Source organism: Phyllostomus discolor, chromosome 5 (genome assembly GCF_004126475.2).
Source record: "Phyllostomus discolor isolate MPI-MPIP mPhyDis1 chromosome 5, mPhyDis1.pri.v3, whole genome shotgun sequence".
Taxonomy (NCBI): Eukaryota; Metazoa; Chordata; class Mammalia; order Chiroptera; family Phyllostomidae; genus Phyllostomus; species Phyllostomus discolor.
In genome coordinates, this window is record NC_040907.2 from 105,522,584 (window position 1) to 105,594,672 (window position 72,089).

Genomic DNA, 72,089 nt, shown 5'->3' on the forward strand with positions numbered 1-72,089 from the left:
ACATATACAAACCCACCTACCCAGGAATCAGCCCTGGAAGGGCCCACTTGGCTTGTGGGTAATGGAGGAAGTGACTGAAATCCAGCAGAGAGCAGAGCAAGTGCCACTGCTCCCTCTTGTACTTCTCCCCCACATACAGCATCACAACCCAGTGACTGGGTTGCCCCACCCTAAGGCTCTGCCACTCACAACATAACAGACGTGCTGAGACAAAAAAAGAATGACCCAAATGAAAGAACAGATCAAAGCTCCAGGACAAATACAACTAAGTGATGAAGAGATAGCCAACCTATCAGGTGCACAGTTCAAAGCACTGGTAATCAGGATGGTCACAGATTTGGTTGAATTTGGTCACAAATTAGATGAAAAAATGAAGGGTATGCTAAGTGAAATAAAGGAAAATGTACAGGGAACCAATAGTGATGGGAAGGAAACTGGGACTCAAATCAATGGAGCGGGCCAGAAGGAAGAAAGAAACATCCAGCCAGAAAAGAATGAAGAACCAAGAATTCAAAAAAAAGTGAGGAGAGGCCTAGGATCCTCCAGGGCATTTTTAAACTTTCCAACATCCGAATTATAGGGATTATAGGGATACCACAAGGGGAAGAGGAAGAGCAACAAGTGGAAAAGTTATTTGAACGAATACTAAAGGAGAACTTCCCCATTCTGGCAAAGGAAATAGACTTCCAGGAAGTCCAAGAATCTCAGAGAGTCCCAAAGAAGTTGGACTCAAGGAGGAACACACCAAGGCACATCCTAATTACATTAGTCAAGGATAAAATGGAGAGAATCCTAGAAGTAGCAAGAGAAAAGGAGACAGTTACCTACAAAGGAGTGCCCATAAGACTGTCAGCTGATTTCTCAAAAGAAACCGTACAGACAAGAACAGGCTGGAAAGAAGTATTCTAAGTCATGAAAGGCAAGGACCTACATCTAAGATTACTCTATCCAGTAAAGCTATCATTTAGAATAGAAGGGCAGACAAAGTGCTCCCCAGATAAGGTTGAGTTAAAGGAGTTCCTCATCACCAAGCCCTTATTATATGAAATGTTAAAGGGACTTATTTAAGAAAAAGATCAAAAACATGTACAGTAAAATGACAGCAGACTCACAATTGTTAACAACCACACATAAAACAAAGAAACCAAAAAAAAAAAAAAAACAAAACAAACTAAGCAAACAACTAGAACAGGAACAGAACCACGGAAATGGAGATCACATGGAAAGTTAGCAACAGGGGAGTGGGAGTAGCAGAGAGGGGGAAAAGGTACAGGGAATAAGCAGCATATAGATGGTACGTAGAAAATAGACAGGGGGAGGGTAAGAATAATATGGGAAATGTAGAAGCTGAAGAACTTATAAGTATGACACATAGACATGAACTAAAGGGGGGAATGTGGGGAAGCAGGGTGGAGGGGAGTGAAGGGGGAAAATGGGACAGCTGTAATAACATAATCAATAAAATATATTTTAAAAAATGAAAAAAAAAGAACAAACTGACAGTGACCAGAGGGCTGAGGGGAGGGGGATAATGAGGAAAAGAAGAGGAAGGGTCAAATCAATGTATAAAAGACCCATGGACAAAAACAACCTGGGGAAGCAGGACTGAATGTGGGAGATGGGGGTGGGTAGGGCAGGGGATAGTAATGGGGGAAAATGGGGACCACTGTAATTGAACAATGACAAAAAATAAAACTTTATTCCTCAAAAAAAAAAACAATGCATTTCCCATGTTTTCAGTCATTTGCTTAATTGCAAGATTATGGGTTTATCATAAAATCTTCATTGCTCTCATATTTCTTCTTGGCAGCGTATAGAAAAATTAATTTCAGTTAAGCTCCGGAAGCATTTTGATGGAGCTTTCCTGCTATTTATCATTCCAAAGGCATTGGCAGTACTAATGAATATCTAGAGTTTTAGATCATTTTATAAACACTTGGTGCCCCCAAGGTGGTGTCAATTAAATCTCCAATGAAGAATTAATAAAGACCCATCCCCAAGAGAGGTAGTGATTCCCTCTGAGAACTTCCCGAGGCCCCAGGCTCAAGACTCAGCCTGAATGCAACAGCTGTGGCTATGGGGAAGAAACCTACTCCTTTATGGCCCCTGCTGACTTCTTCAAGGGCTTCTGCTCCCCAAGACAACATTCATTCCAGCTATCATTAAAGATGCAGAAAACTGTGGCAATGTGCCCTTGCAGCTATAAGCAGCCACAGGAACAGAGCCATGCTAGCACCGTCCCAGATGCCAGTTGGGAGCACAGGGTTGGAGCTGTCTGCTGAGACAGTCAGGAGGAAGAGGTTACAAAAACATAAGTTAGATTACAAAGTAAACAATGATATCAGGTGAGCAGGTTCACTCTGGAGGGAGATGTGTTCTCTCTCCATTAGAACCATCAGTGAGGCTAAAAGTAGGTGTTCTGGCTATAGGCAGCTGGATGATCTGGCATTCAGCTAACTCACAGAGAAGTGGTCTTGAAGAGCAGTTTATGAAAACTCTTTATTTTAAAACTTGGATTTTTTTTCCTTGCTATTTGCTTATATTTTGTCCCTGTTAAAGTAACAGTCTTAGACTTTGTCTCCCCATTCTGGCACCAAAAAACAAAGAGCAACTGTGTCTTGAAACACTATCAGGGACATTAAGGTCAGTGGGGCTATCCTGACCCAGACATTGTGCAAGGACCAGCAGCTTCCCATGCTATTCAGAGTTAAGAGTCAACACCTCTGAAAGCCATGCCCCTCAAGACCATAGCTTTCTCTGTCTTTAGAGCAGAATGAAAGTTGACTGAAAGTTAAAGTTGAATTGAACAGCATGATTCACCCACATACATTTGAACAGAGTCTCACATGGGAGAGGGGGAACTGCAGGGGCAGAAAATAGTGAAAACATGAATGAAGCCACATTCCACACAGCAGAGCTGGTTCGTTACTTTTCACTTCCTTCTTTATACACAAGGATACCAAATCAATGTGTCTCTCTCTTGCCAGTCACTGGCTACTACAAGATGGTGCTCAAAATGAAGCCATTACATCACTGCCATCCAACTACAGTAGGATCCCTCAAGCAAAGGGAGGATTCTGTTTCCCCAGCTCACCATACTGTGCAATTCTGTATTATCAGTGTAGGCTCATATTTACAAAAGGGATCATGCAATATGTAATGTTTTGTTACTCACCTTATTCAAGAGAGTATGTATAGATTTCCCACATTCTTGTTAAACTGTTGAGTAAATTATAACTGTATGTATGTGTCTTCATTTGTTCATTCTATTGATGAGCATCCAGAGTGCTTCCATTATTTTTTAAGTCAATATTTTATTGAAGTACAACATTCATATGGAAATGTTCACAAATTATGAGAATATTCCCACATTTTAATCCAAATCAAATCAAGAAAGAGATTTCACAAATCTAAACAATGAACTCTGCTTCTGGGAACATCTCATTCCTCTCTTAGTGACCACTTTGCTGACTTCTAACCACTGATATGTTAACTTCTACTGTAATTTTCAATAAGTGGTGGCAGCCAGAACTCTTGTCCTATGTCAAAACTTCAGAAAGAAAGTTTTTAATGATTTATCAGAAGTACAATGTTTTCTGTAAAATGTTATAGATACTCTATCAGAGTAAGAAACTTCTTTTATATCTGAGTTTACTGACTGTTTGTCATGAATGTTGAACTTTATTAAATGCCTCTACTGTAGTTATGCCCTCCTGAAACTCAGAGAGTGTGAACAGAGAACTTACATATCTGAGTGCCACAGTGTCTGTTAACACTAAAATGACACCAAGAATACACTCTGTGTTCCATAAATGTCAGTTTCATGTATGAATACTAGTAAAGTTTTATAGCTAGAAATTGAAGCAAAGTGGGAGTGGGGACCACTGAAGTCTATCTATCAATCAGAAAATATAATAAATGATAAGTCTAGGAAGAGAATTATAATTACACTAGGTGATGTGATGATTATTTTAAAGACAACAGTCAAGGAAGTACTAAGGAGGTGAACTTTAAGCAAAGAGTTGAAGAAAGAGAAGAAGCTAACCTTACACAGATCTGGTGGAATTTGCAGGAAAGAACAAAAAATTTAAAAACCTGGGTAATATGAGATTCAGAAGCAATAGTAAGGATATTAAATATTAATTAAAACAGAAGATACTGGAGAGCTTTAAGAAAGAAGGTGAGATCATCTTTTTTACATAGGAAGTAGGTTATGGGATAGAATAAGGAGTTAGGATATGAAAGGAAGAAAGAGGGTCATTCATTGGAGCCACTGGTGGAGAACAGGAATTGATGAAGGTCGTATTTCTAGGGAAGTATTGTGACTTGTTCTTATTCCCCATCTCTCAGCCCTTAGAAGTTTTCCAGGGGCCCTAAAAGTAAAGATGAGGTGTGTGATAATGGATGGGAAACAGCCCTCTGACCACCTCAAAATTTAATAGTAGGTTTGCTCTCTGTGTTTTCCTTTTCTATCTTATGTTTCATTGTTGTTCATGCACAGTTGTCTCCATTTTCCCATCACCACTTTCTCACCCACCCACCCTCACTTCCCACCCTCAATTCATCCCCACTTTCGCTTTGTCCATGGGTCCTTTATGCACATTCCTTGATGACCTTTCCCATTCTTTCCTCCATTATGCCCCCAACTCCCCTCTATTGTCACTTTGTTCTTTATTTCCATGTCTCTGGTTATATTTTGTTTGCTTGTTTGTTTTCTTGATTAAGTTCCACTATTAGGTGAGGTCAAATGGTATTTGTCTTTCACCACCTGACTTACTTCACTTATCATAATTCTCTCCAGTTCCATCCATGCTGTGGCAAAGGGTAGATAGAGCTCCTTCTTTCATTCTGCTCCATCTTATTCCAATGTGTAAATGTACCACATTTTTGGATCCACTCATTACTGATGGGCACTCAGATTACTTCCAGCACTTGGCTATTGTAAATTCTGCTGCTATGAACATTGGAATGTATAGATTCTTTTGAATTAGTGTTTCATAATTAGGGTATAATCTCAGCAATGGGGTTTCTGGGTCAAAAACCAGTTTCATGCTTAGCTTTTAGATGATTTTCCATACTTTTCCCGCAGTGGCTGCACCGGTCTACATTCCCACCAACACTTTATTAAACTTCCCTTTTCTCCACAACCTTGCCAGCACTTGTTGTTTGTAGATTTGTTTATGGTGGCCATTCTGACTGGTGTGAAATAGTATCCCATTGTGGTTTTAATTTGCATCTTTCTGATGGCTAGGGAAACTGAGCATCTTTACATATACCTCTGGGCCCATTTATATCCTCCTTAGAGAAGTGTCTGTTTAGGTCATTTGCCAATTTTTGATTTGTTTGTCTCCCTAGAGTGAAATCATGTGTATTCTTTATATGTTTTGGAAATCAAACTCTTCTCCAAGGTATCATTGGAAAATATATTTTCCTATATAGTTGGTTTCTTTTTCATTTTGCTGATGTTTTCTTTAGCCATGCAGAAGCTTTTTATTTTGATGAAGTCCCATTTGTTTAGTCCTTCCTCTATATCTCTTGCTCTAGGGAACATATTGGTGAAACTATTGCTCCATGGAATATTTGAGATTTTCTTGACTATGTTCTCATCTAAGACATTTATGGTAACACAATTTATAGTTAAGTCTTTTATGCATCTTGAGCTTATTTTTATGTTTGGTGTAAGTTTGTGCTCAAGTTTTATTTATTTATTTATTTTTTGCATGTAGCTGCTCCTATCTTCCAACACCATTTGTTGAAGAGGCTATTTTTACTTTATTTTATGCTCCTGCACTCTCTGGTGAATATATATTGCCCATAGACACTTGAGTGTATTTGTGGACTCTGAAGGCATTTTTGTAAACCAACAATGAAATACCAGAAACAGGAGTGAGGAAGATGGTGGTGAAGTAGGTGGAAATGGAGCCCACTTCTCCTTGTGCCCAGCTGGAACACCTAGTGGATCTTCTGAGGAACAGAGTGAACAACCAACAGAATCCCAGCTTACGTGAAGTTTGGAGGCAAAAAATTGCAGAGGACATTGAAAAACACAGTGAGGAGATTGCACTGGAATGGTAAGGTCCCTGGGATCTGCACCAGGACCAAGGATGCTCTGGCCCCCAGCCTGGCTCCTGCTGCAGGATACAGGAGAAGAGTTAGAGCACCAGCTGCCTCCCCTACCAGAGCAGGGAAGGCAGCCTGGAACTAGAGGGGACCTGGGTGCTGAAAGTTGCTAGGGGAAGTAGAGATGAAGTGAGACACACAGAGGTGGTACACAGCCACTGGGACTGTGGACACTAGCACCAGAGAAACTGGGATGCTGGTGACACCAGGAGAAGGGAGGAGTTGAGCCATGTGAGACCCTGATTCGGATAGTCTCCAGACTGGTAGAAAAAGTGGAGCTGTGTGTTTGACTTGTCACAAACGAAGGGCAGGAAGCTGCTTTGTAAGGAACTCTCCAGTAGCGGCTGGCACACCCCAAGGGAGATTTCAGCTGCCCTCGCCCAGAGTGTGGGGTGAGCTAGTCTCACATAGTGCACCCAAAGACAGTAGCTGAGCTGAACCTTGTACCCCACCTGTCTGGCACTGTGTGCACCCAAGATGAGTGGAGGAGGGGAACCTTGTGCCCCGTAGCTCTGGCACTGTGCACACAAAGATAGTAGTAAGTGGGAACCATGCCCCCCACTTGTCTCGGGTTCCACCCTGGAGATTGACTTACCTTGTGAGCAGATGAGTGCTGATTTGAGCCTGGCAGCTTACAGAAGACCTGAGCCAGAGGCCAAGAAACTGTATAGTGCAACCCAAATCTGGTCCTCATCTTCTCAGAACATAAGGAAGGCAGAAAAGTGAAGCCCAGCCCCTTCTTCCTGTAGCATCTAGGAAGGACACCAGAACTTGCTGAACAAGTTTAAAGTCAGCAGGAAGCTTATTATTATCATTTTTTGTTCTTTTTGGATCCTCTCTCCTCCTGCACCCTGCTTTTTTTGTTTTCTTTTTTGTCCTTCTTCCAAGTGGGATGATAAGACACAGAGTTACAAAGGGTCCAGAGACACATCAAAAGGTGGAGCACAAGGCTAACCTCAAAGACCGAGAAACTGAGACAAATGTCACTTTGTATCCTACAGAGCTGGCATTTTATTGTGTATGTGTATTATTGTTAGCTTGCAATTATTTTTCCCACTTTTATTTTATTAGTGTTTTTTTTATTTCTCTTCCTTATGTTTAGTTTTCCTTGGTTTATTTCCCTGTTTAATTGCATTGCTTCACTGTTTTTCCTTATTCTCTCTTTGTATTGTATTTTAGTTTTCCTTCTTTTACTTTATGTGTATTCCAATAACACCCAACTCTTGATCAGGTACTTTCTATTCTATTTTTCCAAGTAATTTATTTCTTGGCATGTTACTGTTGTTCCAGTACTATTGTAAATAATTGTTGTTCCATACAATTGTACATACTACACAATAGTCTTCCACGATCTTAGCCCACTTCACTTTACCCCTGAGCAGTAGTATTGTTGTGGTAAATTCTATTTTCTCTCATACTACATCTACTTTCTATATTTAATCTCACTATATCTCATCATCTAACCTTGCACAAGCACTCTGTTATCTGGATTCAGCTAACAATCATCCTCCCCCTAACAAAAGTCTTATCCCCATTTCACCTTTTATAAAAAGTGGCTAATTGGGTGAAATATCACAGTTAATGCTATACTTATACAAAGTATCTCCTATCTCTTTTCTACTTGTTGGTACTTTAAACCCCATAAAATATTCTCTTGCTGTTTAAATCCATTTTGCCTATCCCCTGGCACTGAGCAAATACAAAAGTAAGTGAGAGCTATGAACATCAATATACCTGCTGAAGGAGTAAAATCACCAGTAAAGGAACCACCAAAAAGTACAAACCCAAGTAGAACAAGAGAGCCCACACAAACAGAAGGGCAAACTTAGAGCATCCAGTCAAGAAGATCAGAGACCATACCACTGAACCTCATAGAATTCCTACAATAGCAGTTCACCTTACAAAGACAAGTAACAAAGAAAAACATCAGGAATCACATAAGCAAACAAAAAAAGCAAACTAAAATTAGGAGACAACAAAAAAGAAAATGCAATAAAAAAGTGGAAGACTCCTTATGAACAGAGCTAAACAACAACCAAACCATCACATATAGAATTCAAATTAATGGTTAAATAAAGATGCTCAAGGAGCTCACAGACAACTACAAGGAAGTGAGAGAGAACTACATAAGCATGAAAAAGGAAATAGAAACTATAAACAAAAACCAGGAAGAAACGAACAATAAAATCTCAGAAATAAAAAACACATTAGAAGGAATTACAAGCAGGGTGGATGAAGGAGAGGGTCAAATCAGTGAGCTGGAGGACAAGGTAGAAAACATTCCCAGATAGAGCAAGAGAAAGAAAAGAGATTCAGAAAGAATGAATAGGTGGTAAGGGACCTGCAAGACAAAATGAAACAATATCCGTGTGATAGGGATACCAGAAGGAGAAGAAGAGCAAGGGGTAGAAAACCTATTTGAAAAAGTAATGATGGAAAAGTTCCCTAATTTGATGAGAGAAAAAGTCACACCAACCCAGGAAACACAGAAAGTCCCAATCAAGAGGAACCCAAAGAGTCCCACCTCAAGACACATCATAATTAAAACGGCAAAATTTCAAGACAAAAAGAGAATCTTAAATGCAGCAAGGGAGAAAAGGAAGTAACATACAAGTGGACTCCAATAAGGTTAGCAGCTGACTTCTCAGTGGAAACGTTCCGAGCCAGAAGAGAATGGCAAGAAATACTCCAAGTAATGAAGCCAGAGATCTACAATGAAGATTACTGTACCATCAAGGCTCTCAATTAAAATGGAAGGCCAAATGAGTTTCTCAGACAAAAGAACTCTAAAACAATACACCTCCACCAAACCAGCTCTGAAAGAGATGAAAAAGGGACTGCTTTAAGGAAAGAAAGGAAAAGAGAGAGAGAGGAATGCAGGTACAAAAAATGGCAATGAATAAGTACCTATCAATAATAACTTTAAATGTAAGTGGATTAAATGCTCTAATCAAAAGACATAGAGAAGCCAAATGAATAAGAAAGCATGACTCACACATATGCTCCCTACAAGAGACTCACCTCAGGATAAAATACCTGCATAGGCTGAAAGTGAAGGGCTGGAAACAAATTTTCCAAGGAAATGGACAGGGGAAAAAATCCAGGGTAGCAAAACTCATATAAGACAAAATACACTTCAAAAAGGGTGCCATAAAGAGACCCAGAAGGTCACTTCATAACACTCAAGGGAAGAATCCATCAAAAAGACATAAACATTGTAAATATATATGCACCCAACATAGGAGCACCCAAACACATAAAAAAATCCAGAAATTAAAAGCATATTTGTACACCAACAATATCAGAAACAGAAATTTTATTTTTTTTCCTCTCTAAGATCCTGATTTTATTTTTCTTTATTTTTTATTTTTTATTATCTTTTAATCATTGTTCAAATACAGTTTTCTCCTTTTTAATCCCAATCCTTTCCCCCCTCCCACCCTCCCCACTTCCCTCCCATTACCACCCTCCCCTTAGTTTATGTCCATGTGCCCTTTAAGTTTGTTCCTGTGAGCCCTTCCCACTGACCCCTTAAATTCCCTCTTCTCTCCCCTCCCGTCACCGTGAGCCTGTCCCCTATTTCAGTGTCTTTGGTTATATTTTGCTTGCTTCTTTGTTTTGTTATTTAGGTTCCTGTTAAAGGTGAGATCATATGGTATTTGTCTTTCACTGCCTGGCTTGTTTTGCTAAGCATAATGTTTTCCAGCTCCATCCATGCTGTTGCAAAGGGTAGGAGCTCCTTCTTTCTTTCTGCTGCATAGAATTCCATTGTGTAAATGTACCATAGTTTTTTGATCCATTCATTTACTGATGGGCATCTTGGTTGCTTCCAGCATCTAGCTATTGTAAATTGTGCTGCTATGAACATTGAGATGCATAGGTTCTTTTGAATTGGTGTTTTAGTATTCTTAGGATAGAGTCCCAGCAGTGGAATTGCTGGGTCAAAAGGCAGATCCATTTTTAGTTTCCTAAGGAAGTTCCATACTGCTTTCCATAGTGGTTGTACCAGCCTGCAGTCCCACCAGCAGTGCACTAGGGACCCCTTTTCTCCACAACCTCTCCAACACTTGTTGTTTGTTGCTTTGTTTATGATGGCCATTCTGACTGGTGTGAAGTGGTATCTCATTGTGGTTTTAATCTGCATCTCTCTGATAGCTAGCGATATTGAACATCGTTTCATGTGTTTTTGGATTTTCTGTATGTCCTCCTTGGAGAAGTGTCTGTTCAAGTCCTTTGCCCACTTCTTAATTGGATTTCTTGTATTCTTAGAGTGCAGTCATGTAAGTTCTTTATATATTTTGGAGATTAAACCCTTATCTGAGGTATCATTGGCAAATATGTTTTCTCATACTGTTGGTTCTCTTTTAATTTTGATACTGAGAAACAGAAATTTTAGAAATCCATTTGATATAGCAAAAAAATTAAAATAAAATGCATAGGAATAAACCTAACCAAGGATATAAAAGACCTGTGCACAGAAAACTATAAAACACTGAAGAAAGAAGTTAAGGAAGATACAAACAAATGGAACCATATACCATGCTTATGGATCAGAAGAATTAAGATCATCAAAATGTCCATAATACCCAAGGCAATTTATAGATTCAATGCAATACCTATTAAAATATCAATGGCATACTTCACAGATATAGAACAAACACTTCAAAAATTTCTATGGAACCATAAACAACCCCGAATAGATGCAGCAATTTTGAGAAAGAAGATCAAAGTAGGAGGAATCACAATACCTGACATAAAACTCTATGACGGGACCACTGTAATCAAAACAACATGGTACAATGGAACAAAACAAAGAGCCCAGAAATCAACCCAAGTCTCTATAGTCAATTAATATTTGACAAAGTGGGAAGCAGCATAAAATGGAGCAAAGATAGCTTCTTCAACAAATGATGATAGGAGGGTTGGATAGCTACATGCAAAAAAATGAGACTCCAGCACCAACTTACATCATACACAAAAATAAATCCAAGGTGGATTAAAAATTTAAGTATAAGTCATAACACCATTAAAGTCCTAGAGGAGAACATAGGCAGGAAAATATCAGATATTCCATGCAGCAATATTTTCTCTCTTTTTTAAAAAATTTTTAAATCTTTATTTTGTTTTTTAATTGATATGCACCCTAGAAGAAGGGACATAAAGGAAAGAAAAAACAAACAAACAAACGAGACTTCATCAAAATAAAAAGATCTAAAATGCTAAAGAAAATTTTCAGCAAATTGAGAAATAGAATCAACCATATCAGGAAATATATTTGCCAATGATATCTTGAACAAGGTTCAATCTCCCAAATATATAAAGAACTCAGATGACTCCACTCCAGGAAGACAAACAATACATTTAAAAAATGGGCAAAGGACTTGAACAGACACTTCTCTAAGGAGGACACACAGAGGACCCAGAAACATGAAAAGATGCTCAGCATCACTAGCCATCAGAGAGATGATAATCAAAACCACAATGAGATACCACTCCACACTGGCCAGAATGGCCATCATAAACAAATCTATAAACAACAAGTGCTGGCAAGGCTGTAGAGAAAAGTGAATCCTAGTACACTGTTGGTGGGAATGCAGGCTGGTGCAGCCTCTGTGGAAAATAGTATGGAATTTCCTCAGAAAACTAAACATGGAACTGCCTTTTGACCCAGCAATTCCACTGCTGGGATTATACCCTAAAATCTTAAAACATTAATTCAAAAGAACCTATGCACCCTAATGTTTGTAGCAGCACAATTTGCAATAGCCAATCCCTGGAAGAAACCTGAGTGCCCATTGGTAAATGAGTGGATCCAAAAACTAAGGTACATTTACACAATGGAATACTAAGCAACAGAAAAAATGTAGGAGCTCATTCTCATCACAACAGCCTGACTGGAAGTGCAGAGCATTATGCTAAATGAAGTAAGCCAAGAGGTGAAAGACAAATACCATATGATATCACCTATAACTGGAACTTAATCAAGAAAACAAACAAGTAGAATGCAACAAGACACATTGAAATAAAGAACAATCTGACTAACCAGAGAGGAGTAGGTCAAGGAAGAATAGGGGATAATGCGGGAGAAATCAAGGAACATGTGTGATGGACACATGGACAATGGCAAAGGGGCTGTGTTTGAGGGTGAGAAGTGGGGAAGGGTGGGGTGTGTGGGCATGATGGGGTAAAAATGAAGACAACTGTATTTGAACAACAATTTTAAAAAAAGAACAAACTGACAGTAACCAGATAGGAGTGGGAAGGGAAATAATGGGGAAAGAAGGGAATGTGTTGTCAAAGCACATGTGTAAATGACCCATGGACAAAGCCAAAGAGGGATAGGATTGAGGATGGGAGGTAGGGTTGGATTGGGCAGGGAAAAGTGGTTATGGGAAAATGGAGACAACTGTATTGGAACATTAATAAAAAATGATAAAAGAAGGAGAAAACAGTGTGTCTTTTATAAACAACATATATTTGGATCATATATTTTAGGCCTAGTCTGACTATCTCAATCTTTTAATTAGGGTACTTACACCATTTATGTTTGATGTAATTATGTACATAATTTGGTTTAAGTCTTTTATTATCAGTTTTTTTATTTTTATTTATTTTTATTATTAGTTTTTTTAATTATCATATCTGTATTTTATTTGAATCTTCCTTGTAGTCATTTTTGTACTAACCAAGATATTTTAATATCATTTAATCTTCTTTACTAATTTGTTTCAGTTTTATAGACCATGCTTTTATTATTTTATTAAAATAAAAATTGTACAAAGGAAGATGGCGGCTTTGTTGGAGGGAGCATAATCCCCTCTACGCAGGGGAGAGAAACTCATGGATCTGCAAAGGAACAGAGCAAAGGGCCTAGGTTATCGCAACATTTATGAAAACAGGACATCAAAAATTATAGCGGACATTGAAAAACCAGACAGTAAGGAGACTGCTTCAGGATAATAAGGATGCAGGGATCAGCACTGGGACCAGGGAGGTTGCAGCCCCCAGGCCGGTGCTCCTGGGTCTGCCTCCGGCACCCGGGAGAGTGGAGTCACTGCTCCCTCACTGGACAATAGGGACTGAGCAGTACCAGGGGAGTCCTTGTTGCTTGAAGGCACAGAGAGGGGAGTTGGACTGGGAGACAGTCACACAGGGGCTGGAGGCACCCATGCATAGCTCTGGGAGGGGAGAGTACCCCCACCTTGTGCGACCAGGGGCCGCTAGGCAGTGTGCCTGCACCCCCAGCCCACTGGGAGTGTGGTTCTGTGGAAGACCAAGACCCCGCAGCCCTGAACAAGGAAAGGGTGCAGGTGATCACCGGTTTCTGGAACCTGTGGTGGTGAGCTTGGGGGAGCACGTGCCCCTTTGGGATTCCCAACTTTTGTGCTGAGAACCTGGAAGGGACATGGTGTTTCATGGGTTCCTGGAGCCCTCAGTGGGGAAATTGGTGGAAGTGCCCACCCTTTCAAGATCCCTGGAGCTTACACAGTGAATCCAGAAAAGATGCGGGTGCTTCCCCAGAACATAGAACCCTCCGTGGTGAAATTTGGGGTAAGGACGCATCCCCTTGTGGTTCCCAGAGCTTACACTCTGAACCCAGAAAAGACGCAGGAGCTCTGAGGGGGCCCCAGAGCCCAAAAGACCTCGGCAGTGAACTCCGGAGAGTGTGCTTGGGAGTGCCCGTATCCACACCCAGAGTCCTGATGGGGGACTTCGGATAGGCTCTTGGGAGAGCATGCTGCTGGCCCTGGGGACAGTATGCAAGAGACTGACAGAGTTCCAACTGGGAAGAGTGAAAAGCATTCCAAACATCCCTCAGCATGCTGAAGCCAGCAAGACCAGAAAAACTGACTTGGCCAGTTAGAAAACAAAAAGAGGTTTATTTTATTTTATTTTTATTTTTATTTTTTTCGCCGTTGTTTGATTGTTTGATTTTATCTTGTTTTTTAAATGACTTTTTATTTTTTTAATTCATATTATTTTTATATCTCTCAAATCCTTATGTTTCTCTTCCTTTCATCCTGGTATTATTCCTTCCACTCAAAATTTATCTTTCCTGCATTCCATCATCTGCTCTTTTTTCCCTTTTTTTTGAGCCTGCAAGTTACTGCAAATTTGTATTATCTTTTTCTCACTTTTCTGACATTTTTTATTTTAATAGTATTTTGGTATTCTTTTCCTTTCTGTATAATCTTCTTTGCATGGCCAGTTATACTGTCTTTTGATAGGTTCCCCCTGTTATCTTAGTCACAGTGTATTGATAATTTACTGTCCTTCATTTGTGTTCCATTAGTACACCTCTCAAGCTTCTATACTCCTTATTCTTGTTATCTAGATCTCATAGGTTCTGTCAGATGATTGTTACTTTAATATTACTGTAAATAAGACCTAATTCATACAATTGTAAATACTATACAACACCTCTCCCTGATCTCAGCCCACTTCACAATTTCCTGAAGTATATTATTGCAGGGGTTGTCTCTATTCTTTTACACACTACTCCTATTTACTATTCTTTATTCCCACCCTACCTCAGGATCTGACCTCCCACAGCCTCACAGCTTTCTAAATCCAACTAACAATCCTTTAATCCCCAATAAGAGTCACATTTTCTTTCCATCCTTTCTAAAACATGGCTAGTGGGGTGGAGGATCACAGTTAACACTATACATAGCAAAAGGATATCTCATCTCTTCTCTACTGGCTGCTAATGTAAATATCATAGAATACTGTCTTGCTGTCTTAAACCATTTTGCCTTACTCCTCCAACTGATCACAAGAAAGAGTAGGGGGAAGCCATGAACACAAGGATACACAAAGGAGACTGCACCACTGAATCTCACAGGTATCCCACAGAAGTTCACACGACAATCACAGACAGCCAGAACAGATAAATTTAAGAAACAGAGACTAACAAGAAGAGTCCCCCCAAAAATGAGAAGACAAAGAAACAATCCCCAAATGAAGGGAAAGGAGGAAGCCTCAGAAAGAATGCTAAATGAAATAGAGGCAACTCAACTATCAGATATTGAGTTCAAAACAATGATTATCAGGAAGATCAATGAACACACAATGAGCTACGACAACCTACAGGGAAGTTACAACAATCTCACTGCAAGCTATCTCAGCATGAAAAAGGAAATAGAAATGATCAACAAGAGCCAAGAGGAAATGAAGAATACAATTTCTGAACTGAAGAACACAGTAGAAGGAATCAAAAAACAGGATCAATGAAGCAGAAGACCAGATTAGTGAATTAGAAGACAAAGTAGAAAAAAACACCCAGAAAGAGCAAGAAAAGGAAAAGAGGCTCAGAAAGAATGAAGAGGGATTAAGAGAAATGCAAGACAATGTGAAATGTAATAATATCCATATAATAGGGATACCAGAAGGAGAAGAAGAAGAGCAAGGGGTAGAAAACCCCTTTGAAAAAGTAATGATGAAAAAGTTCCCTAGTTTGATGAGAGAAAAAGTCACATGAACCCAAGAAACACAGAGAGTCTGAATCAGGAGGAACCCAAAGAGGCCCAGCTCAAGACACATCATAATTAAAATGGCAAAATTTTCAAGACAAAGAGAGAATCTTAAAGGCAGCAAGGGAAAAAAATGAGGTAACATAAAAGGAGCCCCAATAGGGTTAACAGCTGACTTCTCAATGGAAAAACTCCAAGCCAGAAGAGAATGGCAAGAAATATTCCAAGTAATGAGAACCAGAGGTCTGCAACCAAGGCTATTTTACCCAGCAAAGCTGTCAATCAGGATAGAAGGCCAAATAAGAAGCTTCCCAGACAAAAGAAGTCTAAAAGAATACAGCTCCACCAAACCAACTCTGCAGGAGACTTTAAAGGGACTGCTTTAAGGAAAGGAAGAAAAGGAGAAAGAGACAGAGGAACACATGTACATAAATGGCAATGAATAACTACCTATTAATAATAACTTTAAATGTAAATGGATTAAATGCTCCAATCAAAAGACATAGAATAGCTGATTGGATAAGAAAAATGACCCACACATATGCTGCCTTCAAGACACCCACCTCAGGCTAAAAGACCTGCACAGGCTGAAAGTGATGGGCTGGAAACAAATTTTCCAAGGAAATGGACAGGAAAAAGAAGCTGGGGTAGCAATACTCATATCAGACAAAATAGACTTCCAAAAATGGTCAATAAAGAGAGACCCAGAAGGTCACTTCATAATACTCAAGGGAAGAATCTACCAAGAAGACATAAAAATTGTAAATATATATGCACCCAACATAGGAGCACCCAAATACATAAAGAAAATCTTAGAGGACTTCGAAAAAGATATTGACAGCAACTCAATACTAGTGGGGATATTAAGACCCCACTGTCAAAAATGGACACATCTTCCAAACAAAATCTCAACAAAGATGTTGTGGCATTGAACAATACCCTAGATGAAATGGACTTTACTGATATATACAGAGCCCGCCATCCAAAAGAAGCTAAATGCACATTCTTTTCAAATGTATATGGAACATTTTCAAAGATAGACCACATGATAGTACACAAAACAAGCCTCAACAATTTCAAGAAAATTGAAATCGTACCAAGCATTTTCTCAGACCACAAGGGACTGAAGCTAGACACTAACCCCAAGGCAAAAAACCCAAAACACTCAAAATCATGGAGATTAAATAGCATGCTATTAAACAATGAATGGGTCAGGAATAAAATTAGGGAAGAAATTAAAAATTTTCTGGAAACAAATGAAAATGAACTCACAACAACCCACAACTTGTGAGACAGAATGAAGAGAGTACTGAGAGGGAAGTTCATGTTGATATAGGCCTACCTAAAAAAGATAGAAACATTTCAAATAAACAACCTAACCCTACACATACAAGAACTGGAGGAACAACAATGAAGACAGCAAAAAGTAGAAGGAAGAAAATAATCAAGATCAGAGCAGAATTAAATGACATACAGACTAAAATCACAATTCTAAGGATCAATGAATCCAGGAGCTCGTTTTTTGAAAAGATAAACAAAATCAGCAAGCCTTTAAGCAGACTCATCAAGAAAAAAAAAAGAGAGAAGACCCAAATAAACACAATCAGAAATGAAAGAGGAGAGATTACAACAGATACCACAGAAATTCAAAGAATTGTAAGAAATTACTACAAAGAACTGTATGTGAAGAAATTTGAAAACCTAGGTGAAATGGACAACTTTCTAGACAAATATAATCTTCCAAAACTCAATGAAAAAGAAATAGAAAGCCTGAACAGATAAATAGCAGCAAAAGAAATTAAAGCAGTAATAAAAAAACTCCCAACACACAAAAGCCCTGGACTAGATGGTTTCACAGGAGAATTCTACAAAGCATTTAAAAAAGAGCTAACCCCTACCTTCACAGACTATTCCAAAAAATCCAAAATGATGGAAGGCTCCCAAACTCTTTTTATGAGGCCATCATCATCCTAATTCCAAAACCAGATAAAGACACAACAAAGAAAGAAAACTTCAGGCCAATATCACTGATGAACATTGACTCTAAAATCCTCAAGAAAATATTGGCAAACCCCATCCAACAATACATTAAAAAGATCATACACCATGACCAAGTGGGATTCATTCCAGGGATACAAGGATGGTACAATATTTGCAAATCAGTAAATGTAATACATCACATAAACAAAAATAAAGACAAAAACCACATGATCATATCAATAGATGCAGAAAAGCATTTGATAAGGTACAGCACCCATTTATGATAAAAACACTCTGCAAAGTGGGAAGAGAGGGTTCATTTCTCAACATAATAAAGGCCATATATAAGAGACCTACAGCCAACATCATATTCAATGGGCAAAAATTAAAATCTTTTCACTGAGATCAGGAACAAGTCAAGGCTATCCACTTTCACTATGTCTATTCAATATAGTGCTGGAAGTTTTAGCTACAGTGATCAGACAAAAAGGAAAAAAAAAATGAAATGAAAGGCATCCAAATCAGAAAGGAGGAACCAAAACTGTCACTGTTTGCAGATGACATGATAGTGTACCTAGAAAATCCTATAGATTCCGCAAGAAAACTGCTTGACCGAATAAATGAATTTGGCAAAACGGCGGGATACAAAGTCAATATCCAGAAATCAAAGGCATTTCTGTATACCAACAATGAAACAGCAGAAGCAGAAATCATAAAAAAAAAATCCTATTTGAAGTAGCCAAAAGAAAAATAAAATACCTAGGAATAAACCTAACCAAAGAGGTAAAAGACCTGTATTCAGAAAACTACATAACACTGAGGAAAGAAATGAAGGAAGACACAAACAAATGGAAACATATACCATGTCCATGGATTGGAAGAATTAATACTATCAAAATGTCCATACTACCCAAAGCAATTTACACATTCAATGCAATACCTATTCAAGTACCAATGGCTTATTTCACAGACATAGAATAAACACTTCAAAAATTTATATGGAACCATAAATGAACCTGAATAGCTTCTGCAATTTTGAGAAAGAAGAGTAAGGTAGGAGGGATCACAATATTTGACACTAAACTATACTACAAGGCCACTGTAATCAAAACAGCCTGGTACTGGCATAAAAACAGGCACATGGACTAATGGAACAGAACAGCGAGCCCAGAAATAAACCTGAGTCTCTATGGTCAATTAATATTTGACAAAGGAGGCAGCAACCTAAAATCGAGTAAAAATAGCCTCTTCAAGAAATGGTTTTGGGAGAACTGGACAGTTGCAAAAAAAAAAATGAAATTAGAGCACCAACTTACACCTTATACAAAAATAAAAGACTTAAATATAAACCGTGAGACCATTAAAGTCCTAGAGGAGAATGTAGGTAGGAAAATCTCAGATATTTCATGCAGAAACTTTTTTACTGACATGTCTCCTAGAGCAAGGGACATAACGGAAAGAATAAACAAATGGGACCTCATCAAAATAAAAAGCTCCTGCACAGCTAAAGAAAACAGTGTCAAAATTAAAAGAGAACCAACTGTATGGGAAAACATATTTGCACATGATACCTCAGACAAGGGTTTAATCTCCAAAATATCTGAAGAACTTAACATGACTCCACTCTCAGAAGACAAGTAACCCAATTAAAAAATGGGCAAAGGACTTGAACAGACACTTCTTCAAGGAGGACATACAGAGGATCCAAAGACACATGAAATGATGTTAAATATCGCTAGCTATGAGAGAGATGCATATTAAAACCACAGTGAGATACCACTTCACACCAGTCACAATGACCATCATAAACAAGACAAGAAACAATTGTTGGAGAGGTTGTGGAGAAAAGGGGGTCCCTAGTGCACTGTTGGTGGTTTTGCACACTCTTACAACCACTATGGAAAGCAGTATGGAACTTCCTCAGAAAACTAAAAATGGATCTGCCTTTCTTTTTACCCTGCAATTCCACTGCTGGAACTATATCCTAAGAACACTGAAACATCAATACAAAAGAACCTTTGCACCCCGATGTTCATAGCAGCACAATTTACAATAGCTAGGTGCTGGAAGCAACCTAGATACCCATCAGTAAATGAATATATCAAAAAACTATGGTACATTTACACAGTGGAATTCTATGCAGCAGGAAGAAAGAAGGAGCTCCTACTCTTTGCAACAGCTTGGATTGAGCTGGAAAGCATTATGCTAAGCAAAATAAGTCAGACAGTGAAAGACAAATACCACATGATCTCACCTTTAACAGGAACCTAATCAACACAACAAAGAAATAAGCAAAATATAACCAAAGACACAGAAATAGAGGACAGGATGACAGCAACCAGAGGGGAGAGAAGAGGGATTTTCCAGGGAGAATGGGAAGGGTTTACAGGAACAAATTTAAAGGACACATGGACAAAAACTAGGGGTAGGGTGGTAATGGGAGGGAAGTGGGGAGGGTTGGGTGGGTGGGCTGGAATGGGAGTAAAAGGGAGCAAACTGTACTTAAACAATTATTAAAATTAAAAAAAAGGATAATTACAAGTCAAAAAAAAAATAGACGTTTCTGAAGGGATGTATACCATAGGTTAATAAGCACATGAGAAGAAGTTCAACATCACTAGTCATTAGGGAAATGCAAATCAGCACCTCAGTAAGATACAATTCACAGCCACCAGGATGGCAATTAATAGTAAGTTTTGACAAGGTATGGAGAAACTCCTTTGATTCTGCCCCTGTCTTTCTCATCCATCTCCTTATGGACTCCAAATAAACACGGTGTATGTCATTTGAAGGCTTTTCTATTGTCTCCTAATTCTGTTCTCTTTTTTAACATTTTTTCTTTTTTCTGTGCTCCATTCGGTTGTTTTCCATTGACGTGGATATAAGTACTATCTTCAAATGTTTCAGTATGCTTCTACATGCACCCAATTAATTTTTATGTTTTATTAAAAGATTTTATTTATTTATTTTTAGAGATTGTGGCAGGGAAAGAGAAAGAGAGGGAAACATCAATGTGTGGTTGCCTCTCACATGTCCCCTATTGGGGAGCTAGCCCACAACCCAGGCTTGTTCCCTGATTGGGATAGAACCCCATGCTCAATTCACTGATCAACACCAGCAAGAGCTAATTATTAAGTTTAGGTATTGTGTTTTGAACTTCTATAATGACAGATGCTTGTACATCAATGTTCATTACAGCATTAGTTATAATATTTACAGGTGGAAGTTACTCAACTTCTCATCAAGAGATACACTGAGAAACATAATATGGTATACATGCAATGAAATAATATTCAGCCATAAAAACTGAAAAAAAGTTCTGAAAATGCTAAAATATGAATAAACTTTGATAAATTATGCCATTGAAATAAGCCAGACATAAAAGGACAAGTATTGTATGATTTCCTCTATGTGAGTATGTGCACTAGGCAAATTCATAGAGACAGAAAGTACATTAAAGGTTATCAGGTGCTGAGTAGAGAGAAATGGGGAGATATTATTTAATGATTATAGTTTCAGTCATGGGATAATGAAAATTTTAGAAATGTGTAGTGGTTATAAAACATTTTCAGTGTAATGAAGGCTACTGAATTATATGATTAAAAATGACTAAAATGGCAAATGTTAGATTACATATATTTTACCACAATAAAAATAATTTAAAAATATATTCTCAATAAACTTCTCTTTTGTAGAAAATATACCACAAGGAGTACTGAGTTTTGCTTCTACACTGTTCTGCCCACTAACCATGTGAACTTGGGCAAGTCACTTACCTCTTCTGAGTGCCAGACACAACTTGGATTTAATGATGACTTATGGAGGATTAAATGTGCAAATATTCAATAGGTTTTTGTTAATCTATGTGATATACTTTCTGCAGAGGCACCTGTAACTAATGAATGTTGAATAGGTAGAGTACAATGATAAAAACCCTCTAACTCCTGTTTTTCTTCTTTGGACTAAGTACTTTCTTCTGAATGTATAAGTTGTAATATTTTTTTCTTGCCAAACCTACATGTAACACAACTTACACAGGAAGGGGCTTATTTCCAAGATCATCTTTTCCTGATTGATTTCATCCAATTTATTATTTTCCATTGGTAGTCCAAGGGCCCATTCTATGAGTCAACTCCCTCCACATCTCTAAAATTGTACCAGATCATTAGCTTGTCCTGACTTCCTACTGGGGCCACTGAAGGAATTCTTTATTGTAATTTGTTACTGGTGAAGATTTACTTCAAATTTTGTAAAGGCAGTCAGTTAAATTCACCTCAAATATGACCCTTAGCCATGAGATTCTATGATTCTTGGATTCTGTAACCCATTAAATGAATGAGATATAATCCACTTCTCTCCCCATTTGTCCACCAATAAAATGAAGTTGACAGAGGTCCCCGGGTGATTTCAAATTTTCTTCAGAGGAAAATGGAATTCAAGTTTTTGTAGATACTAATCTTTATAACTTATTTTATAGAGCCTGAAAAGGTCTGACCTATTATTTGGACCCAAGTTTCCTGGGAACAACCTTTCATCTGGCATCCAGTTCAAGTATGTGGTGTCCTTTCCTAACCATACTCTGTTGGAAGAGAAAGGAAAACAAATAACTGTGACAAGCTGTAAATGCTTTCCATCAGATCTTCCAAGATCGATGAAGTCATGTAGGACCCACAATGACCATGTGTGCCCCAATAACTGTTTTTCTTTGATCCTCTTGGTTTCTCAGAACTGGGTTCTGGAAAAGCCTGGACATAGCCCACAGCAGAGAGGCACTGTTTTCCTGAAGCTCCTGCCCCATTTCTCAGGAGCAATATAATGTCCAATATCCATGTGACTGTGTTTTTACTCAGACTTGCTCACTGCCTTCTCCCAAGTGGTATCTCTCAGGTCTCTCAAACACAACATATCCAGGAAAGAATTCCATCTTAACTCTAGCTTGTTCTTTTTTGTCTTTGATTAGCAACTTGTATTTTATTTTTGTCTCTTCAAAACTAGTCTGCACACAGCCTCCAGAGTATTAATTGGGAAACTCAAGTCATAGTACATCATTAATCACAACCAACTCTTTCAGTGGTTTTCTTATCGTATTTACCATGATAATCCAGCTTCCATCAAAGAAACCAAGGTCTTCCATGATCTACCCCAGCCCTAACTTCCATCACTCAAGGTGGGTGTTGTTCTTTTAGTGGTTTGTCTGTTAGCCCCAGTGCTTTTTTCACATCACCCCTTCTGTCTGGAATCCTGTCTCCATATTCTTCCTCTTTAATTCATTTTAATTGTCTAATGTTTAACTCAAAGTCTTCCTTATATCTCTACTCTCAGCTCTTCTTCTCCTGCCATGAGATATTCTTCATTTCCATAATATTCTTTGAAGAATTTTATGCTGCGTTTACCACAATCTGTTGGTAACTGTCTGCTTAAGTGTTTGCCTCCTTAACTAGATTGTGAGTCTTTTAACTCATTGGTAATGTCGTATTTATCATTTTATACCCAGAGTCCAGAACAGGGATTGACAAATGAATGTTTGTGAAATGAATTAATGAATCAGTGAGTGATTATCAGTGAATTGTTATCACCCATGAAATAAGAGCTCATGACCCTCACAACCCACATACCCATCTGAGTTACTTTGTGGCAGGGCCTGGACCTCATTCATCTTTGTGCCACCCTGCCCATCTCCCAGTACAGGCAAATAACAGGAAATCAGCAAATGTTAGTTGAATCAACAACACTATAGCTTAGATTCAATGACTTTTGGAGTAAAGGAGCAGACATAAATGAAGGCCAATCAAACCCCCTGGGTCCAGAAGAGGGAAAGGGGAAAATGGTTTCCCATGTGAGCCTATTGACTTTTTTCAAGGAATTCATTCACTATAGGTTTGCTATGAAATAGATCCATTTCCCCTCAAAACTTTCAATCACCCTCCAGTTCAGGCATGGTTCCAGGGTCTTACATGCACTCATGTTCACATCTCCTAAAGAAATATAGATCTTTATAGCCTGCCTGGCTTTCTTGCCCCAAGCAGGTTCTGTGCACTACGTGCTATCTCCATATCAACTCCCTGTGAGTGGTTGTGCTATCTTCCATCCCTCTACAACACCACCTTGTCTGCAGCTACCCACCAGGCACCACCTGAGTGAGAGTTATCGGATACACCTGCACTCAAGCATATTTGCCTTCTTACTATGTTAAGTGTTGTAACAGGATAGTTCCATTATCTCATTTTATTTTTAATTTTATATGAATACATTCACAATATAAAACAATCTGTGATACACACACACACACACACACACAGTAAAGAATAGCAATAAAATAAACATCCATATATCTAACACTTAAAATAAGTGATAAGACATTACAAAACTGTAAAATGAAGTTTCCTTCTCAATTATATTTTATTCCTCCTGCAGAAGTAACCAAATTCTGAAAGTTAGAATTTCTTTGCCTTTTTTTAAAAAATAATAACTCTAACTGGCACGTTGTTTAATTTTACCTGTTTTTTTTTTAATGCTCATCCAAGGATATATTTGTTGATTTGAGAGAGAGAGAGAGAGAAACATCAATGTGAGAAAAACATTGATCAGTTGCCTCCCATACATGCCTGGAATGAGAATTAAACCTGCAACCTAGGTATGTGCCATGACCAGGGATCAAACCAGCAACACTTTGGTGTTTGGAATGACACTCCAGCCTACTGAGGAATTCAGCCAGGGTGAATTTACCTGTTTTAACTTTATAGAAATAAAATATTTCCTGCATGTGTTTTTCTAAAACATGTTTATTTACTCAATATTTCACTTATAAGAGTTCTACTTGTTGGCTATTATTGTTTTATATACCATTTTTCATTAATTTTCTCTTGGTGGACATTTGTTTTTACCTAGTGATTTTGAGTACAAACAGCACTGCTATGAACAATCATGTACATGCTTAGGGAAAATATGCAAGTGTTTCCAAAAACATGAAAGAGAATTGCTGAGCTACAGGCTAAATACCTCTTCAGTTTTACTATCACTCCTATTACTCCACATCCTCACCAATGTTCGATATTAGGAGACATTTAGGAGAAAAGAATCAAGGCCAAAAAGTACAAGATTAGGGAAAGAACAACAGAATGATCTCTCAAAATAGTATTATAAAGAAGATAAATATGACCAAGTGATGTTTCATGAATAAAACAAAACAAACAAAATAATGAGTAGAAAAATTTCTCTGGTGAGATTAATGAGAAAAATTACACTGAAACAATATTTGGAATGTAAATGAAGGCATAGGTGAATGGAGAAGTAGACAGTGATCTTAGAAATAAGTCATTCAAGTGTCAATTGTCTCAGAATTAGATAATATAACTTTAATCCAAATTTCAATAGGCTTTTTCTTAAAACTTGAAAAATTGATCTTCAAATTTGTTTCAAAGAATAAAGTTCCAAAAATAAACAGGATACGTCAAAAGAAGAGCATAGAGCCCTGGTCAGGTTGGTTGTAGTGTTGTTTTGTTCACCAAAATGTTGCAGGTTTGAGTCCCAGTCAGGGCACATACTGAAGTTACATGTTAAACCCCCAGTTTGTAGGTGTACAGGAGGCAACTGATCTCTCTCTCTCTCTCCCTTTCTCTCTCTCTCTCTCTCTCTCTCTCTCTCTCTCTCTCTCTCTCTCTCTTCTCATGAAGGAGAATATCCTGGGTGAAGATTAAAAAAAGAAAGAAAGAGCAGATGCAGGAAATAACTAACCCAATATTAATCCCATAATAATTAAGACAAATTAATACTGGCCCCAAATATATTGTCAAAAAAAAAAAAACACAGTCTCAGAAGGAACTTTATGTACATAAAGAACTTTGGTAAGTAAGAGATGTTGTATATCAGATTTACAGGGGAAAGAAAGGAGTATTAAAAGAGTTTATACATAAGTACAAAGATAAAATTGCATCCTGATCTTACATCATATACAAAAGCATTCCCAGTGGCTAATAATTGAGATGACTAAAAATTACATTAAAAATTAGCCCTGGTTGGCATAGCTCAGTGGATTGAGCTCGGGCTACAAACCAAAGTGTCGCAGGTTCGATTCCCAGCCAAGGTACATGCCTGGTTTGCAGGCTATAACCCCCAGCAACCACACATTGATGTTTCTCTCTCTCTCTCTATCTCCCTCCCTTCCCTCTCTAAAAATAAATAAATAAAATCCTAAAACAAATTTAAAAAAGAATTTAAAAATACATTAAAAATTTTAGTAGAATATATAGTTCAATAGTTTTTGGATGCCGCAGCAGAGAAGAAAATTTTAAACAAGAACAAAACATATCTATATAAGAAATGATTGAAATTTGACTATGTTAAAATGATAAGCTTCTGTTTACCAATTAACACCTTAAGGGAGATAATATCTGTAATATATACAACTGCTATAGGATTAGCATAGACAATGTATAAGTAATGCATTCAAATCTATAAATAAAATTAATGAACCCATATTTTTTAAATGGGGAAGAGCATGAATAAGCTTCTTACAGAAAAGGAATTGCTTCTGGTCAATCAACATATGAGTAATAAAATTATGAACATGTGCCCTAGCTGGCGTAGTTCAGTGGGTTGAGTGTGGGCTGCGAACCAAAGCATCGCAGGTTCGATTCCCAGTCAGGACACACGCCTGGGTTGCAGGCCATATTTCCAGTGGGGGCCACATGAGAGGCAACCACATATTGATGTTTCTCTCTCTCTTTCTCCCTCCCTTCCCGCTTTAAAAATAAATAAATAAATCTTTTAAAAAATTATGAACATGTAACTTTCATTAATGATCACAAAAAAATTGAGAGAAGATAAAATCAACTACCATATTATACCTCACAATTTTACTAATATACAAATGCCAAAGCCAAAAGCTATATAATTTTTAAGCAACAAAGATTTATAGTTGAATCATACATTCATAATTCACCTTATTTGTTTAACTGTGGTCAAAACACTTATGTTTGAATCACTCTAGTGTCAAATGACCTGTGTGTCCTTGGTCTGGGAGTTCCTTTCCCAAGAGACCCTGCTCATCTGTTTGTAATGACCCACCCAGGGTCCCTTCTCCTTCTCTTCCTCCACTAGTACCTTCCAATTCTTGCCACACTTTTAATAAGGAGGTAAGTTTTTGAGGACCAAAACAAGTAAATTTGGAGTTACCTGGAAGGGAGCAAGGACAGATTGTAACTTGGCCCTTCATGGATTCTCCTACTCAGGACAGAGCCCACTTTAAATGTTCAATTGTGGCTATCATTTCAATGAAGTCAACGTTTCTTAAGTCAGACTTGGCACACTTAAATTTTGTAAAAAGATTTTTATATTTCTATCATGTTTTAATTAGTAAAAAATGATACTGGGAGCAGTTTTAGCTATTGTCAGGTGGTTGTTTTATTTAATGAATTTATTAATATTTATTTAATACTTCTATCATGAGACTCATTGTTAAGTATTTAAAAGAAGACACACACACAAGTCCATACATATATATATGTATGGACTTGTGTGTGTGTCCATAACTTATTTATTAACAAACTTATATAACTTATTTATTAACAAATTCAAGTGTCAGATTCAGCAATTTGGTCATAGGCAGACTCAGAAAAGCTCACTAGGAGATGGTAAAGACAAACTAGCTGTTGCTGCTCTGGAGCATTGTTGCTAAACCCTTCAATGCACAGCAGGATCTCAGTGGTGGGGTCAAATACCTCCATTTGCAGAAAAATATGCTCTTCAGTGTAGTCCTGCCCAGCAAGCTGTGGATCTGGTCAGATGATCCCCATTAAGTTTCTTCAGGTGAGTGTTCCCTGTAGCTTATATTTCTCCTCACTAAGGATAAACCAGGCAGTGAACAACAAATACGACATGATATCACCTATAAGTGGAAACTAATCAACAAAACAAAGAAGCAAGCAAAATATAACCAGAATATAGCCAAAATATAACCAAAATATAAACATTGAATTAAAGAACAAACTGACAATAACCAGAGGCAGGTGGGGAGAGGGATAATGGGGGGATAGGGGAAGGGTCATCAAGGAACATGTATAAAGGACACATGGACAAAGACAAAGGGTAGGTTTGAAAGTGGGAGGTGGGGATGGATGGGGCAGGGGGCCGAGGCAGGGTGAAATGGAGACAATGGTACTTGAATAACAGAAAGAAAGAGAGAGAGAAAGAGAGAAAGAGAGAAAGAGAGAAAGAAAGAAAGAAAGAGAGGAAGGAAGGAAGGAAGGAAGGAAGGAAGGAAGGAAGGAAGGAAGGAAGGAAGGAAGGAAGGAAGGAAGGAAGGAAGGAAAGAAAGAAAGGGAGGGAGGAAGCAAGGGAGGGAGGGAGGAGTGTAGGTAGTTAGATATTAATAAAGTAAAGGAATGAAGGGAATCAGATTTTAAGAAGTATAATAAACTTGGGAACTGAATTGGACAATAAGCCTGATTCACTAGGAAGCAACAGCTCCACACATTCACCAGGGGATTGCAGCATTGCCCAGCCAAAGGGATTAACACCCCTCCTTCCCCCATGTAAGAAGGAAAAGACCATCTTTCCAATCTCCCCAAGGTACAACCAGTTCATTTACCCATTGTATGGGAGAGGAATAAACAATAAAAGTAAAATTCCTCTTTTGGAGGCATGTGCAGTAGGAGTCAAGATGGTGACCATAAATGTCTGTCTGTCTGGCCTGGGAAAACGATCAGATTGGGTAAGGGACACAAAACTCCCAGAAAATCTAAGAAATGGATTGGTTAGAAGGAGGACCCAGCGCCAGTCAGCAATAGCTTGGGAAGTTGATTGATTAGTCTGAAGGTGAGCTTGGCCTTATTCAAGTCCAAAATTATATAATATAAGCTTAACAAAGCTCTCTCACTCTCTCTCATCCACTCAATAACAAGCATGTGTGTTCTCTCACCATAGCAGCCTCCTGTGGTCATGCAGATTCTAGTCATGAGTTTCAGTACAGCAATGCAGTGCCAACAAGAGTACAGCCAGAAACACAGACTAAACTAGCTAGATGGGGACAGACACTGAACTGGACTAAACCAAAAGAACAGAATTCCTGGACACCAACCTATTCCAGGGTCTGACAAAGAAAGACATTTTGGATTTTTTCCATGGTAGGACAGAGCCAAACCTAGGACATTCCTTTGTGTTTGCTTCCACTTCAATAAACTTTACTGCTGTCCCACATTATCCCATCTGTGGTCCCTGAAACACTTTTCTTGTAACAACACAAGGACCCCAAATTATTTTTTTCATTCAAAAAAATCTATTTTATATTCTTGTTGTTCAAGTACAGTTGTCTGCATTTTCCTCCCACTACTGCCCACCATCCACACCATCCCCACCTCCCTCCTCTGATTCAACCCCCCTTGGTTTTGTCAGCATTGTCCACCTGTCCTTTATAGTTGTTCCTGAAATCCCTTCCCCCTTTGTCCCCATTATCCCTTCCCATCTCCCTTCTGGTTACTGTTAGATTGTTCTTAACTTCAATGTCTCTGGTTATATTTTACTTGCTCGTTGGTTTTGTGGATTAGGTTTCACTTTGAGGTGAGATTATATGGTATTTGTCTTTCACTGCCTGGCTTATTTCACTTAGTATAATGCTCTCAGATTCCATCCATGCTGTCACAAAAGGCAGGAGCTCCTTTCTTTCTGCTGTGTAGTATTCCACTGCATAAATGTACCAGGTTTTTGATCCACTCATTACTGATGGGCACTTAGGTTGCTTCCAGCACTGCACTATTATAAATTGTGTTGCTATGAACATTGGGGTACATAGGTTCTTTTGGATTGGTGTTTCAGGGTTCTTAAGACATAACCTCATTGTGGTTTTAATTTGCATCTCTCTGATGGCTAGTGATGCTGAGCATCTTTTCATATGTCTCTGGACCCCCTTTATGTCCTCCTTGGAGAAGTGTCTGTTCATCTTTTCCCATTTTTAATTGAGTTTTTTGTTTTCCTGGAATGGAGTCATGTGAGTTCTTATGTATTTTGGAGATCAAACCCTTAGCTGAGGTATCATTGACAAATATGTTTTGTTCCAAATTGTTGCTTTGAATTCTGGTTTTCTCCTTATCACTGTTGGTTCCCTGAATATTTTCTTTTATTTCATTTTGTGTATCTTTCATTTGTTCTTTCAGTTTTTGACCAAGCTCAATCAGTTCTGTGAACATTTTGATTAACAGGGCTTTAAATTCTCCATTAGATAGGTTGTCAATCTCCTCGTCACTTAGTTCTCCTTCTGAGGTTGTTGTGTTCTTTCATTTGGACCGTATTTCTTTGTCTTGATGTAGCTGATAAGTTATAAGGGGACAGGGCCTTAGACATTCACCCAGGCAGGGCAACCCTCTTTGCTGCATTGCCTGTGTGGGAGGGACCAGAGAGGGAACAGTGAAGCTCACCCACTCATCTCCAGCACACTTTCCAGCAGACTCTCACTTTAGACTGGAAGTATCTCTCACTGTGGCAACCCCAAACTTAGCCCACAGTCAACTCTGAGTATCAGTTTTCCCCTTGAGTCAGTCCCTCCTGCTTAGTTCTGGGGATCTCATTAGTCAGCCCCACTCCTCAGCTGCCTCCCTGTGGTTTTTTGGAGTCAGGCCAACTTGATCCACCTTACCTATCTGGTTGTTCTGGTTGATTTTTTTTTTTAATTCTTTGGTAGTCAGAGTTCCACGAACTTTGATTTTCTGGTGATTTTGGTTGTATATTGATTTTAGGTTGGTCATTATCCTCCTTTTGGTTGTGCTAAAAAGCAAAAGGTTTCTACCTACACCTCCAACTTGGCTTGAACTTTTTCTCTTTTTGTTCTTAATGGATCTCCTTAAAGCCTTGTCAATTTTGTTTACCTTTTCAAACAAAAATCTCCTGGATTCATTGATCCTTAGCATTGTGCATTTAATCTCTATGTTTTTAAATTCTGCTCTGATCTTGGCTATTTCCTTCCTTCTACTTGCTCTGGGTTGTCTTTGTTGCTTTTCCTCCAGTTCTTGTAGGTGTAGGGTTAGGTTGTTTATTTGAAATATTTCTATCTTTCCTAGGTTGGTCTGTATCACTATGAACTTCCCTCTCAAGACTGCCTTCACTGTGTCCATAAATTTTGGATTGTTCTGAGTTCATTTACATGTGTTTCCAGAAACTTTTTTATTTCTTCCCTAATCTCATTCACTATGAACCTCCCTCTCAAGACTGCCTTCACTGTGTCCATAAATTTTGGATTGTTCTGAGTTCATTTACATGTGTTTCCAGAAACTTTTTTATTTCTTCCCTAATCTCATTCTTGACCCATTCATTGTTTAATAGCATAGTATTCAATCTCTGTGAGTTGGAGTGTTTTTGAGTTTTTTCCTAGAGATTGGTTTCTAGTTTCAGTCCCTTGTGCTCAGAGAAAATCTTTGATATGATTTCAATTTTCTTGAATTTGTTAAGGCCTGTTTTGTGCCCTATCATGTGGTTTATCTTTGAAAACATTACATGTGGATTTGAAAAGAATGTGTATTTTGCTTCTTTGGGATGAAAGACTCTACATATATCAAGTAAGTCCATTTGATGAAGGGAATTGTTCAATGCCCCAATATCTTTGTTGATATTTTGTTTGGAAGATCTATCTATTTTTGTCAGTGGGGTTTAAAATCCCCTACTATAAATGTGTTGCTGTCAGTATCTTTCTTGAAGTCCTCCAAGATTTTCCTTATTTATTTTGGTGTTCCCATATTAGGTGTATATATACTTACGTTTATGTCTTCTTCCCTTGAGTATTATGAAGTGACCTGGGTCTCTTTTTATGGCCCCTTTTTTGAAGTCTATTTTTTCTGATATAAATATTACTACTGCAGCCTTTTTATCCTGTACATACCACTGGAATATTTTTTTTCAGCCCTTCACTTTCCAACAGTGTAGGTCTTTTTTCTGAGGTGGGTCTCTTGTAGGCAGCATATGTGTGGGTCATATTTTCTTGTCCATTCAGCTCTTCTTTATCTTTTGATTTGGATATTTAATCCATTTACATTTAAGGTTATTATCAGTAGGTATTATTCATTGCCATTTACTTCATTCTTACTTATGTAGCTCTCTCTCTCTCTCTCTCTTTTTTTTGTGCTTTTTTTAAAGTGGCTCCTTTTGCATCTCTAGCAGTGCTGGATTGGAGGATGTATATACTTTGAGGCTTCTTTTGTCTGGAAAACTCCATATTTCACCTTCTATTTTAACTGGGAGCTTTGCTGGATCGAGTATTCTTGATTGCAGGCCTTTGATTTTCCTTACTTGTAATATTCCTTGCCATTGCCTTCTGGTTTGGAGCATTTCCACTGAGCAGTCAGCTGCTAGCCTTATTGGAGCTCCCTTGTATGTTACTTTCTGTTTCTCCCTTGTTGCCTTTAAGACCCTCTCTTTGACTTGGAATTTCACCATTTTAACTATGATGTGTCTTGAAGTGGGCCTCTTTGTGTTCCACTTGATTGGGATTCTCTGTGCTTCCTGGATTTGTGTGACTTTTCCTCTCATAAAATTAGGATTTGATTATGAAAATCTGTCAAAAACAGATTTTCTATCCTTTGCTCTTCTTCTCCTTCTGGTATCCCTATTACACCAATATTATTATGTTTCATGTTGTCCTGTAATTCCTTTAATTCCTCTTTGTTCTTCCTGAGTCTCTTTTCCTTTTCTTGCTCTTTTTGCACACTTTTTTTTTGCCTTGTCATCCAGCTCACTGATTCAGTTCTCTGCTTCATCTAGCCTGCTTTTGATTTCTTCTCCTTTGTTCTTCAATTGAGAAATAGTATTCTTCATTTCCTCTTGGCCCTTGTTGATAGTTTCTATTTTCTTTTTCATGTTGATATTGTTTCTGGTGAGTTCATCATAGTTTCCCTGCAATTTTTGGTAATTTTCTGTGAGCTCGTTGAGGTTCATTATAATCACTGCTTTGACCTCAATATCTGATAATAGGCTTGCCTCTGTTTCATTTTGCATTCTTTTTTATTCTTCTTCCTTTCCTTTCATGTGGGTTTTGTTTCTTTGTTTCTGCATCATTTGTGAAACTCTTCTTGTTTGCCTCTATTTCTTAAATTGATCTGTTCTAACTCCCTGAGGTTGTGGTGTGAACTTCTATGGTGGACTATCTGTGAGATTCAGCAGTGCAGTCTCCTTAATCTGCTAAACTTCCTGCTCTTGGGCTGTCATTTATGTTGTTTCTCTGGATGTATTTCAGTTTTTATTGTTGTTGGGTCTTTCTTTGGTGAGTCCCTCCCTCAAGCTGGTTAACTGAAGGTCACTCCACCCACAATGTCTTGTATGCTGTTGTGCTGGTGCAGATAGGTTGTGTCAAAGCTTGTTCTTCTGTCTGTCCAAGGTTTTGAGGCTTCTCTGTCACTATTGGTCAGTTGTTTGTTCTGGGTAATTTCTCCACCATTTAGTTGTACTTCCAGTTAGGTCCTCGGTGCAGGTGTGTCTGGCTTCCACTTAACTCCTCTGCCATCTTCCTTTATTATCTGTTGGTGGTTCCTTTGTTGGTGGGTTCTCTCTTCCAGTAGGTATATTGGTATTTTCAGCTCCTACCTATTTTTTATGTGATCACTTGGAGGGGAAAGGCAAAATAGATTAATACAGCAGGACTCTATTCTATGGGATTTAAAGTACCAATAAGTAAAGAGATAGGAGTTCCTTTATATAAGCTTAGTGTTAACCATGACATTTCACCCAACTAATCACTTTTTAGAAAGAGTAAAAAAGAGATAAGACTCTTCTTAGAAGAGGGAAGGATTGTGAGTGAAATCCAGAAAATAGTGAGCTGCTGGGAAGTCAGATTATGAGACATACTGAGAGTAAAGGATAGAGAACAGGTGTGGTGTGAAAGAGAATAGAGCTAACCACAACAGTCTGGGAGGGGTGCTGTATAGTGTTTACAATGCTACGAAACACCACTTCTTTACAATGATACTGGAATAACAACCATATAACAGAATCTATGTGATCTGAATTACAAGAAGAGTAAGTACATGACTAGCATAGTGTGGTATTGGAGCACAAGTGAAGTGAAAGAAGGAATATTAAAAATACAAGGCAAGACAGGTGAGAGCAAAATCCATTCCCCCCTGTGCACTGGTGAAACACCAAGCTGATCTTCTGGGGAACAGAGTGAACAACCAAAAGTATCCCAAAAATATGAATATTGGAGACCAACATCTGTAGAGGACATTGAAATATCAGACAGTGAGACAATAAAACCTGGAGCTGTGAAAAGACCAGAGTTAGACCCATAGAGGGGTCATCCCAATAACTGAGATGGTGAGAAAGTTTTTACTTTGCTACTCCAGAGAACTTGCAAGGTGGGAGCAGTGAACACCACTACACCTGCTGTAAGAGGAAACTCACCAGCAAAGGAAAACCAACAGATACTAACAGAAGAATGTGCAGAAGGGAGTGGAAGCCACATACACCTTCACCAAGGACTGACCTGGAAATACAACTAAATGGTGGAGAAATTACCCACAACAAACAAATGAACCAGAGTGCGAAAGAAGCTTCAAAACCTTATAGACACAGAAGAATCAGCTTCAACACACCCTGTCCACACTTGCACAACAGAATACAAGATGAGGAGGATGGAGTGACCCTCAGTTAACCAAATGGGGGGAAGCACCCATGAAAGAAAGACCTAACAACAATCAAATCCCAAAGACACACAGAGAACCAACAAATGATAGGCCAAGACCAGTGAGCTCAGGAGATTGAGGAGAATGCACCATTGAATCTCACAGGTCTTCTACCATAAAAGTTCACACCAGAAACCCAAGGAGTCAGAACAGATCAATTTAAGAAGCAGATGCTAAGAAGAAGAGTATCACAAACAATGGAGACACAAGGAAACAAAACCAACATGGAAGGAAAAAAAGGAAGCCTCAGAAAGAATGCTAAATGAAACGGAGGCAAGTCGACTATCAGATATTGGGTTCAAAGCAATAATTATGGGGAAATTCAATGAGCTCACTGAAAATTACCAAAAACCCCAGGGACTCTACAATTAACTCACTGAAAAATATGTCAACATGAAAAAGGAAATAGAAACTATCAACAAGGGCCAAGAGGAAATCAAGAATGCCATTTCTGAACTGAAGAGCACAGTAGATAAAATCAAAAGTAGGCTAGGTGAAGTAGAGGATTGAATCAGCGAGCTGGGGGACAAGGTAGAAAAAAAATACCCAGAAAGAGCAAGGAAAGGAAAAGAGGCTCAGAAAGAATGAAGAGGGATTAAGGATAATGCAGGAGAAAATGAAACATAATAATATTGGTGTAATAGGGATACCAGAAGGAGAAGAAGAAGAGCAAGGGATAGAAAATCTGTTTGAAAAGGTAATAATGGAAATCTCTCCTAATTTGATGAGAGAAAAAGTCACACAAATCCAGGAAGCGCAGAGAGTCCCAATCAAGAAGAACCCAAAGAGGCCCACTGCAAGGCACATCATAACTATAATGGCAAAATTACAAGATAAGGAGAGAATCTTAAAGGCAGCAAAGGAGAAACAGGAAGTAACATACAAGGGAGACCCAATAAGGCTAGCAGCTGACTTCTCAGTGGAAATGCTCCAAGCCAGATGAGAATGCAAGAAATAGTCCAAGTAATGAGAACCAGAGGCCTGCCACCAAGGCTACTTTACCCAACAAGGCTATCAATCAAGATGGGAGGCCAAATAAGGAGGTTCCCATACAAAAGAAGTCTAAAAGAATACACCTCCACCACACCAGCTCTGCAAGAGATGCTAAAGGGACTTCTTTAAAAAAAAAAAAAAGAAGGAAGAGAGGCGGGGGGAACACAGGTACAAAAAATGCCAATGAATAAGTACTTATCAGTAATAACCTTAAATGCAAATGGATTAAATACTCCAATCAAAAGACACAGAGAAGCCAAATGGAGAAGAATAGGGAAGCATGGCCCACACATATGCCGCCTACAAGAGACTCACCTCAGAAAAAAAAAGACCTCCACAGACTGAAGGTGAAAGGTTAGAAACAAATTTTCCAAGCAAAAGGACAGGCAAAAAAATCCAGGGTAGCAAAACTCTTATCAGACAAAATACACTTCAAAAAGAGAGCCATAAAAAGAGACCCAGAAGGTTACTTCATAATACTCAAGGGAAGAAATCTATCGAGAAGACATAAACATTGCAAATAAACATGGGAGCATCCAAATACATAAAGATAACCTTGGAAGACTTCAAGAAAGAAATTGACAACAACATAATTATAGTAGGGGATTTTAACACTCCACTATCAAAAATGGACAGGTCTTCCAAACAAGATATCAACAAAAATATTGTGGTATGGAACAATGCCCTAGATGAAATGGACTTAACTGATATATAGAGAGCCTTTCATTCCAAGATAGCAAAATATACATTATTTTCAAATGCACATGGAACATTTTTATTTTTATTTTTTTCTCATTATCTTAGAAATTCTATTTTATTAAAAACAATGCAGTTATTAAATAACAAAATATAATTTCCTTTAAAGAAATTTTATTTTCTAATATTGGAAAATAGGCATATTTATAGTCTGTCATTGAAATTCCTTCACAATATAGTCCCAGTATACATAAATCTGTATGCATGTATGTATTTTACTGAGATTTAATTGATGTAACGGTTATCACGTTCACCTCACATGGAACATTTTTAAAGATAGACCACATGATAAGTCACAAAACAAGCCTCAACAAATTCAAGAAAATTGAAATCATATCAAGAATTTTTTTATGACCATAAGGGACTGAAACTAGAAACCAACCTCCAGGAAAAAAACACCAAAATACTCAAAATCAAGGAGCTTGAATAGCAGGCTATTAAACAATGAGTGGGTCAAGAATTAAATTAGGGAAGAAATCAAAAAAGTTTCTGGAAAGTAATGAAAATTAATTCATAACAATCCAAAACTTATAGCACACAGTGAAGACACCCCTGAGAGGGAAGTTCATAGCCACAGAGGGCGACCTAGGAAAGACAGAAACATTTCAAATAAACAACCTAACCCTATATCTGCAAGAACTTGAGGAACAACAACAAAGACAACCCAGAGCAAGGAGAAGGAAGGAAATAACTAAGATCAGAAGAAAAGTAAATGATATAGAAAATTAAAAGCACAATTCTAAGGATCAATGAATCCAGGAGCTGGTTCTTTGAAAAAATAAACAAAATTAACAAGCCTTTTAATGAGGCTCATCAAGAAAAAAGAGAGGTCTCAAATAAACACAATCAAAAATGAAAAAAGAGAGATTACAACAGATACCACAGATTTCAAAGGCTTGTAAGACATCTCTATGAAGAACTATATGCCAAGAAATTTGAAAATCTAGGTGAAATGGACAAATTTCTCCAAAAATATAATCTTCCAAAACTGGATGAAGGAGAAGCAGAAAGCCTGAACAGACCAATAACAGCAAATGAAATTGAAGCAGGAATAAAAACTCCTGACACACAATAGCCCTGGACTGGATGGTTTCACAGGAGAATTCTACAAAGCATTTAAAGATTAAGCCAGCCCTGGCTGGCGTAGCTCAGTGGATTGAGGATGGGCTGCGAATCAAAGTGTCACAGGTTCAATTCCCAGTCAAGGTACATGCCTGGGTTGCAGGCCATGACCCCCAGCAACCGCACATTGATGTCTCTCTCTCTCTATCTCCCTCCCTTCCCTCTCTAAAAATAAATAAATAAAATCTTAAACAAAAAGATTTAACCCCTATCCTTCACAGACTATTCAAAAAAATCCAAAATGATGGTAGACTCCCAAAGTCTTCTTTGAAGCCAGCATCATCCTAGTCCAAAAACAAGATAAAGACACAACAAAGAAAGAAAACCTCAGGCCAAAAACATTCATGAAATAGATGCTAAAATCCTCAACAAAATACTGGCAAACTGCATCCAGCAATACATTAAAAAGATCATACACCATGACCAAGTGGGATTTATCCCAGGAATGCTAGGGAGGTACAACATTCTCAAATCAATAAACATAATGTATCACATAAACAAAATCAAAGACAAAAATCACATGATCATACCAATAGATAAAGAAAAAGCATTTCATAAGGTAGAGCACCCATTTGTGATAAAAACACTCAGCAAAGTGGGAATAGAGGGAGCATTCCTCAACATGATAAAGGCCATATATAAGAGACCTACAGCCAACATAATACTCAATGGGCAAAAAACAAAATTTTTCCCACTAAGATCAGAAGCAAGACAAGTTTGTCCATTTTCACGAATTCTATTCAACATAGTATTAGAAGTCCAACCACAGCAATCCAACAAGAAAAGGAAATAAAAGGCATCCAAATTTGGAAAGGAGGAAACAAAACTGTCATTGGTTGCAGATGACATGGTAGTGTACATAGAAAATCCTATAGAATCTACCCCAAAACTGCTCCACCTAATAAATGAATTTGGCAAAACAACGGATAAAAGGTCAATAACCAGAAATCAAACGCATATTTGTATACCAACAATGGCACATCAGAAGCAGAAATCATGAAAAAAATCCCACTTAATATAGCAACAAGAAAAATAAAATGCCTAAGAATAAACCTAACCAAGGAGGTAAAAGACCTGTACTCAGAAAACTACACAACACTGAAGAAAGAAATCAAGAAAGACACAAATGGAAACATACACCATGTGCATGGATCAGAAGAATTAATATCATCAAAATGCCCATACTACCCAAAGCAATTTATAGATTCAATGCAATACCTATTAAAGTACCAATAGCATATTTCACAGATATAAAACATACACTTCAAAATTTATATGGAGCCATAAATGACCCTGAATAGTTGCTACAATTTTGAGGAAGAACAGTAAAGTAGGTGGGATCACAATACCTGATACCAAAGTATATTAAAAGGCCACTGTAATCAAAATACCCTGGTACTGGCATAAAAATAGGCATATAGACCAATGAAACAGAACAAACAGGCCAGAAATAACCCAAGTCTCTATGGTCAACTAATTTTCTTTTTTTTTATTTTATTTTAATCATTGTTCAAGTACAGTTTTCTCCCACTTACTCCGATTCCAGCCCACCCACCCAACCCTCCCCCCTTCCCCCCATTACCCCCCACCCCTAGTTTTTGTCCATGTGTCCTCCGAATTTGTTCCTGTAAACCCTACACATCCCCCCGTGAAATTCCCTCTTCTCTCCCCTCTGGTCACTCTCAGTCTGTCCCCTATTTCAGTGTCTTTGGGTATATTTTGCTTGTTTCTTCGTTTTGTTGTTTAGGTTCCTGTTAAAGGTGATATCATGTGGTATTTGTCTTTCACTACCTGGCTTGTTTCACTTAGCATAATGTTTTCCAGCTCCATCCACGCTGTTGCAAAGGGTGGGAGCTCCTTCTTTCTTTCTGCTGCATAGAATTCCATTGTGTTAGTGCACCATAGATTTTTGATCCATTCATTACTGATGGGCATCTAGGTTGCTTCCAGCACCTAGCTATTGTAAATTGTGCTGCTATGAACACCGGGGTGCAAAGGTTCTTTTGTATTGACATTTCACTGTTCTTAGGATATAGTCCCAGCAGTGGAATTGCAGGTTCAAAAGGCAGATCCATTTTTAGTTTTCTGAGGAAGTTCCATACTGCTTTCCATAGTGGTTGTAAGAGTGCACAGTTCCACCAACAGTGCACTAGGGTCCCCTTTTCTCCACAAGCTCTCCAACACTTGTTGTTTGTTGCTTTGTTTATTATGGCCATTGTGACTTGATGTGAAGTGGTATCTCATTGTGGTTTTAATCTGCATCTCTCTGATAGCTAGCGATATTGAATATGGTTTCATGTGTCTTTGGATTTTCTGTATGTCCTCCTTGGAGAAGTGTCTGTTCAAGTCCTTTGCCCACTTTTTAATTGGGTTACTTGTCTTCTTAGAGTGGAGTCGTGTAAGTTCTTTATATATTTTGGAGATTAAACCCTTGTCTGAGGTATCATTGGCAAATATGTTTTCCCATACAGTTGGTTCCCTTTTTATTTTGATACTGTTTTCTTTAGCTGTGCAAAAGCTTTTTATTTTGATGAGGTCCCACTTGTTTATTCTTTCCTTTATGTACTTGTTCTAGGAGACATGTCAGTAAAAAGTTTCTGTGTGAAATATCTGAGATTTTCCTACCTACGTTCTCTTCTAGGACTTTAATGGTGTCACGGTTTATATTTAAGTCTTTTATCCACCTTGAATTTATTTTTGTATAAGGTGTAAGTTGGTGCTCGAGTTTCATTTTTTTGCACGTAACTGTCCAGTTCTCCCAACACCATTTGTTGAAGAGGCTATTTTTATTCCATTTTATGTTGCTGCTTCCTTTGTCAAATATTAATTGATATGGTCAACTAATTTTCAACAAAGAAGGAAACAGCTTAAAATGGAGAAAAATACGCTCTTTGACAAAGGTTGTTGGGAGAGATCAATAGCTACATGCAAAGAAAATGAGACTTGAGCACCAACTTACACCACACACAAAAATAAATTCAAGGTAGATTAAATATTTTAATATAAGTCATGACACCATTAAAGTCTTAGAGGAGAACATAGGCAGGAAAATCTCAGATATTTCACTCAGCAGTATTTTCACTGATGTGTCCCCTAGAGCAAGTACATAAAGGAAAGAATAAACAAATGGGATCTCATCAAAATAAAAACCTGCAGGGTTAAATAAAACAGTATTAAAATAAAAAGAGAACCAACTGTATGGGAAATCATATTTGCCAATGATACCTCAGACAAGGGTTTAATCTCCAAAATATATAAAGAACTCACATGACCCTAATCTAAGAAGATTTTAAAAATGTGCAAAAGACTTGAATGGACACATCTCCAAGGAGGACAAACAGTGGGTCCAGAGACATAAGAAAAGATGCTCAGTATCACTAGCTATCAGAGATGCAAATTAAAACCACAATGAGATACCAGTTCATATCAGTCAGAATGGTCTTCATAAACAAAACAACAGACAACAAGCGTTGGAGAGGTTATGGAGAAAAGGGAACCTTAGTGCACTGTTGGTAGCTTTGAAGACTGGTACAACCACTATGGAAAACAGTATAAAATTTTCTCAGAAAACTAAAAATAGAACTGTCTTTTGACCCAGCAATTCCACTGCTAGAAGTCTGTACCAAGAACCCTGAAACACCAATCCAAAAGAACCTATGTACCCTAATGTTCAATAGCAGCACAATTTACAATAGCCAAGTGCAGGCAGCAACCTAAGCACCCATCAGTAAATGAATAGATCAAAAAACCTTGCTACATTTACACAATGGAATTCTATGCAGCAGAAAGAAGAAGGAGTTCCTACCTTTTGCAACAGCACAGATGGAACTGGAAAGCATTATGCTGAGTGAAATAAGCCAGGTGGTGAAAGACAAATACCATATGATCTCACCTTTAACAGGAACCTAATCAACAAAAGAAAAGAACATATCAATACCATATGATCTCACCTTTAACAGGAACCAAAACAAGCAAAATATAACCAAAGAAACTGAAATAGAGAACATGCTGACAGTGACCACAGGGGAGAGGGGAGGGAATTTCAGGGGGAAAGGGTGAAGAGTTTGCTGGAATAAATATAAAGGACACATGGGCAATAACTGAAGAGGGGTGGAAATGGGAGAGAGGTGGGGAGGTCTAAGGTGTTGAGGTGGGGTGGGGGTAAAGGCAGAAAACTGTGCTGGAACAACAATAAAAAAATACATCGTGAAAAAGAGAACAAGGAAAACCAGTCAAATAATGCAATTAAAGAAACAAATAAAGTACAGACAACTGAACAGAATGAAGAGAGTTAAAAAATTATAAAAGAAGTAACAATAATACAAAAATAATAATACACATAAACAATAACTTGCAAGTTCATTGGAATAGCAAAATGAAATTTGTCTCAGTTTCTCAGTTGTTGGGATTCCCTCTTTGGGGATTCCTCTTTGGGTCTGACTCTGGACCTTTCACTTCTTCAGGTCTTATTGTCTCACTTGGGGGGGGGGGAAGTAGAGGACAATAGAAGAAAAGCCTCCTGGTGACTTTAAACCATCCAAGGGAGTTCTGCTAGTCTTTCTGGCTGCTGCAGGTTGAGGGTGGTTGGGTTTTGCTTTTCTCCCTTCCTATGGTTTTGTAAGGATGGGAGCCAGGTCTGGGCCCAAATATTCACAGTTGCCCAGCCTCAGGCACATTTCTTCAGTTCACTGACAGGCCCCCACTGCCCTGCCACACCAGGGTGTTGCCTTCAACCCACCAGTTGTGCTGTTCTTGAGGTGCACCAGTTAGGGGCAACTCACACATCTTCTTCTTGCTCTTTGCTGTCCTAGGTGCTAGTAGGCACTCTGAAAGTCTCTTCAGGGTACTTCAGCTCCCTCACTGAGTTAAGTCTTTCTGGGGACTGCTAACTCCCTGAGCCTTGTTGCTGTACTCTGAGCAGAGCACCTCCTCCCTCCTCTTAGCGATACAGTCTGGTCATACAGGGTGGGGGAGCTGCCACAGCTTGCGGTTGGGTGTGGTTGCTTGGCCTCCACCACTGAGGTGCAGAAGGACCCCATTTTCATCAGCAACTTTACTGTGACATCAATCACAGGAGGAAATGCAATCGCTGAGGGACTGGAAGCTCATCTCTAGCCTCTTGCCAAGGACCATGGTCCTAGCCTTTGAAATGATTGTTCTTATCCTTGGGGAAATGTGGGGTTTATGGCCAAGCCAACAACCCAGTGCAGAAAGTATGTTGGAACTGAGGTGCCCCTGCATTATCCATTCAGTCACTCATCTACATTTACTCTGTAAGTTACTCAATAAGCAGTTCTTGAATCTTAGAACATGCTATGTTCCAAATCCAGGGGATATGTTCCACAAGAATGTCACCATCCCTAATTCATCAAACTGAAAAATGGTAAAGCTACAGAATTTTTTGTGAAAGCCACTGAAGTCACTGGGGATTGTCTTTGTGTTAAACTCTTCAGATTTTTATGATGACAGGGACTATAGTGGCAGAGATGTTATTTCCCAGCATAGTAGTTATGTGGCACTAATCAACAACCTTAAATAAACCAGGAAAGTCTAATAATTTTCCCTTCTCCCTCTCCCTCAATCAGCATACTGAGGGGACAGAGGTCCCAGGCCAAAATATCTTCTGATATTCAGAAAAATTTTTTTAGAGTTATTTGCATATATAAGTGTGTGTGTAGATCTGCATTTAATAAAAGCCTGTGAAACAGCCAAACTATCAAAAATGTTAAGAACCCACAAGCATGTGGCTTACTTCCTAGAGTTTTCCATGTCATCAGGAGTTGAGCTGTTTGAATCACCAAACTAATGTTATAAACAGCCATGGTGCAATGGGAGGGACCCTAACTTGGCATCAAAACATTGTGTGTTACTGATCTTCCCAAATGGCATGGTCCTCCTACATCTACCTAAGCTCATATGGATCCTCAAGCTCCCAAAGAACAGGACAATTCCAGGGTGCTGAGCAGGGCTACATATCCAGTACCATGTTCCTCAAAATTCAAATGTATATACCAAACGTGACCCATATCCATTCACTGATTAGAGCAAATGCAAGATATAGAAGTAGGTGGTGGAGGAAACCTCCCTTTCTCACACATTCCTACAGATTTTCTTAAAGGCAAGGTGCTTTAATCTCTTCCTGGACATGGCCAACACAACCTTTCTATGTTTCTTTTCTTAACTTGGGATTTAAAGTCCTCCTGGATACCCCATTCTCTTCTGATTCCTTATCTCTGTTTCTAGCTTCCATAGGAAATTTATTTTTCCCCCTAAGGCCAACTATGTTTCCTTTATTATGAAGCTTTTCTTATTTAAAATTTATTTTTAAGGAAGCAGTTTATTTTAAAGGGTCATATATAAGATGATGGATGACACTGTTCAGTCCAACTTCTGGAGGGAAAGTTATAGGTGGGGAGCTCATGTTTCAGTGGAGGCCAGGGTGTCTGATCCTACTGTGAAACAGAAAAAGTAGGATAAAGTGGAAGTCACAGAACTCTACAGAAAGACAAAGGGGTCTTGTTTAGCAGTTGCCTGAATTGAAATCTTCAGGAAGAAGAAAAGATATTTAAAGAAGATTATGTTGAAAAAAATTTTGTGTAGCATGTGAAGCCTGTGCTATTTCATTCAGATAACTTATGGTAAGGAGCTGGGTCTTTTCTCATGGTTTGTGGAAATACAAAAACATTTCTTTAGTAGAGATACCAGATGCCATAGTGCCACTCATTTTCTTTTTCTTGTCTTTTCTTTTCCCTTCCATCCTACTTCCTTCTTCCTTCCCTTCCTTCTTTTGTGGCTTCAAATAGCATAACTAATTATTTTTAATCTTAAGAAAGAAGTAGTGGGGAGTTGAAATTACATAACTGAGATCTTTTTTAATATTCCCTAAGCTCTTCAAAGTGGAAGACCAGATTCTGTGAAATTGCTGTTTCAAGTCCTAGCTCTGCACCTTGATTGCTCTGTATTTTTGGAGAAATCATTCAGCTTTTTAAGCCTCAATCACTTCATTTGTTTGGTAATGTATATAATAATGGTCCCTTATGGTGTCACTGTAAGGGTTAAATACTAAACTATATGTGAAGTGATAACATCATAATTGATTCTTATAATTCACTTAAATTCATTCATTCATTCTTGAACCATATGATTTCAAGTAATTTGCAGAACATTTATTTGAAAAGGGCCACTGTAGATACTATTTTATTCAAGCTTGATTGAATCTATCTCACACCTCAGCCCTGGGACCCCCTCCTCCACTCAGGTTCTCAATTCAGCAATGCTGGTGAGTCCTAGATGTGTCACAATGCTCAGTGAAAGAAGGAAAGTGCACTGCTCCTGGTATGGAAGCATAGGCCTCTGCCAAAGCCATCTGTAGGAAGTCAGAGGTCACAGACAGGGAAATGTGGTTTTAATTTTTTGAGCTAAGAAGTTTTATAATTTTTTTTCTCATTTTTTGATGTAATGCCTGAAGGAAAGTAATAATAAAACAAAGCCGGAAGAAGAAAGATTATCTGCCAAGTGACATTTTTCCTATTATTTCTGCTTCTATTCCTAGAAGAGAAAAATTTCTTTTTTGGAGTATGAGTAGCTAGTGTCCCCACTTCACTGATGTGTATGAGAAATACATCATGATGATGATGGTGACAATTATTAGGTGCCTACACATGCAGGCATCATGCAAAAGACCTTGAAAGAATGATCATGAATAATCCTTGCAACTGTACAATGGGGTCAGCACAAGTGAGGAACAGGTGAGTGGTATGGCCAGGATAGGAACAGGGCCTCTCTTGTTTCCAGGAACAGATTTTTTTTATTAAGTATATTTTATTGATTATGATATTACAGTGTTCCTGACTTTTCTCCCTTTATCACCCCTCTGTCCTGCACCCCAAATGGTCCACTATCCTTCCCTCAGTTCATGTCCATGGGTTGTACATATAAGTTCTTTGACTTCCCTGTTTCCTATACCATTCTTTACCTCTCTCTATTTTATGCCTACCAATTATGCTTCTTATTCCCTGTACCTTTCCCCTCCATTCTTCCCCTCCCTCTCCCCACTGAAAACCTTCCATGTGATGTCCATTTCTCTGATTCTTTTCCTGTTTTAGTTAATTGCTTAGTTTTTGTTTTTATTTTTTTAGGTTCATTTGCTGATAGTTGTGAGTTTGTTGTCATTTTACTGTTCATATTTTTAATCATCTTCTATTTCTTAGATAAACCACTTTAACATTTCATATAATAAGGGCTTAGTAATGATGAACCCCTTTAACTTGACCTTATCTGGGAAGCACTTTATCTGCCCTTCCATTCTAAATGATAGCTTTAATGGATAGAGTAACCTTGGGTGGAGGTCCTTGGCTTTCATGACTTAGAATAATTCTTTGCAGCCCCTTCTTTCCTGTAAGGTTTCTGTTGAGAAATCAGCTGATAGTCTTATGGGAACTCCTTTGTAGGTAACTGTCTCCTTTTCTCTTGCTGCTTTTAAGATTCTCTCTTTGTCTTTAATCTTGGGTAACTTAATGATGATGTGCCTTGGTGTGTTCTTCTTTGGGTCCAATTTCTTTGGGGCTCTCTGGGCTTCCTGGACCTCCTAGAAGTCAATTTCTTTCACCAGATTGAGGGTGTTTTCCTTCATTATTTGTTCAGATAAGTTTTCAGCTTTTTGCTCTTGTTATTCTCCTTCTGGCACCCCTATGATTCTGATATTAGAGTGTTAAAAGTTGTCTCAGAGCTTTCTAAGATTCTACTAATTTTTTTCTGAATTCTTGTTTCTTCAATTTGTTTCAGCTGGATGTTTATTTCTTCCTTTTGTTTCAAATCATTTATTTGAGTCTTAGTTTCCTTCCCTTCACTTTTGGTTCCCTGTATATTTTGCTTTATTTCACTTTGGGTAGCCTTCATTTGTTCCTTCATTTTGTGACTGAGCTCAATCAGTTCTGTGAACATCTTGATTCACAGAACATTTGAACACTTGAACACAGAACACTTGATTCACAGTGTTTTGAACTCTGCATCAGATAGATTGACTATCTCTTGGTGGCTTAGCTCTTTTTCAGGAGTTTTGATCTAATCTTTCATTTGGACCTTATTTCTTTGTCTCCATGTACCAGTCTGGGTGAATGTTTCTTTAACTTCTTAGTTGTCAGAGTTCCACACAATTTGATTTTCTGGCACTTCTGGTTGTTTATTGTTTTTAAATTGGTTTTTATCCTTCTTTTGGTTGTGTGAAGAAGTGAAGTATTTTTATTTATGCCTTCATTCGGCTGGAACCTGGGCAAACATTCTTAAGTACAATGCTACCTTTCTGAGTTGGAAATTACAAAACAAATGTGTATCCTCAAACTGGAAGTTTGAAACACTCATCCCAGAACCACCAATACAGAGAACTTCAGTCCTTCCTGCTTACTCAATTTACCATAGCTCTTTGCGAATGGGAAGCTAATGTAAATAATAAAAATCTCTCTGTTTGCAGGATAATGCCCAAGTAAATGAGCCAAAGTTTACATCCCAAATCCCTCTGAACATCTTATTTTCAAAGAAGAAAAATAGGTCTATGGCCAAACTGATGTTTCTGATCTCTTCAAAGAAGAAAAACAGGTTTGCTGAAGATCTAGTAATATCCTTTTCTTTGATGTTATTACTCTTCCTGATATTCCAAGGAATAGAATAATAGGAAGTGAAAATGTTTTACTGGGGAGATAATTTGTTAAGGGTCCAAGCTCACTGAAATAGTACAGAGAGGACCAGAGTTCCTTTGCAAGGAAAGCTATCTGGTGCTGAGTTGCCTTCTAGGCCAGGGTGCCTAGTGTTTCTCAGGCAGACTTGTAAAAAGGGACAGATAAGAGTGCTGTATTGGGAAAAATCACCTGAGGGGTTTTCATGGAAGCTTTCTCTACCAACCTTTAACTAACTGACAAATGGACACTACCTCTCTTCTCTCTATGGTTCATCCTGGCTGATAGCCATAAGAGGTAAGTTCTGCTCCATCATGCTCCTCTTTACTGATTATCTCTGCTCCTGCCACAAATTTTGTATGCTTTCCAAGAGTCAGTTATCCCTTTCCCATACTTGTTTATGCCATTCATACTTGCTATTTTAATTATAGAATTTAACATTTTTCAAACTGTTGAAGTATGTGAGTGACAAGGTGTGTGAAAGAGTTGTTTTGTGAAAGCTAGCATATTCATCAAATCAAAAATATTATTGAATATTATTAAAGCAAATCACTGTTTATGTATTATTTAGAAAGAAAAATGCCAGCAATTAAGTCATAATACACCATTGATTATAAGAATATTTCTATTTCAGAAAATTTAGAATGTGAAAAAGTGCATTTTAGAACTTATAAAATGTGGCATTAAACAATTTGGAAAAGCTTTATGAAAAACATATACCCATGGAATGGAAAGCAAATGTACAGTTGACTGTTCACATATACTTTGATCCAGCAAATATATATATATATATATATATATATATATCAGAGACACATTTTTAAAAAGCCTATAATAACAACTAGAACCAACCCAATGTGTATAAGTAAAAAAAATGACAAAATAAAATGGCAATAAATACATACTTATCAATAATCACTTTAAACGTAAATAGCTTAAATGTTCTGATCAAAAGACATAGGGTAGCTGAATGAATAAGAAAACAAGACCCATACATATGCTGTCTACAAGAGACCCACCTCAGGACAAAAAACAATACAGCCTAAAAGTGAGGGGATGGAAAATGATATCTCATGAAAATGGAAATGAAAAATAAAAGTTGGGGTAACAATATTTATGAAAAAATAGATTTTTAAAGAAATGCTACAGTAGGAAACAAAAAAGATCACTGCATAATGGTAAAGAGATCAATCCAACAAATATAACATTTGTAAATATTTATGCACCCAACATAGGAGCATCTAAATATGTGAAGCAAGTCTTGATGGACATAAAGGAAGAGACTGACAGTAATTTGGTCACAGTAGAAGATTTTAACACCTCATTGACATCACTGGACAGATTTTCCAGGTATAAATTCAACAATGAAACAGCAATTTTAAATTATACTCTAGATCAGATGGATTTAATTGATATCTTCAGAGCATTTCACCCCAAAGAAGGAGAATTTACAATGTTTTCAAGTGCACATGGAATGTTTTCTAGGATAGAACACTTGATAGGACACAAAACAAGTCTCAAATTTAACAAGATTGAAATCATATCAAGTGTCTGACCATAATGGTACGAAACTGGAAATCAATCACAAGAAAAAAAAACTGAAAAACACACAAAGACATAGAGGCTAAATAACATGGTACTAAATAATTAATGGGTTAACAGTGAGATCAAGAAAGAAATCAAAGCTTACCTGAAAACAAATGAACATGAAAAAGCAAAAACACACAAAAAAGTCTTATGGAACACAGTGAAAGCAGTCTTAAGAGAGAAATTTATAGCAATACAGGCTCACCTCAAGAAGAAAAAAAAAAAGAACCCTCAAATAAATAATCTATCATTATGCTTAAAGGAACTAGAATAAAAACAAACAAAGCCCAAAGTAAGTAAAAAGAAAGAAATAATAAAAATTGTAACCAAAACACAGGTCTGGCTTCCTGCCACTAAGAAAGTCAATACTTAAAAGGCAGATGCTAATTAAAGGAAAGTGGTTCATTCAGATGCCAGCCATTTGGAAGGTGAGGGATTCATGTCTCAAAGGTCATCTTCATGTGTTGGTGCAGTTAGAGGTTTTTATAAGGAAGGAGAAGGGAACAGAGCAAAAAGATCAAGGAAGGGGTTTGAAAAGTTCTCTAAGTGCAGACTCACAGAGTCCTTTCTGATAAGGCAAGTGATGGTCCAGTGTGCATCATCCTGGGTTAGTCTTCCTGGACTCATGTCATCCTTGCTTTACATCACCCTGGCTCCACAGTTGAAGGTCAGCAAATCTCCTGCAGCTGGGATTGAAGGTCAGAATATGTATATTTTGAAGTTAATTCCTAGGATTCTTATACAAACATGCTGTTAATCCATCAGCTACATATTAATCAGAGTCAGCATTTAAAATAATGTCAAAATAATAGTGGGGTGGGTTATAATTTCCCACTAATACAATTTTTCACTGTTATAACATTAGAGCAGAAATAAATTAAATGGAGTCTAATAAAATGATACAAAAAATTAATGAAAGCAAGAGCTGGGTCTTTGAAAAGATAATGAGATGACCAAACTTTAAACTAGACTCATCAAGAAAAAAAGAGGATTTAAGTAAATTAAATCAGAAATTAAACAAGAGAAATAACAAATGACACCAATGAAATAGAAAAAAATTATAAGAAAATATTATAAATAGTTATATGCCAACAAATTAGACAATCTGGACAACATGGATAAATTCCTGGAAACATACAATCTTTCAAAATTGAATCAGGAAGAATTAGAATCTGAACAGACAGATTAAAACTAGTGAAGTTAAAGCAGTAATCAAAAAACTCCCAACAAACAATTGTCTTGGACCAGATGGCTTCACAAGTGAATTTTACCATCCATTCAAACAAACAAACAAAAAACACTTAACACCTATCCTCATACTGCTCCAAGAAATTAAAGTACAGGAAAGACTCCCAAGCTTACTTTATTTTATTATTTTTAATACTTGCCTGAGGGTACATTTATTAATTTGATAGAGAGAGAGATAAGGACAACACTCCTACCAACCCAACCACACAAGCCAGGGACAAAGTTTGTTTTACAAAGCCAACATTATTGTAATTCTAAAATGAGATAAATATATAATAAAGGAAGAAAGAGATAAAGAAAGAAGAAAGAAGAAAGAAAGAAAGAAAGAAAGAAAGAAAGAAAGAAAGAAAGAAAGAAAGAAAGAAAGAGGGAGGGAGGGAGGGAGGGAGGGAGGGAGGGAGGAAGGAAGGAAGGAAGGAAGGAAGGAAGGAAGGAAGGAAGGAAGGAAGGAGGAAAAGAAAGAAAGAAAGAAAGAAAGAAAGAAAGAAAGAAAGAAAGAAAGAAAGGGAAAGAAAGAAAGAAATGAAGGAAGGAAGGAAGGAAGGAAGGAAGGAAGGAAATTATTGGCCAATATCCCTAATGAACCAAGGTGCTAAAATTCTCAACAAATATTAACAAACTGGATCCAGCAGTGCATTAAAAAGATTATCCACTGTAATAAAGTGGGGTTTACTCCTGAAAAGCAAGATTGGTACAATATCCACAAATCATTTAATATGATACACTACATAAACAAAAAGAAGTATCAAAATCATATGAACATTATGCTCAGTGAAATAAGCCAGTCAGAGAAAGACAAATACCATATCATTTCACTCATATGTGGAATCTAGTGAACAAACTGAACTAAAAAGCAAACTACAGACAGCAGGATAACAGCTATGGTGGAGGGTTTAGGGGGTGGGAAGATCAAGAAAAAAAAGGAAAAAGGACTTGTGGACATGGACAACAATGTGGTGATGGTGGGTAGGTGGGTATGCAGGGGTTTCCAACCATTTGGCATGTCTGGGCCACATTGGAAGAATAATAGCTGTCTTGGGCCACACATTAAATACATTGCAACACATAATGAAAAAAAATCTCATAACATTTTAAGTAAATTTACAGTTTTGTGTTGGGTCGCATTCATAGCCACCCTGAGCCACACACAGCCTACAGGCCTTAGGTTGGACACCATTGAAGGAGAATAATGGTAATGAAAAATTATATATATAATCTCTTTCCATGGGATTTTAAAAGGGGGGATTGCAAACTAGTACAACCACTATGGAAAACAGTATGGAATTTTCTCAGAAAACTAAAAATGGATCTGGCTTTTGACCCAGCAATTCCACTGCTAGGAGTCTGTACCAAGAGCCCTGAAACACCAATCCAAAAGAACCTATGCACCCCAATGTTCAATAGCAGCACAATTTACGATAGCCAAGTTCTGGAAGCAGCCTAGATGCCCATCAGTAAATGATTGGATCAAAAAACTATGGTACATTTCACAGTGGAATTCATGCAGCAGAAAGAAGCAAGGAGCTCCTACCCTTTGTGACAGCATGAATGGAGCTGAAAAGCATTATGCTAAGCGAAATAAGCCAGATGGTGGAATACAAATACCATATGATCTCAATTTCAACAAGAACATAATCAACAAAACAAAGAAACAAGTAAAATATAACCAAAGACACTGAAATAGAGAACAGGCTGACAGTGACCAGAAGGGAGAGGGGAAGGAATTTCAGAGGAAAAGGGGAAGGGTTTGCAGAAACAAATATAAAGGACACATGGACAATAACAAGGGGGAGGTGGAAATGGGAGGGAGGTGGGGGGGTGGGCTGGGATGATAGTAAAAGGAAGAAAACTGTATTTGAACAACAATTAAAATTTTAAAAAAACCACAGTTGTCCTTACATTGCTCACATCTAAGTAAGATGGGTTTCACTGCATTATTATAAGACCAAGATGGCTTATTTTCTTTTTTCAATATATTTTATTGACTATGCTATTAAATTTGTCCCACATTTTTCTCTGCTTTATTCCTCTCCACCCTGCACCCCACTTCCCACCAGAATTCCCCCACTTGGTTCATGTCCATGGGTTGTACATGTAAATTCTTTGGCTTCTCCATTTCCTATACCCTTCTTAACCTGCCCCTGTCTATTTTCTACCTACTACCATTTATGCTACTTATTCTCTGTACCTTTTCCCCCATTCTCCCCACTCCTCCTCCTCACTAATAACCCTCCATGTGATCTCCATTTCTGTGATTCTGTTTCTGTTCTAGTTGTTTGCCTAGTTTGTTTTTGTTTTTAGGTTCAGTTGTTAATAGTTATGGGTTTGTTGCCATTTTACTATTAATATTTTTAATCATCTTTTTCTTAGATCCCATTAATATTTCATATAAAAGAACTTGATGATGATGAACTTCTTTAACTTGACATTGTGTGGGAAGCATTTTATCTGCCCTTCCATTCTAAATGATAGCTTTGCTGGATAGAATAATCTTGGGTGGACATCCTTGCCTCTCATGACTTGGAATGTTTCTTTGCAGCCCCTTCTTTCCTCTAAGGTTTCTCTTGAGAAATCAACTGATAGTCTTATGGCAACTCCTTTGTAGGTAATTGTCTCCTTCTCTCTTGCTGTTTTTAAGATTCTCTCCTTATCTTTAATCTTGGATAACGTAATTATGATGTGCCTCGTTGTGTTCCTTCTTGGGTCCAATTTCTTTGGGACTCGTTGAGCTTCCAGGACTTCCTGGGAATCCATTTCCATTGCCAGATTGGGAAAGTTTTCCATTATTTTTTCAAATAAGTTAAATTTCTTCCTCTTCCTTCTGGCACCCCTGTGATTCAGATGTTGGAATGTTTAAAGTTGTTCCAAAGGTTTCTAAGCCTCTCCTCACTTTTTATTGAATTATTATTTCTTCATTCTGTTCTGATTGATTTTTATTTCTTCCTTCTGGTCCAGATTGTTGATTTGAGTCCAGGTTTCCTTCCCATCACTGTTGGTTCCCTGTACACTTTCCTTTATTTTGCTTTGCATAGCCTTCACGTCTTCCACTATTTTGTGACCACACTCAACCATTTCTGTGAGCATCCTCATTACCAGCATTTTGAACTCTGCATATGATAGGTTGGTTATCTCTTCATTGCTCAGTTCTATTTTTGGAGCTTTGATCTGTTGTTTCATCTAGGCCATATTTTTTTTTGTTTGTTTTGGTGGGCCTGTTACATAATAAGGGATGGAGCCTTAAGTATTCACCAGGGTGGAGCGAACCTGGTCACTGGGTTGTGGTGTTGTATGTGGAGAGGGGGTCCAAAAGGGAACAATGCCACTTGTTCAGCTGTCAGCTGGTTTTCAGTCATTTCCCCTGCTGTCCACAAACAAATTGGGATCTTCTGGTGCTGATTCCTGGGTGGATGGGTTTGTGTATGTTCTAGGACCCTGTGTGTCTCTCCAATGAAATCTCCTGTGAGGCTGGGAGTTTCTCCTGCTGCTGCAGCCCTCACAGCCCTTTATTCAGTCAAAATTTTTGAGGCTTTATCTCCCCACACTGGAACCCTGGGTTTCACAGTCTGTCTTTCTCCCCAGTTCTTCCTCCTGGTTTATCTGCATATAAATGTAGGACCGCCTGGTCCACTAGCCACCACCTTGCCTGCCCCATTCCTTTGGTCACCACCTTGCCTCAAGTCCTTTCCACCTCAGCAACTCATCTCTGCCCCTTCCACAGGTCTGGATGAATGTTTCTTCTTTAACTGCTTGGGTGTCAGACCTCCATGGAGTTTTATTTTTTGGCAGTTTTGGTTATTTTTAGTTTTTAAATTAATTGTTGTCCTTCTTTTAGTTGTTTGAGGAGGGAAAGTGTATCTACCTATGCCTCCATCTTGGTCAAAAGCCCCCAAGATAGCTTCTCACATTCTAGCTATAAAACTATTCTTTTTTTGCAGTTTTGCCAATGGTGTAGAACTTTGTGAGACCTATTTGTTTTCTTACCCTCCCCTGTTCTATTTGTATCTCCTCTTTTATTTGACTATATTGTGTCTGCCTTTTCAATTTGGATTTTACTCCTTGGAGGCTGTCTTCAGTTAAAGTTTTATCCTGGAAATGGGTTTCTCTTGGTTAAGTTTTAGATTCCATGGGTCCCAAAGCCCTCTACCAGCCATCTGATATCATTGTGGCCCTTTACTCATCCTCAGATAAGAGACTGCACAAACCCTTCCAGTTTTGTCTGATTGTTTCAGGGTAGCCTACTGAGATGTCCACTTTGCATCTGTTTCTTATTTAGGGGTTTTCTAGTCATAAAAGCTGTCAGAAATACTCTTACCCTCCCTCCCTCCACCATCTCCCATACAGGTCTAATATCATGAGAATCTTGATGCAACTGACTGTTTCTTTTCACCCCCTTATATTTTATATGTGTAGGATATATTGTACCAAGTATTGGTCTAGAAATTGTCTGAAACATTTTGGTTTTGGTTTTCTGTGTGATTCCATACACTCTTTAGATGGGTGATCCAACACATGAAATTTATAATGTCTTAAAATCTCCAAATCTCTTCGTTCTCAGTTTTATCTCGATCTAGGTGTTTAAACCAATGGTAAAACCTGATAAACATATAGAAATGCCTCATGGCTGAAATCTTAAGTTAGCTGTCACATTTGTATCTTTCTCACCTTCTGATACCAAAACTCCCACCATAGCTATTGTTTAAACTCACAGAGAGCACAAGGCTGTCATTCTCTCCATGCTCTCCAAGTCACACTTTCTTTTTTTTTTTATTTTAATCATTGTTCAAGTACAGTTTTCTACCCCCTACTCCCATTCCAGCCCACCCACCCAACCCTCCCCCCTTCCCCCCATTACCCCCCACCCCTAGTTTTTGTCCATGTGTCCTCCAAATTTGTTCCTGTAAACCCTACACATCCCCCCCTGAAATTTCCTCTTCTCTCCCCTCTGGTCACTCTCAGTCTGTCCCCTATTTCAGTGTCTTTGGGTATATTTTGCTAGTTTTTTTGTTTTATTGCTTAGATTCCTGTTAAAGGTGATATCATGTGGTATTTGTCCTTCACTACCTGGCTTGTTTCGCTTAGCATAATGCTTTCCAGCTCCATCCACGCTGTTGCAAAGGATAGGGATTCCTTCTTTCTTTCTGCTGCATAGAATTCCATTGTGTAAGTGTACCATAGTTTTTTGATCCATTCATTTACTGATGGGCATCTAGGTTGCTTCCAGCACCTAGCTATTGTAAATTGTGCTGCTGTGAACATCGGGGTGCAAAGGTACTTTTGTATTGGTGTTTCAGGGTTCTTAGGATATAGTCCCAGCAGTGGAATTGCCGGGTCAAAAGGGAGATCCATTTTTAGTTTTCTGAGGAAGTTCCATATTGCTTTCCATAGTGGTTGTGAGAGTGCGCAGTTCCACCAACAGTGCACTAGGGACCCCCCTTTCTCCACAGCCTCTCCAACACTTGTTGTTTGTTGCTTTGTTTATGATGGCCATTGTGACTGGTGTGAAGTGGTATCTCATTGTGGTTTTAATCTGCATCTCTCTGATGGCTAGCGATATTTAACATCATTTCATGTGTCTTTGGATTTTCTGTATGTCCTCCTTGGAGAAGTGTCTGTTCAAGTCCTTTGCCCACTTTTTAATTGGGTTACTTGTCTTCTTAGAGTGGAGTCATGTAAGTTCTTTATATATTTTGGAGATTAAACCCTTGTCTGAGGTATCATTGGCAAATATGTTTTCCCATACAGTTGGTTCTCTTTTTATTTTGATGCTGTTTTCTTGAGCTGTGCAAAAGCTTTTTATTTTGATGAGGTCCCACTTGTTTATTCTTTCCTTTATGTCCCTTGCTCTAGGAGACAAGTCAGTAAAAAAGTTTCTGTGTGAAATATCTGAGATTTTCCTACCTACATTCTCTTCTAGGACTTTAATGGTGTCACGTTTTATATTTAAGTCTTTTATCCACCTTGAATCTATTTTTGTATAAGGTGTAAGTTGGTGATCAAGTTTCATTTTTTTGCATGTAGCTGTCCAGTTCTCCCAACACCATTTGTTGAAGAGTCTATTTTTATTCCATTTTATGTTGCTGCTTCCTTTGTCAAATATTAATTGACCGTAGAGGCTTGGGTTTATTTCTGGGCTCTCTGTTCTGTTCCATTGGTCCATGTGCCTGTTTTTATGCCAGTACCAGGCAGTTTTGAGTACAGTGGCCTTGTAGTATAGTTTAGTGTCAGGTATTGTGATCCCTCCTACCTTACTCTTCTTTCTCAAAATTGCAGCAGCTATTCGCAGTCACTTATGGTTCCATATAAATTTTTGAAGTGTTTGTTCTATGTCTGTGAAATATGCCATTGGTACTTTAATAGGGATTGCATTGAATGTGTAAATTGCTTTTGGTAGTATGGACATTTTGATGATATTGATTCTTCCAATCCATGAACATGGTATATATTTCCATTTGTTTGTGTCTTCCTTGATTTCTTTCCTGAGCGTTATATAGTTTTCTGAATACAGGTCTTTTACCTCTTTGGTTAGGTTTATTCCTAGGTATTTTAGTTTTCTTTTTGCTATTTCAAATGGGATTTTTTTCTTGATTTCTGCTTCTGCTGTTTCATTGTTGGTGTACAGAAATGCCTTTGATTTCTGGATATTGACTTTGTATCCCGCTGTTTTGCCAAATTCATTTATTAGGTCAAGCAGTTTTTTGGTAGAGTCTATAGGATTTTCTATGTACACTTTCATGTCATCTGCAAACAGTGACAGTTTTGTTTCCTCCTTAATGATTTGGATTCCTTTTATTTCTTTTTCTTGTCTGATTGCTGTGGCTAGAACTTCCAGTACAATATTGAATAGAAGTGGTGAAAGTGGACATCCTTGTCCAAGTCCCACTTTCAATCTCTGTTTCTGTTTCAGTTTCAGTCTCTCTCTCTCTTTTCCCCACCACTTTCCCTCCCACTCTCTCTTTTCCCTCCCTCCTTCCTTCCCTTTTTTCTTCCATTATTGCTCTCACTCACTCTCTTTTAAAATGGCTTTAGTTTATTTTATCCAGTAAGAACTTTTAGAAATTGATCACCTGATTTTTTCAATTTCCTGCATTACTAAGTTTCTCATACTACTGCCCTGTAAATGAATTCACCCAGTATGATTTCTACCCTAAAGTCTCTTACACAGGGGCTATAGATTATGGTTATACTGGAAAGTCCATGAGAGAAATAGCTACCCTTATGTCCTCAATAACTAGCATGAAGCTTGACATATCAGGATGTTCAACAAATATCTATTGTGCTACTAAGACCAAATCCACCATAAAGACATGACCTCTGTGACAGCCAGTTTCTCATATTGGTACCTTACCTCTTTTTTTTGTTTTCTTTTGATATATCCACTATCTTGTTTGTCATAGTAATTTCAAACTTTCAATTTCAAACTTTCTCTTATGAACCACTCATTCTCAAGGAATCCTATTTATTCATTATTTTATTCATTAGTAGTAAAACATACCAGGTTCCAAGAACTATGTTTGGCATTAGGGGCCCAATTGTGAACCAAAGCAGACATGGCTCAACTCCTTATGGCCTCACAGTTCAATGGGGGAGTCAAATTTTAATCTGGTAATCAGATAGCTGTTGCATTTTTAAGTGCTCAGAAGGAGAGGCTCTTGATGTTATCAGATCAATAAGCCAGCAAGTTGATCTAGGTAGGATCATTCTAAAAGGCTTTCTAAAGAGTGTCATTTGAATTGTATTCCAAGGGAGGCAGGTGAGTAGCAGAGAGAATTCTTCCTAAGTGGCATTTTCAAATTCTTGGTAATTTCCTTTTATGTCTCATGCCACACCAATTAAAATATACAGCTGGAGGATTCCAGTACTCTATCCTCTCCAGAATCTCAATGTTTTATTTTCCTGGTTTATGCATTAGTCTCTCATGACTTTATTGATAGGAGTCCATCCTGAAAGATAGGATTCTTCTACAAGCCTCTTTCCCCACTTGGTATTCTCTGACTTCACATGTCTTCCCCTCCCCCAAACCTCTAGGTTAACTAAACACTTTTGACTTTGTACCTCCACAGGCCTCAGTTTTCCTACTTAACTAAAGAGAGTTGAGACACTGGGGTCTGTTTGGATAGTCTCAATCCCAGAAGCCTCTGAAAGGAGCACTCTTCCCTGGCTATAAGGTAGTGCCCTGTGCATTGCAGCTGCAGAGAAGGGAGGATTGGGTGGGGCTGCCATACAAGCTTCTTGCCCTTTGTCTGTCAGTCTCATCTGTGTCCATGGGTCTCAGCTGGGTCCACATTCCCAAAACTCCTAATGACATCTCCTTCTTTTCTAGAAGTAGAAGATGAATCAGGTGTCAACATAAATCTACCAAATATTTGCCATTTTGGACCATGGAGCCCTGGGTAAAGCTTCCTAAACTAAGGGACATAATGGAGCCATGCTGAAGGAGTCAAATAAGACAAGGGTCAAGAGATCCTACCCCTGGGGCCAAGGAAATCCCACTCTGGGTTGACTTGTCTCTCAGTTTCTAGAATTTCCACCAATAACCCCCCAGTTAAAACACAACAGTGCATGTTCATTTTTTAAATTTTTTTAATTTTATTTATTTTTAGGGAGGGGAGGAAGGGAGGGAGAGAGAGAGAGAGAGAAACATCAATGTGGGGTTGCTGGGCGCCGTGGCCTGCAACCCAGGCACGTGCCCTGACTGGGAATCGAACCTGCAATGCTTTGGTTCGCAGCCCACGCTCAATCCCCTGAGCTACACCAGCCAGGAACAGTGCATGTTTAAATAAATAGCACTGTTACCAGGTATCATTAGCCTGGAGCAAAAGCAAAGCAACTACTGCTGTTAATTGATTCCAGAAATCTAACATTACATACCATTATCCTAAAGTCTTAGGGCTGAGGTCACAAGCAACTAGGAAAATAACTTTGTTTTTGCACAGTGGTGTTTTGCCAGAGGAAATGTCTCTAATTCCAAAGTATTAAAGGCCCTTCCCTCCCTGCTCTCTTTTTATATCATCACCTTCCCCCACCCCTACATGGACATCATACCCTGGCCCACCTGTATCCACAACTTTATTTCTCCATGCTGATCCGTGCTTCTTGCTTTTTCTTCTGTTTTTTTCTCTCTCTCTGTGTATCTCTCTCTACCTCTACTTCTCTCTTAGTGACCTGTTTTATCTCTCCCTAATCTAACCATGTTTCCAACCATTTCAGAACTCATCTCCGTGAATATCCCTCCCTCACTTTTACGTCCATCAGCTTTTGATCAATGTGCAAGAATAAGGCCAACATTTTATGTAGTGGTTCACTGTTTACTCATCTGTATCCTCCACCATACTTTGAACTTGCAAAGGTCAGAAATCACACCATGTGTTTTCTCCTAGCATGTAGTGCAGGACCCAGAACACAGTAGTCACTGATGAAAATTTGCTGCATTGGATGTTTCTTATTCTACCCTTCAGCCCAAGAAATAGCTTAGGAGCAGCTGTTACCTTAATCTATAAATGGATTTTTTAAAAGATAAGCCCACAGGCCTGGTCTGCTGTCTCACTGCAGGTTATTTTTGATGTTGTGCCCATACTGTGAGTACATAGTCACAACTCTGGACCCACTCTGACTCAAGATTCAGCTCAACTCTTTATGTGAGGTACCTCTGAGGGTATCAGGCTCCTTCCCTCATCTGTTGTTGTTTTTTGTTTTTTATTTTCGCCAATAACTTTATTTTTTATTTTTAATTATATTTATTGATTATGCTATTACAGTTGTCTTAATTTTTCCCACTTGACCCCCCTCGACCCAGCACCCAACACTCCCTTAGGCAATCCCCCCAACATTGTTCATGTCCATGGGACATGCATATAAGTTCTTTGGCTACTCCATTTCCAATACTATACTTTACATTCTCATGGGTATTCTGTAACTAACTATTTGTACTTCTTCTTTTTTAAATTTATTTATTGATATTCAAATACAGTTGTCTCCATTTTCCCTCTATCACTTTCCCCCATTCTATCAACCCCCACCTCGAACCCTCAGTCCTACCACCTTGGGGTTTGTCTATTAGTCTTTTACACATATTCATTTGCAAACCTCTCCCTTCTTTACCATGTTATTTCCTTCTCCCCTCCCCTCTGGTTATAATCAGTTTGTTGTTAATTTCAATGTCTCTGGTTATACTTTCCTTGCTTGTTTGTTTAGTTAATTAGTTTCAACTTATAGGTGAAATCATGTGGTATTTGTCTTGTCACTGCCTGGCTTACTTCACTTACCATCATGTTATCTAGTACCATCCATGTTGTCCTGAAGGTTAGGAGTTCCTTCTTTCTTTCTGCTACATAGTATTCCATTCTGTAAATGTACCATAGTTTTTTGACCCACTCATTTATTGATGGGGACCTAGGCTGCTTCCAGAACTTGGCTATTATAAATTGTACTGCTATGAACATTAGGGTACATAGGATCTTTTGTACTGGTGTTTCAGGGCTCTTAGGGGATAATCCCAGCAGTGAAATTGCTGGGTCAAAAGGCAATTCCATTTTTAGTTTCTTGAGGAAATGCCATACTGATGTCTACAGAGGCTGCACCAGTCTGCAATCCCACCAACAGTGCACTAGTTTCCCTTTTCCCCACAATCCTGCCAGCAGTTATTGTTTGTTGATTTGTTTATGATAGCCATTCTGACTGGTGTGAAGTGATATCTCATTGTGGTTTTAACTTGCATCTCTCTGATGACTAGTGATACTGAGCATCCTTTCATATGTCTCTGGGCTCTCTGTATGTCCTCCTTCAAGGAGTGTCTATTCAAGTCTTTTGTCCATTGTTTAATTGGATATTTTGTCTTCCTGGATTGGAGTCGTGTGAGTTCCTTATATATCTTGGAGATATATCTCCCTTGCCTGAGATATAATTGACAAATATAATTTTCCACACAGTTGGTTTCCTTTTCATTTAGCTAATATTTTCTTTAGCCACACAGAAGCTTTTCATTTTGATGAAGTCCAATTTGTATATTCTTTTCTTTATGTCCCTTGCTCTAGGGAACATATCAGTGAAAATATTGCTGGATGGAATATCTGAGAATTTCCTGCCTATCTTCTCCATGAGGACTTTTATGGTATCATTACTTATATTTAAATTGCTTCCATCTTGAGTTTATATTTCTGTAAGTCGGTACTAATGTTTCATTTTTTTTTTTTTGCATGTAGCTGTCCAGATATCCCAACTCCATCTAGTGAAGAAGCTACTTTACTACATTTTATGCTTTTTCCCCCTTTGTCGAATATTAATTGACCATAGAGATTTAGGTTTAATTCTGGGTTCTCTGTTCTGTTCCATTGATCTATGTGTCTGTTCTTAAGCCAGTGCCATACTGTTTTGATTACTGTGACCTCACAATATAGTTTGATGTCAGGTATGGTGATTTCACCTACTTTGTTCTTCTTTCTCAAAATTGCTGCAGCTGTTTGGAGTCATTTATGTTTCCATATAATTTTTTAAAATGTTTTATCCATATCTGTGAAATATGTCATTGGTATTTTAATAGGCATTGCATTGAATGTATAAATTGCTTTAGGTAGTATAGATATTTTGATGTTAATTCTTCCAATCCATGAACATGGTACACACCTCCATTTATTTGTATCTTCCTTAATTTCTTTCTTCAGTTTTGCATAGTTTTCTGAGCACATGTCTTTTACCTCCTTGATTTGGTTTATTCCTAGGTACTTTATTTTTCTTGTTGCTGTAGCAAATGGGATTTATTTCCTGATTTCTGTTTCTGATATTTCATTGTTGGTGTACAAAACTGCCTTAGATTTCTGAATGCTGACTTTGTATCCCACTGTTTTGCTAAATTCACTTATTAGGTCGAGTAGTTTTTTGGTGGTGTCTGTAGGGTTTTCAGAGTACACGATCATCTCGTCTGCAAACAATGACAGTTTCACTTCCTTCTTTCCCATTTGGATGCATTTTATTTCTTCTTCTTGTGTGATTGCTGTGGCTAGGACTTCCAAAACTATGTTGAACAGAAGTGGTGAAAGTGGACATGCTTGTCTTGTTCCTGATCTTAGTGGGAAAAATTTTCATTTTTGCCCACTGAGTATGATGTTGGCTGTAGTTGTCTCGTATATGGCTTTTATAAGGTTGAGGAATGCTCCTCCTATTCTAACTTTGCTGAGTGTTTTTATGATAAATGCAGGCTGCACCATATCAAATGCTTTTTCTATATCTATTGATATAATCGTGTGATTTCTGTCTCTCCTTTTGTTTATGTGACATATTACACTTATAAATTTGAAAACATTGTACCATCTTTGCATCCTTGTGATGAATCCCACTTGGTCATGCTCTATGATCTTTTTAATGTTTTGCTAGATACGATTTGCCAATATTTTGTTGCATATTTTAGCATCTATGTTCATCAGCAATATTGGCCTATAGTTTTTTTTTTCCTTTGTTGTGTCTTTATCTGGTTTAGGGATTAGGATGATGTTGGCTTCATAAAAAGAGTTTGAGAGTCTTCCATCTTCTTGGGTTCTTTGGAGTAATCTGTAAAGGACTGAGGGAGCTCTGCCTTCAATGCTTTGTAAAATTCTCTTGGACTGAATTCTCTTGGAAATCATCCAGTCCAGGGCTTTTCTGTGCTGGGAGTTTTTTTAATACTGCTTCGATTTTGTTTGCTGTTAGTGGTCTTTTCAAACTTTCTGCTTCTTCTTCATCCAGTTTTGGAAGATTATTTTTTTCCTAGGAATTTGTCCATTTCACATAGGTTTTCAAATATCTCGGCATATAGTTCTTCATTGTAATTTCTTACAATCCTTTGTTTTTCTGTGGTATAAGTTGTAATCTCTCTTCTTTCATTTTTTATTGTGTTTATTTGAGTCCTGTCTCTTTTTTTCTTGATGGGTCTGCTTAAATGCTGGTCAATTTTGTTTGTCTTTTCATAGAAACACCTCCTAGATTTATTGATCTTTAGAAGTGTTCCTTTAGTCTCTACGTCATTTAATTCAGCTCTGATCTTGGTTATTTCCTCCCTTCTATTTACTCTGTGCTGTCTTTGTTGTTCCTCAAGTTCTTGTAGATTTAGGGTTAGGTTGTTTATTTGAAATGTTTCCATCATCTTTAGGTAGGCCTCTATCGCTATTAATTTCTCTGTCAGGATTACCTTCACTGCGTCCCATAAGTTTTGGGTTGTTGTGAACTCATTTCACTTATTTCCAGAAACTTTTTTATTTCTTCCTTGATCTCATTCTTGACCCATTAATTGTTCAATAGCATGCTATTCAATCTCCATGAATTGGAGTGTTTTTGAGTTTTTTCTTGAGGTTGGTTTCTAGTTTTAGTCCCTTGTGATCTGAGAAGATGCTTGTTTCGATATCAATTTCCTTGAATTTATGAAGCTTGTTTTGTGTGCTATCATGTAGTTTATCTTTGAAAGTGTTCCATGTGCATTTTAAAATAATGTGTATTTTGCTTCTTTGAAATGAAAGGTTCTATATGTATCAGTTAAGTACATTTGATCTAGGGCATTGTTCAATGTCTCAATATCCTTTTTGATATTTTTTTGGAAGATCTATTCACTTTTGACAGTGGAGTGTTAAAATCCCCTAGTATAAATTTTTTGCTGTCTATATCTTTCTTGAAGTCCTCCAAAATTTTCCTTGTGTATTTGGGTGCTCCTATGTTGAGTGCATATATGTTTACAATGTTTATGTCTTCTTGATAGATTCTTCTCTTGAGTATTATGATGTGTTCTTCTGGGTCTCTTTTTATGACCATTTTGAAGTCTATTTTGTCATATTTAAGTATTGCTACCTGGATTTTTAAAAATATTTTTTCCAACCCTTTTCTCTCAGGTCTTTTGTTCTGAGGTGGGTCTTTTGTCAGCAGCATATGTGTGGATCATGCTTTCTTATCCATTCAGCTACCCTATGTCTTTTTGTTGGATCATTTAATCCATTTACATTTAAGACTCTTATTAATAGGTACTTATTCATTATCATTTTAGTCTCTTTGTACCTTTGTTTTTTTCTCTCTAACTGTTTGTCTTTCTCTCCTTAAAACAATCCCTTTAACATATCTTGAGGTTCTGGTTTGGTGGAGATGTATAGTCTTAACCATCTCTTGCCTGGGAAGCTCCTTATTTGGCTTCCCATTTTCATTAAAAGCCTTGTTGGGTAGAGTACTCTCTGTTGCAGGCCTTTGGTTTTCAATACTTGGAATATTTATTGCCATTTCCTTCTAGCTTGTAATGTTTCTATTGAGAACTCAGAATGTAGCCTTATTAGTGCTCCCTTGTGTATTACTTCCTGTTTCTACCTGCTGTCTTTGAGATTCTTTCTTTGTCTTCAAATTTTGCCCTTTTAATTATGATGTGGCTTGCACTGGGCTTCTTTGGGTTTCTCTTGATTGGGACCCTCTCTGCTTCCTAGACTTGTGTGGCTTCTTCTCTCATCAAGTTAGGGAAGTTTTCCATCATTACTTTTTCAAACATGTTATCTATTCCTTGCCCTTCTTCTCTTTCTGGTATTCCTATTACATGGATATTTTTCTGTTTCATGTTTTCCTGCATTTCCCTTAAGCCCTCTTCATTCTTTTTTGGTCTTTTTTTCCTTTTCTTGCTCTTTTTGGGAGCTTTTTACTACTTTGTCTTCCAGCTCACTGATTCAATTTGCTGCTTCATTGAGCCTGCTTTCATTTCCTTCAGCTTTGTTTTTAAATTCAGAAATTGTATTCTTCATTTCTTCTTAGCTCTTGTTGATTGTTTCTATGTCATTTTTCTATGCTGATATAGTTTGTAATAAGTTCCTCATAATTTCCCTGAATTTTTTGTAATTCACACTGAGTTCATTGAGATTCTGTATAACCATTGTTTTGAACTCAATATCTGATAGTTGACTTGCCTCTATTTCATTTAGTGTCTTTCTGAGGATCCCTCCTTTCCTTTTGATTGGGTTTTTTTCTTTGTCTTCACATTGTTCGTGGGACTCTTCTTGTTTGCTTCTGTTTCTTAAATTGATCTGTTTTGACTTTCTGACTTTGTGGTTTAAACTTCTGTGGTGGCAGGCCTGTGAGTGGCAGTGGTGCTGTCTCCTTGATCACCTGAATTTGATGTTCTTGGCATGTCCTTTATGCCTTTTATGCTATTTTTCTGAATATAATTGGGTTTTGATTGTTGTTGGGTCATTTTTCATGGGTCATTTCCTGCTGCTGGTTGATGGAGGGTCACTTTGCCCACCACATCTTGTTTGCTGTTGTGCAGATGCTGCCTGAACAAAACCACAGGGCCCAAGAAACAAACCCACACCTGCAAGTATAACTTCCCTCTACAATACCACTATTGGTAGCAAATGAACCAGTATTAATAAGGGTGTAATAAGATTAAGACTGTTATAAAAAAAGAGAGTGTATATGAGATGACCTACTGAAAAAGAAATGATTTTGAGAAAGCAGAGGGAGGAGCACTAATAAGAATTGGGAGTTGGAGCAATGGAAGGAGGGAAGGTAAACTACGTCATGAATAAAGAAAGTGAAAAAAGAGTGTGGAATGAGGTATGAGAAGGGAAGTATATAATATTAGGTTTAAACAGAAATGAAAATAGTATAGAATAAAATAAAGTGAGAGAGAGAAAGAAAAAGGATAGAAAGTATTGAAGAATTAATACAAATATAGGAGCCAAATTGGAGAGAAAGATCCACCAGAGTACTATCAACAACAAATGAGCTAAAATTAATATAGGTGGTATGGGAATAAGAGGGAAAAAAGAAACAAAGAAAAATCTAAGAGATGTTTAGAGGAATGGGAAGTGATTTTGTAATGATAGAGGGAGAGGGTGAAGAACACTAAGAATACTAAGAGTGAAGAACAGAAACTAGACTAAGTAAGGGGAAAATTAAAATTTGGGATACAAAGGAAAAGAAAAACAGGAGAATAAAGGAAAATAAAAGGGCAGGATGAGAAACTGAAGAAAAACAAGAAAGAAAGAAAAAATAACAGGCTAATATGGCAGAATTAAAATTTGAGTTAAAAAAAGAGTAGGAGAGAGGCACAGTAAAATTTGCTTTTTGAAATACAGGATTAGTGAAGCTCTAGAGATAACCTTTAAGAATCAATGCAACAATAACTACTACCCACAACCAACTAGCTAACTTTGCTACAGGTGTAAAGAGAATGCAAGTATTTTAAGAGGGGGGAAAAGGATGTGAAATGACCCTTGACAAGAGAATTTGTTTTGAGTGTCTGGATGGGGGAGAAATAGTTAAGAGTTTGGAATGGAAACAACTTGCTAATATAGAGAAAACCAAATTTGAAATGAGAATATTGCAAGGAAAGAGGAAGGTAAAATGGGCCAAGAGAAGGGAGGGTCAAAATATGTGAATTGAAATACACTATAGTATAAAATCTAGTGACTTATTACATAGAAACTCCCTGGACAAGAAATGAATGTTATAAAGCTATGAAGGAAAGAAAATACCACAAATCATGAAAAAGATCACAGTGGCTTTCGTTTCAGTAGCCTCTTGTATTTATGACTGTTTTTGCTTTCTCATCTGCCTCTGGTGATGTCAGATGTTGACCCCATCTGACTTTAATCAACCTGTTCCAGTGATCTGCTGTCACTGGCTATCTCCTTCAATTGTTAATATGGTCACTCTGGACTCAGCACTCAGGTTTAAGCACCACAGGGCAGGGCCAAATCCCTCCTGGGGTCAGGTCTATTGTTTCCCCTCAGGCTGCTGCTGCTCTGAGGGAAGTGGTGTGCCAGAGCAGTTTGGTTGCTGCTGAATGGGAGTTGGCTTAGCACCAGTTACTTTCTCAGTTCTCTCCCAAAAGCCTCCATCCCCAGTCCCTCAAGTCTCTCTAGTCCACTCTGCCCCACTTTTGCCAGTGATCTACTGTCTCTGGCTATCTCCTTCAGTTGTTCATCTGGTCACTAGGACTCAGCAGTCAGGCTTAAGCACCAAAGGGCCAGGGTAGAGACCCTCCTGGGATCAGGGCTATTGTTTCCCTTCAGGTTACTATCACTAGGAGGAGAGTAGTCTGCCTAAGCACAAAGGCTGCTGCCCTCTGGGGGATGACTCAGCACCAGGATTCCTGCAGCCACTCTCTGAATTCTCTCCCCCAGGCTTCCATCCCCGTCTCTCCTCAGGCATCTCCAGCCCACTCTGCCCCCACCTTAGTGAAAGCCGCAGGTAAGTGGCAGCAAATGAAAATTTCTGTGTTGGCCCTTAAAATGGCCCTTGTGTCTCCCACCATCTGTCTCTGGCAGAGAGCAACCCTGCTGCTTTTTGCCATTGGTTGTTATCTGTGTACTTCTTGGGATCTGGTATTCTAGGCTGGGAATCCTAGCTTAGGGTTTAGACCCCCAATCTTCTCCAGAGGATCCGACCAGCCACTTAATTATCCCACTGGCACTGCTGCTTGTGGGTGCCCAAGCAGCCCTCTCAACTCTATTGTACTCTTTACCAGACCACTTGTGCTGAAGGTGGTTCTATATGTCCAAAGTTACATGCTTTTCTCTGGCTATTGCTTGGTTGTTTGTTCCGGGTGGTTTCTCCACAACTGAGTTGTAATTCCAGATTGTTCCTGGGAGGAGGTCAGTGTGACTTCCATTCACTCCTCCTCCATCTTTCTTCCCTCTCATCTGTCCTGTTGAAGGGCATCTCCACACTGCTTCAAATGGTGTGAAACAAAATGTGACTCTGCAAATAAAGTATCCAACACAGGAAGGGAAGAGGGTCTTGGCTCCAAAGAAAACAGAAGAAATTGTTCTCCCAAGCTCTAGAGAGAGCCCTTCCTGAAGCAAATAGCAGTTCCTGCTCAGGCACTAAGAGGTTGGGGGTGGGAGTTGAAAGGGGGTGATTGTGTGGAGGGGCCCACAGTCAAGATGTTGAACTTCCCTGGATTCCAGGTTCATCATTTGCAAATGAACAGCCTTTCTGTCTGAAACTCTAAGATTTCAACCAGGACAAGAATATTTGAAAATGTGAAACTTATTTATTCTTAGGTGACTTTTTAAAAATTTCCCAGAAGATAAATCTTAACAAATTCACTCATGCACCAATACTCTGTTACCAGAGGCAGGTGGGGGAGGGCTCTCTCCCAGGTGTGGAAACTATAGTGTCTATTGGGCAAGAGTTTTTGGTTATGATAAAAAATACTTAGGGCTTAAGCCCATTTTCTTGTATTTGTTTGCATTTTAAAAATTGGAGACCTCTGTTCTTTTGATAGTTTAAACCAGGCATCCTGAGTTTCTGAGGAACTCCCACAAATGGCAGCAAAATAATTTTAATAAAAAGAACATCTAAGCTCACAGAATCAATTTTCCATAGTCATGCACACCTGAGCTTAAACTTGAAAGTGAGCAAAATAGAAAGAAAATTGTAGTTAATATAAATCTGAAAAAAATTTTAAGATGTATTTTTGAAACATTTTTTCAAGTAATGCCATAAATATACTGACTGTGAAGCCTTTTTTTTCCCTGTGTCTTTTTTTTTCCGAAAACAAAAACGGTTAGGGAGCTTGTTCTCTATTCCAACCCCAAATGTTGTGTAAGCTTTCAATTAACATTTACCAAGCACTTTGCCTGGGTGAGGCCCTCTGTCAGCTGCTGAGAATGTACAGCAGAAATACTTAAGAAATTCACAATATGGAGGAAACTAAGCCACAAGGTTAGAAAAGAAGGTTGAGAGTCTTATCCTGGAAGTTCACCTTGGGGTCCAGGAGTCAGATAATGAGTCATAGGATTCCCAAAAGAGCTCACAATGGCTCTTAAAGGATAAGGGCAAAAGAGTAGCAGTTTGCTATGTAAAGGAGAAAGAAATTTGGGAGAAGGAACAGACCAGACAAGGCATGGACATATGAAATTCCAAGTGTCTTCAGAAAAGGTTGAACAGGTGGAGGAAAATGGACCACAGGATAGATGAGAACAGGGGCAAAAAACACCATTGAAAAAGTTGAATTAGGAGAAGTAATACAAATTTCAGACTAAAGTGTTAGGAGCTGATTCTCGGGGCAGAAGAGAGAAAATCAGGTTTTATTTTTTTTATTTAAGTCATTTTACTTTTATTAGATGTCTCTGGGTTTCTATTTCTTCCTTAATCACATTTGTTTGACCTAAACTTGGGAAGTCCATTACAGCCAATAGTCCAGGTACTATCATATAGAAAATTGACATTTAACCTTACCTTCTTCCTCCAGCCATATCCAAGGGAGGACCCAACAACAAAAGAATTATCTTCTGGAGTGCTGGCCCCTTATAGTACAGGTTTCCCCCACTAGGTGAATGTTCTAGTAACCCTTCTGTATTGGTATACCAGCTGGCGTTGCTGTGAGAAGCTGTATTCAGCTTCAGTGAATTTTTGAAGATTCTTTCAATGTGTTTGTCCACTTCATGATGGGTGATTTATGAGTGCACCTGCCCACACTGTGCTGAGTTTTCAGCAGTTTTTGACCAAAAATGGCTTGACCCCTGTGCCCCAGCCTCCCTATTCACCTGATCTAAGCCCTAAAAGGAATCTAAACCAATGAGTTAAAAAACTATTTTGAGCAGTAGAAAAAAATGTCTTGATAGGTGTGTTACATCAAGTGGAAAATACTTTGAAGGTGACTGATATTTAAACGTGTTAGAATAAATACAAACTGCATTCCCATCAACAGTGCAAAAGGGTTCCCCTTTTTCCACATACTTGTTGTTTGTTGATTTATTGATGATAGCCATTCTGACCAGTGTGAGGTGGTATCTCATTGTGGTTTTAATTTGGATTTCTCTGATGATTAGTGAAGTTGAGCATCTTTTCAAATGTCTATTGGTCAACTATAAGTCCCCTTTGGAGAACTATCTATTAAAATACCTAGGAATAAACCTATCAAAGATGTAAAAGACCTTTACTCAGAAAATTATGACAATGAAGAAAGAAATTGAAGAGGATACAAGTAAGTGGAAGCACATATCATGTTCATAGATAGGAATAATTAACATCACTAAAATTTCCATACTATCCAAAACAATCTATAAATTCAACTCAATTCCTTTCAAGATACCCAGGACACATTTCACAGATATAGAACAAATATTTCAAAAATTCATATGGAACTAAAAAGGCCCCACATAGCAACAGTGATCCTGAGAAAGTAGAACAATGTTGGAGGAATCACACTACTTAATATGAAAGTATGCTATAAGGACACCAGAATCAAAACAACATGGTACTGGCATAAAAACAGACAGATAGATGAATGGAACAGCATAGAGAGCCCAGAAATAAATCCATACTTTTATAGTCAATTAATAGTTGACAGAAGAAGCAAGCATATTCAGTGGGCCAAAGATAGTTTATTCAATAAATGGTGTTGGGAAAATTGGACAGCTATGTGCAGAAAAATGACACTAGACCATCTACTTACATCACACACAAGAGTAAATTCAAAATGGGTTAAAAACTTAAATGTTATACCAGAAACCATAAAAATACTAGAAGAAAACATGAGCAGTAAAATCTCAGACATTGATCGTAGCAATATTTTATCTGATATGGCTCCCCAGGCAATGGAAACAAAAGAAAAATAAACAAATGGGACTGCATCAAACTAAAAAGTTTTTGCACGGCCAAGTAAAACATCAACAAAATGAAAAGAAAACCCACAGAATGGGAGAGCACATAAGGGGTTTGTTGGGAGCTGCCCTGCCTGGTTTCAGGAGCTGTAAGCCCCCCCATGGCTAAGGCTGAGTGAACAACCTTGGGACCATAAGCCACTAAGGAGACAGAGCTCATCTCCCTGGCAGGGGTGCTGCCTGTGCTCCTTTTACTTCACCCTGCCTGGCCCCCAATGCTTGATCAGTTAGCCAATGATAGGTAAGGTTCCTCAAGGCAGGGATAATCTAAGACAGGCACGATCACAGGGGCCCTCAGGGAAGGACTTGGGGGCCTATAGGAAAGGGGGTGATGTACCCTTACCCCTCAGCTTTGACATAGCCTGAGTCCTCATTCTGCCTGCAAGAATTTTCCTAATCTCTTGGCTGCCTTACTTCCCCTGCCAGTCTTAAGCCTGAAATAATGCTGGAGGTGGGTACCACCCTTTGCTGGAAAGGGCAGATTCCCTAGGGTGATCAGGCCTAAGAAAGAATGCATAAAATCCTATGAAACCTACTTTACTAATGCCCTCAATTTAAATGATAAGGGTCCAAGCAGGAAATGAGTTTGTTCCCTAAAGTTTTATGGCCTTTTAACTATCTCACCCTGACTCAGAATAAGCCCTCAGAGTTCTTTGAATGTTATCTATTTTTTATTCATTTCTGCCTGACAATGACTGATGAGCTTTACATATACACCCTGTATTCCTACGCAAGCTGAATCCAATAAAAGCTTCTCAAGGCAAGGGTCAGGGTGCTCCCTCTTGACAGAGAAGCTGTGTTGTCCATTTTCCTCCACATGACTCAGTAGTCCAGGTGAATTTGTCTCGTATCTCATCAACACCAGGGACACTGTGAGCCAGTATCCGTGTCAGGGGTTAATATCCAAAATTCATAAAGTATTTATAAAACTCAACACCATAAAAGCAAACAAACTAATTTTTAAAAATGGGTGAAATTGTTATGTTTTTATTTTCATTTGTCCCAAATCATTTTTTTATTTCTACCTTGATCTCATTGTTAGCCCACTCATTGTTAAATAGCATGTTATTTAGCCTTCATGTGTTTGTGTGTTTTCCAGTTTTTTCTGTACTTGATGTATAGTTTCACATCATTATGGTCAGAGAAGATGTTTGATATGATTTCAATCCCTTTAAATTTATTGAGACTTATTTGTGGTTTACATATGGTCTGTCTTGTAAAATGTCTGATGTACATGTGAAAAAAAGATATAACGTGCTTTGAAATGAAATACTACAAAAACATCAGTTAAATCTATCTGCTCATGTGTCATTTAAGACTGCCATTTCCTTATTTATTTTCTATCTGGAAGTCCTATCCATAGATGTCAATGGGATGTTAAAGTTCCCTACTATCACTTACTGTCAATCTCTTTCTATGTTCAATATTTGCTTTATATATTTAGGTGCTTCTTTGTTAAGTACACAAATATTTACAGGGTTATATACTCTTATTGGATTGATGCATTTTTCATTATGTAGTGTCTTTGTCTTTTACTATAGCTTTTGTTTTAATGTCTATTTTGTTTGTTATAAGTATTGATACCTCAGCTCTTTTTTTGTTTACATTGTCAAATAATATATTTTTCCATCAACTTACTTTCAGTCTGTGTTGGTTGGTCTATAGATCTGAAGTGGCTCTCTCATAGGCAGCATATGTATGGGCTTTGTTATCTCATCCATTCAGCTACCCTTTGCCTTTTGATTGGACCATTTAATCTATTAATGGAAAGTAATTATTGATACTTACATAGTTATTGCCAGTTTATTGTTCATATTCAAGTTCTTTTTTCTTATTTTTGTTTGTGAGTACATGATTACTAAATTTAATTCAACT

General features: G+C 38.1%; 1 long non-coding RNA gene across 1 annotated transcript; it reads left to right on the top strand.

Annotated features, from left to right (window-relative positions):
• Nucleotides 1-14,852: 14,852 nt before the first annotated feature.
• On the top strand, nucleotides 14,853-34,431 carry LOC118500773. The gene is made up of 2 exons (XR_004903358.1): nucleotides 14,853-14,965; nucleotides 34,337-34,431. It is a non-coding gene; the product is annotated as an uncharacterized LOC118500773 (long non-coding RNA).
• Nucleotides 34,432-72,089: the final 37,658 nt, after the last annotated feature.